This window comes from Nicotiana tomentosiformis, chromosome 5 (genome assembly GCF_000390325.3).
Source record: "Nicotiana tomentosiformis chromosome 5, ASM39032v3, whole genome shotgun sequence".
Lineage (NCBI taxonomy): Eukaryota > Viridiplantae > Streptophyta > Magnoliopsida > Solanales > Solanaceae > Nicotiana > Nicotiana tomentosiformis.
Window position 1 is genome coordinate 90,587,733 of NC_090816.1, and position 72,089 is coordinate 90,659,821.

Consider the following 72,089-nt stretch of genomic DNA (forward strand, 5'->3'; position numbering starts at 1 on the left):
ACAACAATCGAAGGTGTACGTTAGAGATTCAATTTGGCCAAATTTTTTTGGAACGCAAAATATGGTGCCTGGTGAGAAAGTTTGAGGTGCTACATGGAGGTTTTGCACTTGGCTAGAGGATACAAACAACACATTCGACTGGAACCTATCCAACTCAAACTATTGTAATAGCTAGATTTTATTGCTTTTTGCACCCGTTTGCTTACTTATTTTACACATCTTGTACTGGATTCCTATTTTGGATTTTATTTATATATTTACCACAAGGCATCAAGCCGAGTCGCATAACACCATCGTCACCTATAGCAATCTTCTTAGCACCACCTTGCTGCACTGTAACTTTAAGCACAAGCAAATAAGGTTCATTATACTGGTGTACTTTAATCCACTCAAACAAAAATGAATGGCTCAACAACACAAGCAAGAAGCTTGCTAGGCTAAAAAAATATCCAGTCTTACAAATATATTAGCCAAAACATGAAATCCATAATGTGGGACGCTCCTCAACTGGAGTGTACGCCAAACTACCCATACTCTCCGTCTTTCTACTCAAAGCATCCGCTATCACATTTGTGATGCCTATGACAGAGGGCGGGCTGATAAAGGTAAGTCAGGCAGGACAGACATGCTTCTAGACTGGAAAGTTTTGAAAAAGGGGTACACATATCATCTTAGGAGAATCGCACGTTGAAATGGGAGAAGAAAATGAAGAGCTTTATAAGGCAAGGCACAAGTTCACATGGTACGCGCGCATTTGGGGCTCGATGTGGCATAGTCTGAAAGACAAATCCATGCGGGCCTAGGCCCAAAATGGATAATATGTGTCATGGGCTTAGGTCATAATAAATATGGTATCAAAGCCGAATATATCTCAGTACGATGGAGGGAAAAACTTCTACGGGGAAGGCGAGTCCTAGGAGGGTGAATGTGATGCCCATAACGGAGGGCGGGCTGATGAGGGAAGATCAAGTAGGACTGGCAGGCTTCTAGGCTGGCAAGCTTCTGAAGAAAGGGTGCACATGTCACCTTAGGCGAATCTCACATGGGAATTGGAGAGGAAAGTGAAGAGCTTTATAAGGCATGACACAAGTTTACATGGTACGGGCGCTTTTGGGGCTCGATGTGGCATAGCCTGAAAGACAAACCAGTGCGAGCCTTGGCCCAAAACGAACAATATATGCCATGGGCTTGGGTCATGTCAACATTAGCATTCTCCGAACGATACAAAAGTGATATCATAATCCTTAAGTAACTCAAGCCACTTCTACTGCCTCAAATTCAAATTTTTCTGCTTAAACAGGTGTTGAAAACTATGCTGATCAATGTAAATCTCACAAGTCATACCATATAGGTAATGCCTCAAAATCTTTAATACAAACACAATTGCCGCCCTCCAAATTATGGATATGATAATTCTTCTCATGAACCTTCAATTGCAATGACGTATAAGCAATCACTCTACTTCTTGCATTAATACACCTCCAAGATCAATGCATGAAGCATCACAATACACCATGTATAATCTTAAACCCGTGGGTAACACTTACACTGAGGATGTAGTCAATGTGGTGTTGAGCTTCTAATTGCTCTCCTCAAACTCATTAGACCATCTAAAAGGAACACCTTTCTGAGTCAACTTGGTCAATGGGATTGTAATGAATAAAAATCCCTATATAAAACGACAATAGTAACCTATCAAGAAGTTCTGAATCTCGATAATATTAGTAGGTCTAGACTAATTTTGAACCTCCTCGATCTTTCTTAGGATCAACGAATTTGGTAACGTTTGCATATGGGTTGAGTGGGCAGAAAGATTATAAAAACTGAGGGATTTAGAAATATTTTGTTGAGCTGCCCACAAGTCAGTGGATTAATTCTGGTGGTATGTGATATCTTTGGTGGTGAAGGGGGCTGCGCGAGAAGTGCTGACTTGTTTTGAATAATTTTAAAGGTCAACTCAATTGATTTCTTTAAACAACTTTTTGAAGTTGAAAAAAGATCAATTCAATAGTTACTTTAAATCTAGTTAAAAAACTAAGGGCAAATTGGTTACTTAATTCTGGTGGGATTATGACAGGGATATACGTATTTGTCGCACCTAATCCCATGATCAAGCAAAGTTTGACATTAATGAAAGAAAACGTGTTTTAATTTTTCAAAATGCAGGATTGCAATTTCTGTATATTTCAAGTAACTTCTTAAATAATACTGGTCTCAATTCTAAAGATACAATATTATATATGTCAATCCTATAATGAGACAAATTTATTTTAAAAACTTAAAACTCTTTTAAACGCTTCGTATTCCATTAATGACCTAACTGTTAGATTGTTTTGGGGAGGGATTCACTTGCTGGATCAAATCCAAATTTCTGTTTGATCGACCGAGTGAATTCGATGAAACCTTTGTTTAAGTACCATCGTACTTAAATTTCTTCAACATTTTGTCGTGTCAAATAAATATTATCCCAACATTTAAGTGGCCAGCATTAAGCACTTTTGACTTTACTTTTCTACGTACTTTAATTTAACTAATTCTACAATGTGAACTCCTTTCAACTTTAAGAATTGTCGCACATTTTGTTTCCTCCGCCTCCACTTCTAGATTCCAGTCCAAAAGAAAATCCCTATTTTTCCTAACAAAAAATATTTACTCTTCTCCTGTTGTTTTGTGGTCATCCAGACGCCAAATATTCATCAACCGTATATCCTTTAACTACCACTGTTTCCAAAACACACACACTCTCTCTATATATATAAGTACTTATTTCCATCTTAACTCACATCACCAATTTTCTTCACATCTTAGAATTCTATTCTCTATATATCTCTATTATGATTACTAGAGTGTGTTATGGTGAAGAAGAAAAGATGGACATCAACATGCTAAAAATAAATATTGATGATGAAGAAGAAGAAGAAGAAGAAGATACTCTTTCTTTTTGTGATCTTCCAATTTATAGCAATGTTAGTGAACTGAAAAAGTACTATTCAAGTGAATTAATACAAACCTCAACTGCTTTTCAATCATCATCAGTGGAGGAGAAAGGCTTCTTTCAGTTCTATAATGAAGAATGGAGTAAGAATATATTGTCCCATAATCTTCACCACCCTCCTCAAGACATCATCTTCTGTGGGAAACTCATTCCACAGAAAAACCCAAATATTAAGCTCGTAAGCAAGAGGCAAATTAGTGAGAAAAAATGTGGTATTTTTGGATGGAATAACTATGTTACCTATTTTCAAGGTAAGAGCTCAAGATGGTACTTGTTCTTTTTTGGATTGACAAAATTTTCAACGGAGATGGAACTGAGGGATATCAAGAATCGATGGAATCGTAGGGTTCCATCATCAAATTCTTCTTTAAATAGAAAATGTAATAAGGACAAAGACAAGGGAATCTGGTGGCTAATCAAAACGTTGAGTTGTAGCGGTAAGTCCTACCATGCACAGGCCATGGTCAAGGCATCCATTCATTACATCCCACAATTGTGAAAAGGCAGGTTGTTGGAGTATTGGGGGAAGGCATATTGGAAATTCCTTTTTTTTTTTTTTTTGGAGAAGGCAAATTGCACTGATGTCAGGTTGTCCTACTTTGACTCTGACAGTTTTGAATTTTGTCTAGTGTCTGTGACATATATCCATTAGTGATTGACAAAATCTATGATTTTTATATGATTATAGCAACTATTATCATCTCACCATAAACTTGGAAATGACTTGGGTGGAGAGTCAGCTATTAAAAGCACTTACATTTGCTTGCCACTTTTACTCGGGGAGGAAATTTAACCGGACCAGCGTCAGGAATTTGATCTTTTGCTCCTTTATAGTTTATAACGTGGACAACGGTGGGTTGCTTTAGCACCATCCATTTTCAATCAAGAGGTTGTGAGTTCTAGTCACCCTAAGAGTAAGGTGGGGGAATTCTTGGAGGGAAAGAGCCGAGGGTCTATCGGAAACAACCTCTCTATCCTAGGGTAGGGGTAAGGTCTGCGTACACACTATCCTCCCCAGATCCCACTAGTAGAATTATACTGGATTGTTGTTGTTGTCATTTATAATGTGATAAAATGAATTGTATTTTGACTTTATTGTACTAGCAGATAAATTTCAGGGAACACACGTCAAATTGACTATATATACTGTTAGTATCTGTATTCAAAAAGTAATTTCTGCAAAAATATAACAATAACAGAAACAGAAACAGAAGAATAAAAAATTCTGAGCCTAACAGAAAACTGTGTTTTCTTAAGGAATTTAATTCTCTCACTGTTGCCCAAGGTTATTGGATTAATTTCTCCCAGGATAGAACAGAATAACTATTCTGTAATGCCGGCAATGAAAATTAGAGAATTTTGACAAACTCAACAAACGGTAGTAAACTTACGTTTTGCTTTGAAAATAATAATGCAGAAGATGAGGGGAGAGTTTGCAGATTTTCGGTGGTAAAAAAAATGAGGCTACTCCTATGTATTTATAGCCAACGATTTGGTCCAATAAATAAATAAATTTGGTCCAAATGTGCTTCTCAATCAATCATATCAATTGACCAAAGCTGAAGCTGAGCGAGCGACGACAACGGCGCGAGGCACCACTTCTTCTTTACTGTTTAAGAGCTAGAAGATGTGCTTCTCTATATAAGCACAAAGATTTTCTTTCCATTTTTCGATGAGGGACAAAGTTCATTAGTAAAGGAAACAACTTCAAACTTTTCGTTTCTCTCCAAATCTTTTCCCTCTTTTTCTATTCACACCTCTTATCTAATTAGATAAAAATCCAACAATCCTCCCCCCGCCCCCTCCCCCCCCACATGAATGGAGAATGGCTATCTGAAAATATGCATGTATGAAAAACTGTGTGATTTACAAGTAATGATTAACCGCATTTGGATAATTAGGCCTCCATTTGAACTTTTCATAGCGAACTTATGTCGGATATACTCGATCAATTGGTAGATTTGATATCTTTGAACCATCGAACTTTAGTATATACCTAGACAGTCATAAGTAACACAATCAACTCTTTAACCGCCATTAGTTCTCATTGTTGTGTTCGTTTCATCCATGAATACCGCCCGGTTCATAAGTGTGTAGAGAACAGACCTTACAAAATTGTCCTTGAAGCAACTTACACTTCACACTTATATAGCTGATTCCTAAACGTGTTATCCCATAGATACACTATTTGATATACTCCGTATCAAATTTACAAAACATTAAAAAGCCTTAACGTTTTATCATTGGTACTGAACATTGTCTTATCACGAGAATAGACCAAAATTTTATTTGACAATGCTGAACCGTCACTAATGACTTTGTTTGATCTCCTTGAACCTAGATCTTGGGATCTCCAGTCTTCTAGGTAGAGTTACCGCCACAGTGACTTGTCCTCGGCCATAGTCCCATTCACTTCGATGATTTATCAACCGCCTCTCTATTTAGGCCTTTTGTAAGCGGACCCGACACATTATCTTTTGGCTTTATATAGTTAATTATGATAATTCTACTAGAGAGTAATTGTCTAATGGTAATATGTCTTCGTCGTAGTGACGAGATTTTCCATTATACATAACGCTTCCAGCCCTTCCTATTGCCGCTTGACTATCGCAATATATGCATATAGGAGCTACTGGTTTGGGCCAAAATGAAATATCTTCCATGAAATTCCGGAGCCATTCAACTTTTTCTCCAGCCTTATCTAAAGCTATAAACTCAGACTCCATTATAGAGCGAGCGATGCATGTCTGTTTGGTTGATTTCCAAGACACTGCTCCTTCATCAATAGTAAACACGTATCCACCTGTGGACTTTGTTTCTGATGACCCTGTGATCCAATTTGCATCACTATATCCTTCAATTACCGTAGGATACTTATTGTAGTGCAAAGCATAATCTTGAGTATGTTTTAGATACCCCAAAATTCGTTTCATTGCCATCCAATGAGTTTGGTTGGGATTACTTGTGTAACGACTCAATTTACTTACTACACAAGTTATATCAGGTCGTGTATAATTCATGATATACATTAAACTTTCCAACACTCGAGCATAATCCAGTTGAGATTTGCTTTGACCTAGATTCTTTGTAAGAGCAACATTTACATCAATCGGGGTCTTTGCGACTTTGAAATCTAAATACTTGAATTTTTCAAGTACTATTTTAACGTAATGAGATTGAGACAATGCTAGTCCTTGAGGATTCCTATGGATTTTAATTTCTAGAATTAAATCAGCAACTCCTAAGTCTTTCATATCAAATTTGCTAGCAAGTATACGCTTAGTAGCATTTATATAGGCAATGTCTTTGCTCATTATTAATATATCATCAACATATAAACATACAATGACTATATGATTTGGAGTATTTTAAATTTAAACACATTTATCACACTCATTAATATTAAATCCATTTGCCAATATTATTTTTTCAAATTTCGCATGCCATTGTTTGGGTGCTTGTTTCAATCTGTAAAGTGACTTAACAAGTCGGCACACCTTCTTTTCTTTTGTGGGAACCACGAACCCTTCATATTGTTCCATATAAATTGTTTCCTCCAAATCTCCATTTAAGAAGGCTGTCTTCACATCCATCTGATGGATTTCAAGACCATACACGGCGGCTAACGCTATGAACACCCGAATAGATGTAATCCTCGTTACCGACAAGTATGTATCAAAACAATCAAGACCTTCTCATCGTCTAACCCCTTTGACAACTAATATTACCTTATATTTTTCAATAGTACCCTCAACTTTCATTTTCCTTTTGAAAATCCACTCAGAACCCAAAGGTTTTTTTCCTGGAGGAAGATCAACTAATTCTCAAGTATGATTACTTAATATGAATTCTATCTCAGTATTGACTGCCTCTTTCCAGTATTGTACTTCTGAGGAAGACATTGCTTCTTTAAACGTTTGAGGCTCATTTTCTAACAAAAATATCTGAAAGTCTGGTCCAAAGGAAATAGTTGTCCTTTGACGTTTACTCTATCTTGGATTTTCCTTATTAAACGTACTTTCCTCTGCTTCTTCTCAAGGTCGCTTTGATTTTTCACTAGACGACTCACATTCATTTTTAAACGAATAAATATTCTCAAAGAATTCAGCATTATCGGATTTGATGACCGTATTAATTTAAATAACGGTATTTTCTGATTTATGGACCAGAAAATAATATGCCTTACTATTTATTGTATATCTTATGAAAATGCAATTAACCATTTTCGGTCCAATCTTCACCCTTTTGGATTTAGGAATTTGAACTTTAGCCAAACACCTCCACACTTTAAAATATTTTAAGTTGGGTTTCTTACCTTTTCATTTTTCATATGGGATGGTTTGCGTTTTGTTATGGGGAACTCGATTGAGTATTTGGTCAGCTGTAAGAACTGCTTCCCCCCACAAATTCTGGGGTAAACCTGAACTAATCAACAAGGCATTCATCATCTTCTTTAATGTTCTATTCTTTCTTTCCGTAATTCCATTAGATTGTGGTGAGTAAGGGGCAGTTGTTTGTTGAATAATGCCAAATTCCAAACATATTTCTTCAACAGTTGAACCCGACGATCTCTTCCTCCTGAAGTATGGAAAAAAGAATAAAAAGTAGTCAACCATAGGGAAGGAAGGATAGATTCATATTCGCCACCCCTATCACTTCTTATCATTTTGATCTTTTTGTTTGGTTGCGTTTCAACTTCATTTTTGTATTGCTTTAATGCTGCAATTGCTTCATATTTACAATTAAGTAAGTAAATATAGCAATATCTAGTATTGTCGTCAATAAAAGTTATGGAATACTTTTTCCCACCGCGAGATGATATTGACTTCATATCGCAAATATCTGTATCAATTAAGTTTAAAAGATTTGAATTCCTTACAACTGATTTATAAGGATGTTTAACATACTTATATTCCACATATATTTGACATTTCAAATTATCACATTCATATTTAGACAATACTTCCAAGTTAACCATTTTTCATATAATTTTGAAGTTCACGTGACCTGAACGTGCATGCCATAAATTATTTGACTCAAGTAAAAAGAAGCTTGAACTTTATTGATGTCAACAGTTATTACATTCAACTTAAAAAGGCCCTTAGTTAGGTAATATTTTCCTATATATATATCATTCTTACTTTTTCAAAAATAAACACACTTAAAATCATTCTTGATAAGAAGTCCAGCATACACTAAATTCTTGCGAATTTCAAGAACATGGAGAACATTGTTTAGAGTCACAACTTTGCGTGAAGTCATCTTCAAAGATATCACCCCACACCTTAAATTTTTGCAGTGGCGGAGTTTTCCATAAAGATAGTCTCGCCGGCCCCTGCGGGAACATAAGAGGCAAATAACTCTTTGTTAGCACAAACATGGCGAGTGGCTCTAGAATCAATCCACCACTCCTTGGGATTTCCTACTAAACTTCATTGAGATAGAATGGCACATAAGTCCTCCATTTTATCATTCTTTTCTATCATGTTTGCTTGATTCTTCTTCTTGTCCTTCTTCGGTGCACGATAGTCCACAACCTTATGTCCAACCTTTTTACAGTTGTGACAATTATCTTTAAACTTCTTCTTGTTCGGGTAATTCTTTGGTCCAGACGGCTTCTTTATCTTATTGTTGCTTGTAGACGCTTCCTCAACAATATTTGCTCCCATTATTGTTGAATTACCACGAGACTTCTTCTCAGCAACCTTGTTTTCATCTTCAATCCGTAGACGAACAATAAGGTCTTCAAGTGTCATCTCCTTGTACTTATGTTTCAAGTAATTCATAAAGTCCTTCCACAGCGGAGGCAGCTTTTCAATAAATGCCGCAACTTGAAATGCTTCATTTATGACCAAATTTTCAATCATACATTTATAATTAGTAAGATAATCAATATATTGAATAAAAAAATTGACTCGATTTATACCTTCAGCAAGGAGGTTATGAACAATAACTTGCAATTCTTGGACTTGCGTTATGACATATTTGCCGTCAACCATTTTGAAATCCATAAATATGGCGGCCACATACTTCTTAAGTCCAGCATCTTTAGTCTTGTACCTCTTTTAAAGAGCATTCCACAACTCTCGTGATGTTTTCATGATGCTATAAACATTGTACAAGCCGTCTTCCAAGTAACTTAAAATATAATTTTTGCACAAATAGTCAGAATGCTTCCATGTCTCCGTGACTACAAATCACTCATTTTCAGGAGTTTCTTCTCCCAGAACTGGAACGTCCTCACTGATAAAGCACTGCAGATTGAGTGTGGTCAGGTAGAAAAATATTTTCTGCTGCCAACGCTTAAAATCCGCACCAAAAAACTTTTTAGGCTTTTCTGCCAGTGCCATCGCCGGTGTAGGCGTTGTGCGACTTGAAAATGTAGTAGCCATTACAGCAGTAGTAGTCCCAACAGAACCATTTTGTTGTTCCGTACTTATTGTTATTTTTCTGTAAAAGAAATTGACACAACCAGAATTAGTAAGTCGGTGAAATTTTTATATCTTCAAACTGAATACAAACAACCGAGTAGAAAATCACAAGGATTTTAATCTCGGATTGAGTAGAAAGTCACAAAGACTTTAATCTCAAACTAGTGTAGAAAATCCGAAGATTTTAATCTCCAAAATGGGAGTAGAAAATCGATAGGATTTTAGTCTCCCAAAGCAGAAAGTAAGATGAACACAGAATATAAAAATAAATTGCTTAAGCTTGTTAGTATCTGTATTCGAAAAATAATTTCTGCAAAAATAAAACAATAACAAAAACAGAAACAAAAGAATAAAAAATTCCGAGCCCAACAGAAAACTGTGTTTCCTTAAAGAATTTAATCCCCTCTCGCTGTTAGTCGCAAATTTGACATTTAAAATTTCGCGAAAAAAATATTAGAAACGAAATTATATAACGGAAAACAAGAAATAAATTTGGTATCCGATGTCGAGCGACGACGACGACGGCACGAGACACCACTTCTCCTTAACTCTTTAAGAATTAGGAGATGTGCTTCTCTATATAAACACAAAAATTTTCTTTTCATTTCCGACGTGGGACAAAGTACATTAGTAAAGGAAACAACTTCAATCTTTTCATTTTCCTCCAAATCGTTTACCTCCATTTCCCATTCACAGCTCTTATCTAATTGGATAAAAACCTAACATGTACATCTAGTCGAGCTTTTCATCTTTGAGCTTCTTAGATTTCAAGAGATGATGTTATTCGTGCTATGCGCGCGCATCAAGCTAATTATATTGAGTACTCACGTATTTATACATCTCGCGTAAAGTCGGCTTATCACTCTTTGTTCACCATGCATGTCGAGCATTAATCTCCTCTCATTGGTAGGAATGAGAGGAGATGAGATGTCCGCATCTGGGAGTCCTTTAAGGGGTTTAACGAACGAAGGTTATGTGGTTGGACGTGCTCTAGTGACTAGCCTCTATATATGAGAGGCAGAAGCTTACTGATACAACTAATACTAACTTGCCGCTAGTACTATTGATATCATTACAGTGCCACTCTGCTAACTTGTGACGTGTTGACTTCACATCGGCTCTTTAGGATGGGATGGTCTCCTTATATAGTTTAGATAATTTTACCTCATGACCTAACTTTTTCTTATCATGACATTACAGCAACAAATAAGCACCTTTACTAACTTGTGACATTAAAGGGGCATTGTCATTTGCATTACTATTTAACTATTGCAACGGTTAAGTTGTCTTTGTATGATCTATAGATCACGGGTTCGAACTGTGGAATCAGCCACTATGCTTGCATTATGGTATGTTGTCCACATCACACTCTTGGGGTGTGACCTTTTCCGGGCCTTACATAAATAATGCGGGACGCTTGATGTACCGGGGCAACCCTTTTATTACTATTTAACTTGCTGTTGCCGATGATTATCTCTACAGGTCAGGGCGTTATTATGTTTTACCCTGCCTTCATGCATTACAAGTCGTATATGTTGCTAACTTGACTGATTTGCAATTCGCCGATGAGCATCTTTTATAACTCGTACCATGTTTTAGCCTATAAGCATGCATCACCAACACGGGGACATGAATTTTTCGTTGATTCTATTGATAGTCATCCTATCCATCGACTTCACTGTCGAGATAGATTATTCGCTCGTTACTTGAGCTCGGTAGACATACAATATCAACTAGCTCCCGATTGATGGAAATTATTAATCACAAATTAAAGGGATTGCATTTTACAAAGGATGCTTGCTCTGGTGGTTGAGCACCTCCACTATCAATCGTTAGGTTGAAGGTTTGAGTCATATTGGAGGGTAAGTGGGAATACTATTGATCTTCCTGATTGGGAAAAAAAGGAATTTCATTTTACAAAGAAATTCAAGTTTATTTTACATGAACTTATCCGCAAAAAAGCTACATATCCAGTACACCAGTGATAGTAGGCTATAATTATGTAGTTTAGCTACTACTTGCACTCTAACTTAGCTGCACTTTATTGATATTTGAATGTTAAATGATAACAAATTGCTCTAATTAAGAACTTTATGCTTTGCAGGAGCAATTCCGGGCTATGAGGATGTTAAAGAGTGTTTTGGAGCTAATATGGAGCATTGAAGGACAATTGGAGGTTAGCGCGCTTAAAAAGAAGAAAGAAAAATATGCTGCAGAAAATCCTCCAGGTGCGCGGTCTATGCGCGGCCGCGCACTGGGCTGCGTATGTCAGGCAGAAATTGGCCAAAGTGCGCGGTCGATGTGCGGTTGATGCGCGGCCACGCACGTGCTTCGGAAAAAAATCGTCCAAGGCCAATTTTGTAATTTGAAAGACGACTAACCTTGACCTATATGAAGCCCGGCTCGCCCAAAAAGAGGGTATCTCTTTTTTTAAATGAACTTTGGAGGCAAGAACACAAAAGGAGCAAGACGGAGAATTCTCCTACGAGTTTTTCATCTTCTTCTTCTTAATTCCATTGTTGGTTATGACTTTTTATATTGTAATCGTGCATAGTAGTATGAGTAGCTAAACCCGTCATCTAGGGTTGATGGAACTAATTGTTGGATGAAGTCTTGATTACGTTTTGATATAATTGAGTTATGTTTACTCTATAATTATTCAACTATGTATTTCTTGTGATTAATTGAAAGGACCCTTGATTAATCGTGTCTAGTTATCTAGTGTTGCTTGAGAAAGAATACTTGATTAGATTGTTGTTGAACAACGCTACTTTCGAGTAAGTTAAGAGATTAATTACTTGAATTTAAAAGCGGGATTAGAGATAACAAAGCTTTAGTGTGATATTTATGAGTTGTACAAAATATCAACTAGAGTAGTTCGAGAGAATGCTTCTAGTAAATTATCGTAATTGATCGAGAGATAAGTACGGTAAGCAAGAACTCATCATCTTTATAGAGTGTTACGGCGAGATTATAGCTAACGTGCCAGGAATTAATCCGACAATTGGAAAAATCAATAACCCTAACTTCTTTTACCCTTGAATTCAACTTCATTCTTGCTTGTTGATAGTTTTTATTATCATTTTTCCTTAGTTAAATAATTTATGTTAATTATCAAATAAAATCTTGAACTCTAAAAATTTTCTGAGCTTATCATTAGCGATACTAAAAGTTGTAGCAAATAGGTTAGTTCTCCGTGGGATTCGATTCCGGACTCTTGAACCGGATTATTTTTGCAGCGACCGCTTAGTCTTTTTTATAAGGCATAGTTGGGCATGATCAAATTTTGGCGTCGTTGCCGGGGAACTAACGGTGTTATTTATTACAAGTTGGAATAATTGCTAGGATTTTTAGTTTAGATCAAGTTTCTGTGGTGTTAAAAATATTTCCATTGAAATTCTCACATTTGAACTCTTCTATGACTCAGGTGCATGCCTAGAAGCTTCTTGAGAACTGGTGAACTTTTTGAAGGACTCTCAGATCCCAAGAAAGCATTCAGGGCATTGCATTGGGCTAACAAGAAGGGCAAACAACTAAAACAACACGAACAATTCAAAATTGAAATGGACGACGTGGAGAACGTCAACGAGAACAATAGGAATGATCGAGTTGACCCAAACATTGGAGTGGTAGCACCTCTTGTGCCGGAAGTTGCTCTATATGATTGGGCGCAACCAACTGCTGATAGCCTGGCCACCGCAATTGCAGTCCCTCCGATACAAGCTAAGACATTTCAGATTACAAATAACATGCTGCACTTGCTGCAAAATAAAGGGTTGTTCTCCGGGTCATACATCGAAGACCCACAACAACATCTGAAGAACTTTCTATCAATTTTTGTCACTCAAAGACATCTGAATATGACTCCTAAAGCAATCAGATTATTACTGTTCCCTTTCTCAGTGGCTGGGGAGGCTCAAACTTGGTTGAATTCTCTCCCAATAAACTCCATTGCTACTTGGGAGGAACTAGTCAAGCAGTTCTTAAACAAGTTCTATCCACCCAACAAAACTGCGAGGCAAATTGATGAGATATTGCAATTCAGACAGAAACCGACTAAAACCTTGCAGGAAACCTGGGAGAGGTTTAAGGGTATGCAGGTGAAGTGTCCACACCATGGCATTCCAGATCAGATGCTTGGACAGAGATTCTATATGGGTTTGGCTAATGGTCTGAAGACCAATGTAGATGCTTCATCTGGGGGTGCATTCTTGAGCAAAACATTCACAGAGTGTAAGATTCTTCTTGACAAGATGGCTCAAAATTCAAGCTGGATGACGAGAGATACAACACTCACTCCAATAGTGCATTATGTTTCTCTTGACCCAAACAATACAAATGCAGAAAACATAGCCACTCTCATGACCCAGATGAGCTTGTTGACAAAGCAAATTGATGAGATGGGTACGAAACAGGTGTACATTATTGATACGACAAATGGAGGCCTATGCACTCCCTGCATAAATCAGTCATATGTTTGCTCGCAGAGTGGAGAGAATGATAACCAGGGCTTTAGAGAAGACATGAATTACGTCAATAATTTTGGGGGTCAGAGGCAAGGTGGACAACAATGGGGACCTCAAATTCAATAGTACAGACCAACCCAGCAACAATACACTACCATTCCAGGGGGAGCACGACCACAAGGCCAAGTCGTGCCTTATCAAAGGTAGCAGGGCTATAATCAGCAGCACCAACAACAGTTGGCTTGCCAACCGCCTCATCGATAGCAAGACAATAATATGATAGAAATCAAGGGCATGCTATAACAACTCATTTGGATAAATGGAAAGATGCAAGAAAAGTTAGCCGCACATGATTCGGCTATTAAAGGCATTGAAACTCAATTAGGCCAGTTATCTATTGTCTTGAACAATCGCCCACATGGAACGTTGCCTGTAAATACAAACATCAATCCAAAATAGCAAAACCCAAATCAGCTAATGACAGTGAGTCTCAGGAATGGAAGGGATTTAGACAGAGAGAAAAAAGTTGCTCAATCTAGGAGAGACGCAGTGACAATTACTCCAGTGACATTAGAGACCGACGAGTCAACGGAGCTCACATAAGTTGTAATTGAACAGGTACAAGTGGACAAAGGCAAGGAGAAGGAATTTGAACAATTCCCAGAACAGGTGGTGGAAAAGGCTCCTAATAAATAAAAGACACCAAGTTGTGGGCAGAAGCTAACTCCTGCACCATTCCCTCAAAGATTGGCAAAGCAAAAGAAAGATGATCAATACAGAAAATTCATAGAAATGCTTAGACAAATTCAATTGAATATTCCTCTTATGGATGCTTTGAGGGAAATGCCAGGCTATGCAAAAATGATGAAGGATCTGATGTCTCAAAAATTTGACTTCTAGGACCTGTCTACTATAACTCTAACTCAAACTTGCAGTACGATAGTGACAAGACCTATGGCTCAAAAATTGTCTGATCCTGGTAGTTTCACTATCCCATGCACAATTGGAAGTTATGCTTTTGCTAAAGCATTATGTGACTTAGGATCCAGTATCAACTTGATGCCTTTGGCAATCTACACAAAACTAGGCATTGGCAAAGCTAGACCGACCTTAATGTTTGTTGTAACTAGCTGATCGCACAGTCAAAAGGCTGACATGAATTCTGGATGATATCCTTGTCCAAATGGGGAAGTTTGTATTTCCTGCCAACTTCGTTATTCTTGACTGTCAAGTTGATGAAGAAATACCAATAATTTTGGGGAGGCCGTTCTTATCCACTGGGAGTGCATTGATCGACCATGAGTCTGGAGAGTTAAAAATGAGGTTGAATAATGAGGAAATAATATTCAATGTTCAACATTCTATGAGGAGGCCCAACAAATTTGCGAATTGTACACTAGTGGAGGCGGTGGATGTAATACTACAAGAGGATGATGAGACCCTTAATGTCAGAGATCCGTTAGAAGCTTACTTGATGAATTTGGAAGATGTGGATGGTGAAGAGTTGGAAGAGTGGGTCATGGCTCTCGAAGGTCAAGGGTTCTAGAAAATGGAACCCCAGTTCGAGCCTCTACACTTAGAAGAAAGGGCAACACCACCCGCGAAGCCATCAATAGAGGAGCCACCACAGTTGGACCTGAAACTGCTTGTAGCTCACCTCAGGTATGCTTTCTTAGGGCCTAACTCTACTTTACCCATTATTATCTTATCCGGTTTGTTAGTTGGGTAGGTAGAACAACTCCTATAGGTGTTACAGGAATGTAAGACTGCTATTGGTTGTACCATGGCAGATATAAAGGGTATAAGCCCGGCCTTTTGCATGCACAAGATTCTCTTGGAGGGCACAAATCTTCCAGAGAACATCAAAGAAGGTTGAACCCGAACATGAAAGAAGTGGTGAAGAAAAAAGTGATCAAGTGGTTAGATGCGGGTATCATCTTCCCCATCTCTGATAGTAATTGGGTCAGCCCAGTTCAGTGTGTGCCAAATAAGGGTGGAATGACGGTCGTGCAAAATGAGAATAACGAGTTGATCTCGACTCATACAGTCACGGGTTGGCGAATTCGCATGGATTATCGAAAACTGAACACAGACATCCGGAAAGACCATTTCCCCTTGCCATTCATTGACCAAATGTTGGATAGATTTGCTCGGCGATCTCACTTCTGCTTTTTGGATGGATATTTGGGGTACAATCAGATCTCAATAGCCCCTGAAGATAGAGAGAAAACATCATTTACCTGTCCGTATGGCATCTTTACCTTTCAGAGAATGTTGTTTGGCCTGTGCAATGCACCGTGTACAATTCAGAGGTGTATCTTAGCCATTTTCACTGATCTGGTAGTGGATATTATGGAAGTCTTTATGGATGATTTCTTAATGGTGGGGGATTCATTCAAAGACTGTCTTAACAATTTAAGAAGAGTTTTAAAAAGGTGTGTGGAGACAAATTTAGTGCTGAACTGGGAGAAATGCCATTTTATGGTACAAGAAGGTATAGTGTTAGGGCATCGAGTGTCCAGTAAAGGTATTGAGGTCGACCATTCTATGGTTGATGTGATTGAGAAGTTTCCACCGCCCACTTCGGTCAAGGCAGTGAGAAGTTTCCTTGGGCACGCCGGGTTCTATAGGCGATTTATAAAAGATTTCTCTAAAATTGCTAACCCCTTATGTAAACTCCTTGAAAAGGATCATCCCTTTGTGTTCTCTGATGATTGCAGGTTGGTATTTAAGGAGCTGAAGAAGAGACTGGTGACTGCGCTAATCATCATTGCACCCAACTGGTGTAGTCGTTCGAGCTCATGTGTGACACAAGTGACTATTCTATAAGAACAGTCCTGGGGAAGCGAAAGGACAAGTTGGTGCACCCAATTTACTATGCAAGCAGAACGCTAAGCGGTGCACAACTCAATTATACCGTGACTGAGAAAGATATGTTAGTTGTGGTGTTTGCATTCGACAAATTCAGGCCTTATTTGATTGGTTCAAAAGTGATTATTTATACTGACCATGCAACACTTAGGTACTTGATAGCAAAGAAGGAGTCAAAGCCACTTTTCAAGGTTGGAGGGAGCTGAAAAGAAAGTAGAGGTTGAAGATATAACTGAGACATTACCAGATGAACAATTACTAGTAGTGGCAATGGAGGATACGCCATGGTATGCTGATATTGCTAATTATTTGGCAAGCGTTATTGTACCTTATGAACTCTCTTCGATTCAAAAGAAAAAGTTCTTTCGCGATTGTCGGTCTTATTACTGGGATGAACCTTTACTTTTTAAAGTATGTGTAGATAACATGATCCGGAGGTGTATCCCCGAGAAAGATCAATCTTCTGTTTTGCAGGCTTGCCATGCTTCACCATATGGTGGGCACTTTGGAGGAATTCGGACAGCGGCGAAGGTGTTGGAGTCGGGTTTGTATTGGCCAACTTTATTCAAGGATGCAATGCTTGGGTGAAAGTTGTGATGAGTGCCAAAGGACAAGCAACATATCTCGCCGTCACGAGATGCCGATGACTACAATTCAAGAGGTGGAAGTATTTGACATGTGGGGGATTGATTTTATGGGACCATTTGTCAGCTCGTATGGTAACAAGTACATATTGGAAGCAGTTGACTATGTCTCCATATGGGTTGAAGTTGTGGCCCTTCCATCAAATGATGCCAAAGGAGTGATAGGCTTTCTAAAGAAAAATATTTTCACACATTTTCACACTCCGAGAGCTATAATCAGTGATGCTGGAACCCATTTTTGCAATAGAGCGTTCGCAAGGTTGTTAGAAAAGTATGGAGTTTGCCATAAAGTTGCTACACCTTACCACCCACAAACGAGCGGGCAAGTGGAAGTGTCCAACAGGGAAATCAAAAGTATCCTGACCAAAATGTTGAATGCGACAAGGACTGATTGGGCAAAGAAGTTGGATGATGCTTTATGGGCGTACCGCACAACAATTAAAACTCCAATTGGTATGTCTCCATACAAGTTGGTGTTTGGAAAAGCATGCCATCTTCCGGTGGAGCTTGATCATAAAGCCTTATGGGCACTGCGGCAGTTGAACTTGGATATGGAAATTGCAGGCACAAGTAGAGTCACAGAGCTACATGAACTCGAGGAATTCCGGTTCCATGCATTCAAGAATGCATGATTGTACAAAGAAAGGATGAATATGATGCATGATAAGCATATTCTAGATCGGAACTTCAAACCCGGAGATCTAGTATTGTTATACAACTCGAGATTAAGATTGTTTTCGGGTAAGCTGAAATCTAGATGGTCAGGACCATTTAGAGTTGTGCAAGTGTTCTCAAGTGGAGCAGTAGAAATTGAATCTGAAGATGGAATGGATAAGTTTAAAGTGAATAGGCAAAGGTTGAAACACAACCTTGGAATGGTTGAAGAAAAAGGGGAGAAAGTTGTGATGTCATTGGAAGAGACTCAATATGTGAGCGAAGTGCAATCATGAAAGCCTGCGTCATGCCGCGACGTTAAATCAGACGCTTCCTGGGAGGCAACCCATGGTTTTGTTGTAATTCGTCGTGCCGTGACGTTAAATCAGGCGCTTCTTGGGAGGCAACCCAATATTTTTTCTTTGTTCTTATTTTTCGTATTTGATTTTGAACGGTGAAAGTATTGATAAGTCTATTAGTGTGCAGGGATGAAATTGTGCGCGACGGAAGGACTCGGGGTGAAGAAATCCATCCCGAGATAGGTAAAAAGTGGCTAAAAGGGAGAAATTTCGAAGGACAAACTTGCGCGGCCGCGCACTTACCGCGCACTTTCGGACCCCTACTGTTGCACATGCGCGGCCGCATATGGACCGCACATTTGTCGACCTCCACTGCCTCATGTGCGCGGTCGCACATTGACCGCGCATGAACTGCACACTGGGGCGACGTTTTTAGATTATTTCATTAGTTAATTTTTTTATTTTTTATTTTTTTTCCTTTCTTTTCTTTTCGTTTATTTTATTTATACCTTACTAATAACCCCCCACCCCCTTATTCCTCTCCTAAAATCTGAATAAAAACAAAACAAACCCTCCTCTCTCACAACAAACACACACCCAAAAAAAAAAAAACCTCCCTTCTCCCCAATTTCAAAAGCAAAAAACCTACCTCCCTTTCCTCCTCTTCCCTACTCAATCACTCCCAAATCTCTATTCCTCACAAGCTTCTTCAGGTAAGTGCAATGGCTTCTATTTTCCTTTTCCATCAATTTCTATTTTATTAGTTTTTCCAATTTTTTTCTTTTCTTTTTCTCATTTAATTGTATGGTAGTAGAAGTCATTGTTGTTCATTTCTTTGCTTTGTATTACTAAGTATACTTGTTGGTATGTGAGAATAATATAATTTCATCTTGTTGGGGTGGATTAGATATTGTTAAGATTGTGGTGGAATTGATGTATAATTGGGTGTTTGGGGAATTTGGGGTGAATTTGCACATCAACTGTTTGTTTAAATGCCGCAGTGAGTTCGTGAATATAATTTGTGACCAATTGTGCAGGTGAAGTCTGAGTAACCGCTATTGGTTCACACATCCCACCTTGTACTGATAGTGGTATTTTTTTTAGAGATATTATGAAACCCTCAAAGAAAAGACGAACCACATGCGCCTCTTCTAGTGGTCGTGCAGGCTCGTCCCTGGCACGAGCCTAAACCAATGCACCTCATTTTGATAGCACAAGATTTATATCAAGCTCAGCCCATGAACGTTTTAGTCAGAAGGCTCCTAAGAATCCTATACTAGAACGGGGTATTGATAAAGGGTCCCTCCAGATTGATTGTCCCAATATGTATCAAGAGTTGGTTCGACGCAGGCTGGATATTTTCTTTGAAGAACCTGAGGAGGCCAACTTGATGGTTGTACGAGAGTTCTATGCGAACTGCTCTGAACATGAGGACCATATTTGCACTGTGCGACAAAAGAGTGTTGAGGCATCAATAGACGCCATTAGGAGGGCGTACCGACTGCCAGTATTTGGTGGGGATGAGGACTATTATGATATGTATAGGCGATAACCAACCTCATGGAACCTGTTTTTCAGAACAATCTGTGTGCCAAATAAAGACATAGTGTGGATTACGCCGGGGTGGAAGTTTCACTCGGCCTCACTCACCTTTGAAGGGAAATATTGGCTTTATATCATCAATAGCTACCTGCTGCCTTCCTCCAACTCCACTGATGTGAACGGTCCCAAAGCTGCATTGATATGGTGCTTCACGAATGGCCATGATTTTGATGTGGCTAAGGTTATTCACGACGAGATGTTCATCCGTTGTCCAATGCAGAGGTATGGGTTCTTCTTCCCTTCACTAGTCACTAGATTATGTCAGGAAGCACGGGTGCCGGAGAATAAGAACGTGGATGGAAGAGTGAAAAAAGAACCAAAGTTCCGGGCAGATAAAGTGACCATTGAGAAGGATCCTATAGTACCTGGCAGAGCTAATAGTGATGAGTCTAATGCGCCAGATGAGGGAGATGAAGGGAAGGTTGAGGTTATGGCTAAGTCACCCCCACACGAGCAAGTTGCTGAGGCTGAGGGAACATCTGTAGTCAGATGGGATACGCGGATGAAAGCCCTAGAACATGAAATGGTAGGGTTACGCACTTCTGTCACAGATTTGGGGACTCGAGTTGATGCACTGGCCACCCAAAATAAAAAATCTGAGAAGAAGATCATGGCTTGGCTGTGTGTGCTGGGGAGGGTGTGCCATCTCGACCCCGGCACTGTCTCCGATCAGGATTGATATACCAGGGAAGTTTCCTTTACCTCACATTATTTTTATTTGTGTGGCATGGGGATATGCCACCGTTTTAAGTGTGCGGTGGGGGATATTTTGTCTGTATGTTGTATGTATAAAGTTATGTAGAGTAGTGTAGTTTCGTTAGTTAACTGAATATAAAAAATAAAAATAAAAAAAAAATCTTCAAAAGTTTCGATTTGTCCCGACGATGGATATCATTCGACGGGTTTCTTGAGGGATTTAAGTCTAAAGAAAAAAAAAGATTTTCTTTGTAGGTAGTGTAGTAATTCCCCCTTGGGTTTTCTTTGTGTCGCGGTTCTTTTCCAAGAGTTTTGTTTGAATCGGGTGTAGTTAATTTTATTCTTTACGAGTAGGAGCCATTGTGCTATGAATTGAATTGAAGCAATATCTCTTGACCTTGTTATGCCTTGAGAATAGTGAATACTTTGGTTGTGACGCTTAGTCTCAGTTTTTGACTCTTGTATAAGTACCATATATTGTATAATCTTAACTTTGCTTAACTTCTTTGACTAGAGTGTCTTGATGAGTCCAATCCTGAGTGAGTTATGTGCCATGTGTGTGTGAGTTTTGAGTGTTATTCTGTGCATTACATTTGATACCTAGAACTTGCCCAGTGTGTTTGCAAAGCAAAATAGTAGTTTTGTTCAGTCTTGGAAGTGATATAGGCGTTTTCTTATTGAGCCGCACATATATATATATATATATATATATATATATATATATATATATATATTACCCACCTAATTGTTATGTATCGTAGTTAACCACTTTGAGCCTGTAATCCTATTTCTTTGGTAACCACATTACAAGCCTTACCCATTTGTTTGAATTAACCATCTATTTGAACTTTCTAACCTCTCATGAGCACTTGAATTGTTATAAACTATGTAAAAGTTAAAGTGTGGGGTGGTTGGTTTGGCTTTTGAGTGGAACTAATAAAATAAGGAGAAAGGTGCACTGTTTTGAAAAAGTAAGAGCCACTTGAATTGGAAAAGAAAGAAAAGGAAAAAATAGTGGTATTGCTGTGAAAAAAAAATATTCCTTGATAAGTGGTGACTCTTGATGTAATTGTACTTAAAGAAGTATGGAGTTAATATATATTAATGTGAAGGTGGAGTTATGGTTTCACATAAGTATGAACTTGAATATTAAAGTATATGTATTAAAGTGCTTAGGGAGGTGTAGTCACTCTTATATCCAAATATATCCTACCCGACCCGCAGGCTACATTACAACCAAATAAAGTCTTACTTGATCCTAGACTGAATGAGCTCGATTAGTAGAGTAGTACACTACGGGCAAACCTATGGAGTTTCTTTTGTGGCACAAGAATATCGTTTCTGAGGGTGAGTGAATTCTGTCCATTTTGAAGTCCCTCATTGTGCGTGAATTTTATTGATTGTGGAATGAGTCCCTTTTGTTGTGAGCATACACTTGATTTATGAAGGAAAGGTAATTCTTGACCTCTGCGTTAGAGTAAGTGAGTAAGTTAGGAATACTGCGTGGTGCATGGGAGTCAACTCTTGAGGTGAAGATGTTACACTATTGTGCTCAATCTATGTGAAATATTCTTGGTGTGATGAGTTAGGAAAGTCGCTTAGTGAAGTTGGGCCTCTGTAGAGTGTGATTTGATTGCTCGGGGACGAGAAATAGTATAAATGTGGGGTATTGATAGTATGCTATAATCATATAGTTTAGCTACTACTTGCACTATAACTTAGCTGTACTTTATTGATATTTGAATGTTAAATGATAACAAATTGCTCTAATTAAGAACTGTATGCTTTGCAAGAGCAATTCCGGGTTATGAGGACGTTAAAGAGTGTTTTGGAGCTAATATGGAGCATTAAAGGCCAATTGGAGGTTAGCGCACTTAAAAAGAAGAAAGAAAAAAATGCTGCAGAAAATCCTCCAGGTGTACGGTTTATGCGCGGCCGCGTACTGGGCCGCGCATGTCAGGCAGAAACTGGCCAAAGTGTGCGGTTGATGCGCGGCCGCGCACGTGCTTCCGAGAAAAATAGTCCAAGGCTAATTTTGTAATTTGAGAGGAGACTAACCTTGACCTATATGAAGCCCAGCTCGCCCAAAAAGAGGGTATCTCTGTGTTTAGAAGAACTTTGGAGGCAAGATCACAAAAGGAGCAAGACGGAGAATTCTCGTACGAGTTTTTCATCTTCTTCTTCTTAATTCCATTGTTGGTTATGACTTTTTATATTGTAATCGTGCATAGTAGTATGAGTAGCTAAACCCGTCATCTAGGGTTGATGGAACTAATTGTTGGATGAAGTATTGATTACATTTTGATATAATTGAGCCGTTTTTACTCTATAATTGTTCAACTATGTGTTTCTTGTGATTAATTGAAAGGGCCCTTGATTAATCGTGTCTAGTTGTCTAGTGTTGCTTGAGAAATTACACTTGATTAGATTGTTGTTAAACAACGCCACTTTCGAGTAAGTTAAGAGATTAATTACTTGAATTTAAAAGCGGGATTAGAGATAACGAACCTTTGGTGTGATATTTATGAGTTGTACAAATTGTCAACTAGAGTAGTTCGAGAGAATGCTTCTAGTAAATTATCGTAATTGATCGAGAGATAAGTACGGTAAGCAAGAACTCATCATCTTTATAGAGTGTTACGGCGAGATTATAGCTAATGTGTCAGGAATTAATCCGACAATTGGGGAAATCAATAACCCTAGATTCTTTTACCCTTGAATTCAACTTCATTCTTGCTTATTGATAGTTTTTATTGTCATTTTTCCTTAGTTAAATAATTTCTGTTAATTGTCAAATAAAATCTTGAATTCTGAAAATTTTCTGAGCTTATCATTAGCGATACTAAAAGAAGTAGCAAATAGGTTAGTTCCATGTGGGATTCGACTCCGGACTCTTGAACCGGATTATTTTTGCAGCGACCATTTAGTCCTTTTTATGACGCATATTTGGGCGTGATCAACCAGTTACATTAGGTTAATTGTTTTTCTTTTCTTTTCTTTTCTCAAAATTCCTCGCCTATATCTCCTTCCTTTTGCAGAGTATTTTATAGGGATCAAATACATAAAGATTGAATTAAGAGAAGTGGTGGAAGAAGAAGAGTATGCTTTTTATTTATCTAACATTTGATTTTTGTATTGTAGTGAATGTTAATACGTTACGTTGCGGTCATGCACAGGCTGTGGCAAAGACATCTACTACTTACACTCCAAAAAATGTGATGCCATTTTGGACAAATGGAGTTATGTCATTTTGTCTAATTGACTACGTACGAACGCCAATTTTGATTTATATAAGTGGAGGATATCCACTGTTGTATAGTGTGCGCCATATGTAATATAATGCTCTTTTCTGATTGTAGTTTTTAAATCATCTAGTTCTACTTGTCTTGCATAATACTTAAATATTCTAAAATGCAAATTAATAAATTTGGTTTAACTGGTGCTATTACCTATATCTATATCTATATCTATACTATATTAAAAGCACAAAGACTCTTAGCGAAATGTCGTTCGCTTTTTTTTACCCTTTTAAAATAGAGTTCACTCTAGACAAAATAGTCATTTAATTATTTTCCTAGCTAATATTTAGGAGTTTTAAATTAAATCAGATTTATTACTTATTAATCTTTCCTTATTTGAATAACTAAGAAGTCCTTATAATTAGGACTTTAAAATCATTAAAATTTTATCTTTTATAAATTTTACGACTAAAGTATGATTAAGTCACCAAATCTTTATGCGTATGAATTTCTACAATTAAATATTTTTAGTGCAAAAGACAATGTACAATTATACTAAATTTTAGGTAAATAATTATGATATAACAAAATAAAATAAAGAAAAGACTAAAGAAAGAGGAAGCATTGTCCTTTATCCCAAATCAGAAAGTAACGTATAAATTGTATGAGTAGACATGTGAAATTGATCCACGGACTATAATTTTATTCTTTGATCAATAATTTGAGTAGATATAAATATTAATACAGATTTTTAAATATAATTAGAAAAAATAATTACGAAAATATTTAATAATAGCAAGAGCAAGAGAGAAAGAAAAGTGATTGATAAAAGTTGTTTACCAATACTACGACAAATATAAAGTACAAAAGGTTGATTTTTAATATCATTTGACAAAAGAATTTTTATGGATAAAAATATAGTTATAATTAAATATTTAATATATGATATGAGCTAATATTAATAATCTGAATCCTCAAAAAAATAAATTATTTCTTTTATTTATTAAAAAAGATAATTAAGTATTTGAATTAAAAGAGATCAGAATATAAAATAAAATCAATTATTGTATTAGGAATAAATTGTTAAAATACAAACTTTAAGAAATAAGAATGAAATAGTAGAAGATAAAATGTATTCATAAAGAGATGTCATGTGAGACACAATTTAATATATTTGTATATCGTATTATAAGATATGTATAATTATAAAATTATGCACAACTAATTTATCTAAATGCATCATTCACGCGTATTCAAAAGATATTGAATATAATTACCATGTTAATGTGAGAAAAATTATTTTCATCATTTAAATAAATATTATATTTTATTTTAACGTCAACGTATATATTTTTTAATTGATAGACACTATACACACGTTCAACGCACGTATACTAAAACTAGTACTATATTAAAAGCAAGAAGGTCATTAGCAAAATATTGTTCGCCTTTTTGACCCTCTAAAAATTGATTTCATACTAGGCAAAATAGTCATTTAGTTATATACCCTAATATCTAAGAGTTTGAAATCAATTAAAACTTTACTTATTAAAAAATTTCCTTATTTAAAGAACCCTAGTATTTAAAAATTTAAATTAACTAAGAACTTTTATATCATTAAGATTCTGATCCTAAATAAGGGGTATCCACGTTAGTCTAGAATTATTTTACTTTACATTGCAAGCAAAAGTTTGACAAAATAAAGGACTTGGTATAGCTATAAATTTGGGGTAGCAACTGACACAGAGAAACCAAAAAACTTGTAGCCATGAAATACCTTCAGCGTGTAGATGTAAGTATGTATTTTTATTCTTTCTTCCTATTTTTTCAGTTCTTTATCCTTTTTTGTTACATCTTCGATCTTTTTCCGGAAATAGATTGCTAAAAATATGTTAAAAGAACTTATGGATCATCAATAACTCCTATATTACGGGAGAACTTATCAAAGAATTATATTATATTTAAAACAAAAAACCTCTTAATAAAATATTATTTATTTTTTTTCCTTTAAAAATTAATTTTACACTAGACATGATTATAATTTAATTAATTTTTTAATATTGAAGATAACCCACAAACACAATATATAAAATATTGAAAATAATTTATGTAGTATTTCGTATTAGTTAAAGAACAAGAACAACTTGCATTTGCTCGCCAGAAGAAAACAAAAAGCATCTTGTGAGTTAGCTGACATGTTGTGTCTTTTAGAATGAACTTAAGAATACATCTGAACATACAACTCATCAAGAAATTTTTTCGAATAAGCTCTTAAATCTTCAAACGTTATGTGTTCTAACTAAAACAAAAAAGGAAGCATGATAATTTGTAATGTTTGAGCAATAAAATGATTAAACTGAGATAAATTTCAAGTTGAGTATATTAACCGAGATAACTAATTACCTTTTGTGAGGTAAAGTTTCTTTCTTTATTGAGTTAGTTAAAAAGTAAAGTTTTTTTCTTTATTGAGTTAGTTAAATAGGATCGGCATTTATCATTTTCAGGAGTTTACATTTTCTCTTTAACTTTTATTTCTTAGTCAAACACAATTTTTCATATAATATTTAAGTACTTTTTTTTTAATTTGTTCTCATTCAGACAGGATTCACGCACAACACGTGTATCCTAAAACTAGTTATATTAAAAGCACGAATGCCCTTAGCCAAATGTCGTTCGTCTTTTCTTACCCTTTAAACGTAGATTTTATATTAGACAAAATTATAATTTAATTATTTTTCTAATATTTAACACTTTAAAATCAACTAAATTTTTTTGATTATTAGAGTTTTCCTTATTTGAACAGTGTAAAAGCTTTTAATATTTATGAATTTAAAATAGAGTAAATTTCTTATTTATAAAAATTCTTTCCTTAGAAGTATCCTATGTATTTACCCAACTTTGACTTTGTTAAATTTCCTTACCTAAATAAACAAACGGAATTTTGGTCTAAGGGTAAGAATCTTTCGGTTACAAATTGTTTCGAACATGAATGACGTGAGGTTGGCACTAGTTAAGAAGGAATAAAATTGTATTAATATCCTTTTCAAAATAAAAGAGAGTTAGGTCTATCGTAGGTCTCATTAGTAGAAGCCGAGCTAAATTAAGTCTTCTTTTCGAATTCATTGAAAGAACAATATGAATAGGTTGTTCTGTATTTGTTGATGATTGAATGAATTTTGATTTAACTTTATAGATCTATTGTATACTTTGCATGTGTATAGTTTGCAAGTCAAAAATTTCTCTTACGCATCTTTTACATATTCAATATTGATTATATTTAAAGTGACCAAGTCCGAAGTGCCTTCAATTTGTCTCAATGATGTTTGATTTTCTATATAGAAGTAAGCGTATATAGCTTTGAATTTATTAAATCTACATGCTATATTCCAATAACATGGTTACAAAATATTTGAATAATTAGAATTGTAATTAGTTGCACATGTTTCATACGCCAAAAATGTCACGATCCAAAATCCACTATAGGTCGTGATGGCGCCTAACGCCGCCGTCAGGCAAGCCAACGTTAATTTATCAATTTATTTACTCATTTTATTACTTTCAAGATCATAATCTCCATTACTTAAATAGTATAAAATAAAATTTACAGGGCAAAAAGATAATAACTACGTAAACTATAATAACGAACAACTAGTAGGAACCCTCAAAACCCGGTGTCACGAGTGCATGAGCACTTTCTAAGGAGTACAATAATAATACAACATCTGTCCCGAATTTAGTAAGAAAGAATAAAATAAACAGTACAATAGAGACTCGGTGGACTGCGATGCATAGCTTGGAATGCAGCTCACATAAAGTCTCCTCAACAGGCGCGCCTACGCGCCAAGGTGATCATCAAATGAACATGTCAGATCGTGCAGATTTAGTCCAGAATTGCAGCATGAGTACGTAAATCAACGCGTACCCAGTAAATATCTAGTCTAATCCCGGAGAAGTAGTAACGAGGGGTCGACATCGACACTTACTAAAGGTCCAATAAAATAATGCAATAAAACATAAGCAGATATGAGGCGTACGACAATGATGGGGTAAATCTGTAAGTTACATAATCTTCCAATTTCCTCTTTCAAAGCATGAATTTCTAAATCTTGTATTCTACCTTAACAAATCAGAAAAATATCCAGTGTCATTATCAAATAAATAAGGAATACCATATAAAATGTCGGGCATCAGTGGAGAGAGTTAGCTCGTGAATATTCGGACTTCTAGCGATAGAACGCAGGATTCTGCCGAGGTCGTTCGGCCCGATCCAGAATAATATATACACTGCCGAGAGTCGAGCGGCACGAACCATAGATGCATCTATATACTGATGAGGCATTCTGCCCGCTCTACAAAAAAAGAAAGGAAGTTACCGAAGTACGAGACATGTGTTTACAATACCGTACATGAGTACAAAATGGATATAATCTTTACCCTTTCTCAAATAACTCGCCCACAACTCAAAGTGTTAAGACTTGGCCTAGTATACATATATTTATTTTTAAATCAATTTCATTTATAACTTCAATTAATTAAGCCGGCAAAATGAGTTCCAATAATTCAAATATTACATGATAAGATCCTAAGTCTACCCGGACATAAAGATGCTTTAGCTACGTACAGACTCTCGTCACCTCGTGCGTATGTAACACCCAGAACTAGTTGTACATAACAATAAATATCACCTAGGGGTAGTTTCCCCCTCACAAGGTTAGATAAGAGACTTACCTCTCTCCGAAGTTCCATAACAGGATCCAACGCCACTCAAACACCTCAACCCAATGCCCGTCTCTTCAAAACTAGTCAAACAACATGCAAACCAATCAAAATATACCCCAATACTTATAAACTAACAATTTAAAATGATTTTCAACTCCGTTCAAAAGCCAACAAAGACAACCCTCGGGCCCACGTGCCTAGATTCCGAATGTTTTCGAAGATAAACTTTACCCATAACACCACGAACTAAAATATATAACTTATTCCAAATTTCATGTCCAGTTTAGTGGTCAAAATCCAAAAATACCAAATTCTAGGTTTTCTACCAAAATCCCAAGTTTCTACAAATTTCCATGTTTAAATCCATATACAAACCATGTATTTAACCTGTAATAGGTGGGAGTCACTTACCTTGTGTTGCTTGATGAAAATCTCCCCTTTAAGCTCTCCAAAATCTCCCCAACCAAGTGAAAATGGAAGAAAATGGGCCAAATCACGTTCTTAAAAGAACACACTGCCCGGCGACCTCTCGCACCTGTGGCCACTTGACCGCTTCTTCGGTTCCGCAGGTGCGGCCAAAATACCGCTTCTATAGTCCCCCTTCATCCCCCTGCCTTCGCTGCTGCAGACCAGACTCCTCTTCTGCGGAGTCGCACCTGCGACCAAGAATCCGCTTCTGTGGTCTCGCAGGTGCGGCACAACCTCGTACCTGCGCCTCCAGCCTGCCTTACTCCCTACCGCTTTTGCGACCCCTAGGCCGCTTCTGCAGTCATGCAAGTGCGGGAATTCCTTCACACTTGCGGCCTCTTCCCAGCTCCCCTTCTAGCCACTTCTGCGGTCCACTGCCTCACTTATGCGAGGGCGCTTCTGTGATGGAGCTTCCCCAGAAGCAGTTGCACCAGCAACCAGAATCCTCCAGCTTTTACTTAATTCCAAAATTCGATCCATTCCGGATTAATTCCAAAATTCGATCCATTCACCATCCGGAATCCACACGAGGCCCTCGGGACCTTGACCAAATATAACAACACATCCCAAAATACAATACGAACATAGTAGAAGCCTTAAACCTTGTCAAACAACATCAAAATCATGAATTGCGCCTCGAATCAAACTTATAATTTTTCAAATTATATCATGTGTCGAAACGTATCAAATCAATCCGGATTAACTTCAAATTTCACACACGAGTCATAAATGACATAACGAAGCTATTCCAAGGCTCATAACCCCAAACAGAGATTGATAATAAGTACTGAAATGCTCCCGGGTAATCCGATACTCAACTCGAACACATGCCCAAGTCCGAAATCATCATATGAACCTATTGAAACTTTCAAATCCTGATTCTGAGGTCGTTTACTCAAAAGTCAAACATTAGTCAACTCTTTCAACTTAAAGCTTCCGAAATTGGAATTTGCTTGCCAAATCAATCCCTAACTTCTCGAAATTCAAATTCCGACCACACGTACAAGTCATAATACCTGAAGTGAATCTACTCAAGGCCTCAAACTGCCGAACGACGCATTAGAGCTCAAAACGACCGGTTGGGTCGTTACATTCTCCCCCACTTAAACATACGTTCATCCTTGAACGTGCTAAGGACTACTCCGGAGTTGTCAAAAATTATTGTTTAACACCCCGTGCACCTACCCGTGCTACCACAATCCAGTTGGACACATTAGCTCGAGTCAGACTTAAGTTCCTCCCTTTTATTTAGTCAATAAACCTTAGGACCAAATTCCAACCTGCGAATTTCTCTACAGGTCCTGATTCTAACATACGAACACTGTACCAATCACCACGCACTGTACCAAAACATGATCATGCACCAATGCTGAAATCACACCATGTACCACACATAAGTCGGTTGCCCATAATAACATCCTCCGACCACAATAGCTGTAATTTCACGGATCCGATGCCCGCAAGACATCTCATGACTCTTATAAATCTTATTTCAACTCTCGCAATACTTCCACGACAAAAAAGACATGTAGAACTCATAACCACCTGCCGAATCAATAATTCATGGAGTCTCTCCTCCTAACAAGAACTATTACCTCGTTCTAAATTGAATAAACGTATATTCTCTTTAATGTACCTTATATAAATCTGATTGCACTAATTTTAGGTCCAAAAATTTCATCTCACCCAGTACAAGTTGCTCAGGCAATAAGCTATCTCAGACACTGCCAAAAATCTTATATGACGCCCATAATGCGCCAACAAGCTACACACTCGAATGTGATACATAAGGAAAAACGAACTCTGGAAAAAGAACTACCCATCCCGCGTAACGAATAAAACGGCCGAAGAGATGCTATAAACCTTTCTCAGAGAATGAGAAACGAATACACATGAATAGATATAGGAAACCGTACTCAACAGCTCACTATTGCGGCGTGCAATCCGATCCTCACATGATTCCATTGCGGCGTGCAACCCGATACAAACATGATACCATTGCAGCGTGCAACCCAATCCAAACATGATATCGTTGCTACATGCAACCCGATCCAAATATGATACCGTTGCGGCGTACAACCCGATCCAGACAACGTACCCGTGGCGGCGTGCCACCCAATCCACACATAACAATAGATAAGGAAATGCCCATCAAGCCATAATGCTTATACCTACGAAATACCGAATACCGACCACAAGCACGCCAAGTGTGAAAATACCACCCTGGGAGACGGATAGCGCCATACGCTATAAAACCCAAGAACGACTAAGGTGCAATAAATGATCTGCATCTTGAGAGCCATCCTGCTCATATAATACAACAAGCTACACAGGACCACAACACATGTGCGAATACTCACGTTGTCTCAACTTTCAAATTCTCATGCCGCTCACTGCACTTATCATGCCGCTACGCGAGAATACAAGAATTCATCATAACCCCTGAACTACTAGTAGAATAATGTCACGACCCAAAATCCCACCTCAGGTGTCGTGATGACACCTAGTCTCTAAGACTAGGTAAGCCGATTTCAAAACACTTCAAGGTATATATATATATATATATATATATATATATATATATATATATATATATATATATATATATATATATAAAATAGCGAAAATAATTACAAATATAACAACATCCCAAGACTAGTAATACTGAGTCCCGAACTCTAACTGAATACATGAAATAATCTCAAGGATCGAATACTCAATACTGTTTGATTAATAATTAATATTACAATAAAATAAAAAGACTTCAATGGACTGCGATGACCAAGAAGCTCTACCTTGGATCCTTGCGATCACACTTTAACTCTATCCGAGTCCGATATCTCCAATACCTTGTTCTGCACAAAAATGTGCAGAAGTGTAGTATGAGTACACCACGGTCGATACCCAGTAAGTATCAAGATTAACCTCAGTGGAGTAGTGACGAGGTACAGTCGAGACACTCACTAGTCTAATAACCGGTGCAATATAATATACAAAAATAATAGGAATCAAATAACAATGATGGCAACAATAATCAACCAGTGATATTCACAGCAGGGCGACAAGAACACCATAAATATTGCGCAACAAATAATGAATACAAGTACAACCAATTAATCAAGTCCTTCCAATATAAATCTTTCGCCTATATGTTTTTCAAATATTAGGATATAATACTTTCAAATAAATCTCTTTTAAATATAATTCCTTCAAATAAATATATTTCAAATAAAATTCTTTCAAATAAATCTCTTTCGAATAAAAGTCACCATGTGACACAGCATTTCAAAATCATAAAATACGGGTCTCAGCCCACTTTCATATTTCCATGGAACCTCTTGCCAATTTCTCTATCAAAATCGCACGGACAACTCACGTGCCAAATATCATCATCATTTAACCACGGCACCTCGTGCTCGCATTTCATATCACAATTGCACAGACAATTCACGTGCTAATATCATCATTATTTACTCACGGCACTTCGTGCAATATTTCATATCACAACTGCACAGGCAGTTCATGTTCCAATATCATCATTATTTACTCACGGCACCTCGTGCCCACATTTCATTTCATAATCCGCCTGGCAATAACCACAGGCTCCCAATTTCAACATAGATCAGACTATTATCAATTTATCAATAGCAAGACAAATTGCACAAGCTATAAAAATAAACAAAAGCAAAACCACAACATCACATGAAAATTACCAACACAATAACCCCACATCATCACATATCATCCCTAACAATAGCCACCCTTATCTCTCCTATAGCTACCCTTATCACTCTGTAACAACGCGACTTGTCGTTTTAAGAATTTACTCTCCGTTCAGCGACTAAAGGTCACGAGCAGCTTCGTAATATGCACTATGATCTGCGGGTGTGGTCGAGTTCGGTTTTCGGAAGATGTGAAATTAAAGAACAATTCTTATTTTGAAGCTTAAATGAAAAGAGTTGACTGGAGAGTTGAATTTTGAGCAAACGACCCCTGAATGGAATTTTGATGATATCAATAACTTCGTGTGGTGATTTCGTACTTATGCGTATGTCCAGATTTGAATTTGGAAGTCCGTAGGACAATTCGACGCATTTTGGCGAAAGTTAGAAAATAGAAATTTTTTGGAGAGTTTGACCGAAGGTTTAATTTTTGATATCAGGGTCAAAATGTGATTTTGAAAATTTGGAATAGCTTCGTTATTTCATTTATAACTTTTGTGCAAATTTGGAAGTCAATTCGGGTCTATATCATAGCAAGGTATCAAATGATGGTGAGTGGAGAAGCAAGAAATGGAAAAAGAAAAGAACTGGGAGCGTGCTAGGGTTCGTGCAACGCGCAGATTGTGGCACGCCAGCCCTCTCAGCATGTTTGAAAAACTAGTGAAGTATAGAAGTTGGCGCTGGAACGGGCACGCTACCCCCACCTAAAGCCTTTTAAGTACTTACCTTGGGGGTTCATTTTCCCCATTTCACTTGGACGGATTTTGGAGCTCTTCTCCACTCTCTCAAGACCACCAACTCCTCTCTTCTTCAAGGTAAGCAATCCCCATTATCTTGATGTGAAATTTCATTATTTCTACACTAGTATTGATGAAATCTACACATAAAATACTTAGATCTTCAAGAAATATCTCCAAGAACTCAAAGGAGGGTTTTGCAAGATTTCTTCCAAAAACAAAAAAAGTAACCCTATACCCTTAGACTTATATGTACGGATTTATTATGGGAATATGATTATGAATTAAGTGTTGTAACTCATGGTATGGTGATTGGAAGCCATAAATTATCAAGTTAAATAAATACCCATTATAGAGATTGTAAAATGAATTAATTGATAAGATTTGTGGGTTGGGAGTAAATTATTGGGCATGCATGTGCTAAAGAAAGTTGTGGATGGACTAGAGACGATTGTGAGGTGAATCATTTGTGTGGAAGGTGGTTGTTAGGTGAAAAAATTTCATTGAAGAGGTTGTAGAGAATTATGCACTCTAGGTGTTTGACAAAATGCCTAAATGACCTAAAATCTGGAAAATTGTTACTAATATTGGTGCAATTGTGTTTCATTGTTGTAGATTGAAATTCGCTTAGTGTGGTGGACCATCCTAGTATTATTAATGGGCGAATTTCAGATTCGAGCCAACCGGAGGTGGCTTCACCCGTGAAGATCATTTAAAGCATTGACTTAGTTTCGTCGAGGTAAGTATCTTGCCTAACCTTGAGTGGGGAAATTACCTCTTAGGCATCGAGTCTTATATTCCATTTGTGAAATGTGAAAAGCCGTGTGCGCGAGGTGACGAGTACGAACTTGGGCTTATTTATGCAAAATATATTGGGTTAAAGTCTTAGGCATATTGTGTAGTAAATTGGATAACCATAGGCACTTATTAAATCCTTTAATTGTCTTACTTAAATCCTTGTTTTGTTGGATTTGTTTTTATATGATGATTTGTTGTGAAATCCACCTTGATTTTTATATGAAATATTATTTTATTGAGTTGTTCACTCCCGGATATATTTGTTAAGATTTTGTGCACATTATGGTCGAGCCATAGGCTCCTTATTGTGGAAAATAATGTATTGTTGAATTTGGTGGCGAGTTGTAATATTTGAGCACTTGATGTGCAATCTGTGATAAATTATAATATTTGAGCACTTGAAGTGCAATTTATGAGACGTTGTGATATTGGCACATGATATTGTTGGGATGATTGTTCGGGTGTTTGCACGAGGTTTCTGCCGTACTATTGTTAGTATTGATATATGCACATGCGGCGTGACAAGGTGGGCTATATATGTGGGTTTACGCATGTGGCGAGACAAGGTGGGAATATTATTATGCGCGTGCAGCGAGACAAGGCGGGCATTTACATTATTATTGTGCACGTGGCGAGACAAGGTGGGCTATGTCGAGAATTGAATTGTGATGACTTGTGATAGCATGGGGGCATTGTTGTTTTTGCATATTTACTTTGGGACTACGAGGCGGTACCTCGGGAGTGTCACGACCCAAAATCTCACCTGTCGTGATGGCGCCTATCTCAATACTAGGCAAGGCGAATATCTCAATAAAACACCATATCTTTTAAGATTGAAAACATAATATTTAAATGTAGCGAAATAAATCTCACAATTACATAAATAATCACTCCCAGAACCCGGTGTCACTGAGTACATGAGTATTTAATATGAATACAAAGTCTGATTGACAAAACACTGTCTGAAAGTATAAAAGAGTACAATAACTGAAAGAAAGGGAGTCAAGGTCAGCGGACTCCAGGCAGCTACCTTGATAGTCTCCAACTGATATAATTCTGAGATCTAGTGGTTGCCGTGCCCGAAAGCACCTGGATCTGCACACGAGGTGCAGAGTGTAGTATGAGTACAACCAACTCAATAAGTAACAAGACTAACCTCTGGGCTGAAATTATTGACGAGCTCCGCAGGCACAGTCCAGTATAAATAATGGTACAAAAATGTAGGCATTCTTTCAACTTCAACAGTTAAACTCAGTACAAGCGAAATAGATCAATACTGTATGATATGAGGTATATGACATCTCAGTAGAAGGACCTCAAGTAAATACTGATCACAAATTATCCGGTCACTCGGTACTGTTTATGGCGAATACAGCTCAGGGGGATTCCCAACCCGTATATATATATGCACATCGACTGACAGTCAGTCACTCAGTACCGTATAAGGCCAATCCAACCCTGGGTAATTTATCCTCGAATATAAGTGATACGGACAAGATCCATGTCCAGGTAAACTCATTACAATATAAATACTTCGGGCAATATCCATGCCCGGGGAAGATCTATCCCTCAATATAAATGCTTCGGGCAAGATCCATGCCTAGGGAATATCGATCCCTCAATATAAATGCCTCGGACAAGATCCATGCCCAGGGAAGATCCATCCTCAATATAAATACTTCGGGCAAGATCCATGCCTAGGGAAGATCCATCCCTCAATATTAATGCTTCGGGCAAGATCCATGCCCAGGGAAGATCCATCCATAAATATAAATGCTTCGGGCAAGATCCATGCCCAGGGAAGATCCATCTCTCAATATAAATGCTTCGGGCAAGATCCATGCCCAGGGAAGATCCATGCCCAGGGAAGATCCATCCCACAATATAAATCAACCGCGATCACTGGGTGTGTGTGCAGACTCTGGAGGGGGTCCTTCAGCCCAAGCGCTATAAATCATCCGCGCTCACTGGGGGTGTGTACAGACTCTCGGAGGGGCTCCTTTAGCCCAAGCTCTATATAAATCCTATATGTCCTACTACAGGCGGGCAGTCCCGATCCGTATAATAATAAAGCCTATAAGGCCAACTGCAGGTGGAAAACCCCGATCCATATAATAATAAAGTATATAAAGCCAATATGGCCTGCTGCGGCGCGCAACCCGATCCCATAATTATCCTCACAATCAGGCCCTCGACCTCACTCAGTCATCAATCTCTCCAGTCTCTCTCTCATGGGCTCACATTGTCATAAAAATAGCCCGAAAATGGTGATATGATGTATCAATAAATAACAACAGAGACTGAGATATGATATGTAATGACATGAATATGACTGAGTATGAATTTTCAATAGACATGAATGTAATGACATGTTAATTCTTTACTCCGCTATGACTTTGCCTCGTGAATTGGCCTCCAAACGCCTTGAATCTAGCCACAATTACTTCGATTCAGTCAATAAAATTTATTGGAATTAATTCCTTAAGAAAATACTAATTTCCAATAAAAATCCGAAATTTAGCTCAAAAAGTGCTTGTGGGCCCCACATCTCGGAACCCGACAAAAGTTACAAAATCCGGAAGCCCATTCAGCCACGAGTCTTACCATACTAATTTTACCAAAATCCGACCTCAACTCGACCTCCAAATCTTCAAATCCTATTTTCAAATCCCTAAGTTCAAACACCCGATTTACACCTCAAAAACATATAATCTAGTCGGATTATTCGATGATAATTCAATATTATGGAGTAGAAATGATCACAAGTGACTTACCTCAAGTTTCTCTTGAATTCTCTCTCAAAATCACCCCAAATACCGTATTTGAAGGTCCAAAAATGGCAAAACTTGGAACCCCTCTGTTTTTAACATTCTGTCCAGGATTTTCGCACCCGCGGTGATTTCTTCGCGCCTGCGGTCTTCGCACCCGCGATGATTTCTTTGTGCCTGCGGTCTTCGCACTCGCGATGATTTCTTTGCACCTGCGATCTTCGCACCCGTGGCAAAATGTTTCGCACCCGCGGTGCCTGGCCAGTCTATGCATTTTCCGCTTCCGCGACTAATACCTCGCATCCACGAGCTCGCACCTGCGGCCCTTTTTCTCGCAGGTGCGATCACACCAGCAGCCCAGTTGCCTCATGTCATGACCCAAAATCCCACCACAGGCGTCACGATGGCACCTAGTCTCTAAGACTAGGTAAGCCGATTTCTATTACATTTTGAGGCCATTTGTTTTGAATTAAATAAGTAACCAAAACTAACAGTGGAATATATATGAATATAACACCTCCCAATACTGGTAGTACTGAGTCATGACCTCTAACTTAATACATGGAATGATCACGAGGACCGAATATACAATACTGTTTGATTAAAATTTAACAGTACAATGAAATGAAAAGACTCCAAGGGACTATGACGACAAAGCAACTCTACCTTGAATCTTTACGGTCTCGCTTTAACTTTGCTCAAGTCTGATATCTCCAATACCTGACTCTGCACAAAAATGTGCAGAAGTGTAGTATGAGTACACCACGGTCGGTACCCAGTAAGTATCAAGACTAACCTCAATGGAGTAGAAACGAGGTACAGTCAAGACACTCACTAGTATAATAACCTTTGCAATATAATATACAAAGTACTAGGAAACAGATAACAATAAGGAAAGGATAAAACAACCTGTGGTATGCACATCAAGACAACAAGAATACCATAAATATCACTCAACAATTAATAAATACATGTACGCCCAATTAATTCAAGTTTTTCAAATAAATATCCTTCACATATAATTCTTCCAAATAACTATCTTTTAAAGGTAGTTTTCTCAAATAATTATTTTTCAAATATAATTCTTTCAATAAATCTTTTCAAATATAATTTTCTCAAATAAATATCTTTCAAATATAATTCTTTCATATAATTCTTTTTGAATAAATATACTTCGAAATAAATATTTTGAATATAATTCTTTCAATTAAAAAGTCACCATGTGACACCTCATTTCATAATCATAAAAATACGGGTCTCAGCCCATTTTCATATTTTTCGTAAACACTGGTCTCAGCTCATTTTCATATTTCCACGGCACCTCGTGCCCATAATTAAATCATCATATTTGCCCGGTACTTCGTGCCCTCATTTCATATCACAACTGCATGGACAATTCACGTGCTAATTATCATTATTATTTACTCACGGTACCTCGTGCCCACATTTCATTTTATAATCCGCCTAGCAATAGCCACATGCTCTCATTTTCAACATAAATCAGGTTGTTATCAATTTACCAATAACAAGACAAGTTGCACAAGGTATAGAAATAAACACAAGAAAATTATAACATCACATGAAAATTATCAACACCACAACCCCACATCATCACATATCGTCCCTCACAATAGCCACCCTTATCGCTCCTATTGCCACCCTTATCACTCCTATAGCCACCCTTATCGCTCCGCCCAGAAAATATCAATAGCCACCCTTATCGCTCCTATTCCCACCCTTATCGCTCCTATAGCCACCCTTATCCCTCCGCCCATACAATATTCCAACAAACACAATAACAGTGAAATGCCACCCTTATAACCACATAATATCAATGGTGAAATGCCACCCTTATTTTCCCAAAATAATAACTCACACAACACAACAATTTACACGAAAAATTATCACAACAACATAACAAAATCAATTCATATCACAATTTGCCCAATGGCCACAACCAAATTCCAAAGCTACAACCAAGTCAATTAATTTCACAACTAATAGCCAAAAGCTCCACATAATATGTACAACACCCAAAAATAATCAATAGAGATAGAAATTACTCAACATAAGGCAAGGTCTTCATAAATATCAAATTTTCAATAATTGTATAAACACCTCTTCTTAAGCTCATTTAATTAATTATTTGCAGAGGGGAAAATCAAAATGAAATTAAATTCCAATAATTATCAAACAAGCAAATTCACGAAATTTCATAAATAATCAAATAACAATCACATCATATTGTCATATAACAACAGAGTCAACAACAAGAATTTAGGCACGACAAGCAGATGATTAAATATATGCCAACAATTATCCAATTTACTACACAATATGCTCAAGACTTTAACTCAATAAAATTTGCACATATAAACCAAGTACGTACTCGTCACCTCGCGTACATGGTTTTCAATTACACAAATTACATACGAGTTCAAAAGACAAAGCGGGACCCTCCTCTCGAAACCCGACATAATTTTTATGAAATCCGAACACTCATTCCGATACGAGTTCAACCATACCAATTTTATCAAATTTCAATAACAACTCGACTTCCTAATCTTAAATTTTTGTTTTTGGAAGATTTTACAAAAATCTTGATTTTTCCTCCATTAAATACGAATTAAATGATAAATATAATCATGGATTCATGAAATATAATCACTTCAGGATATAGAAGACTTACCCAAGTCAAAGTCTTGAAGAACTCCTCCAAAATCGCCCAAAAACCGAGCTCCAAAATCTCAATCGAAAAATGGCGAAATGACCATTTTTGGTCCTTAACATTCTGCCCAGTTTCGCACATGCGGACTAATTTTACGCATCTGCTGCCTCGCATTTGCGAGCCAAGATGCGCATCTGCGATGATCACTTCCCAGCCACAAGATCGCACCTGCGGAGCTATTTTCGCTTCTGCGATGATCGCAGGTGCGCAGCATATTCCGCTTCTGCGCTCACTCATCGCATCTGCGTAGAAAACATCGCACCTGCAATTGCACAGGTGCAGAAGGCTGTCCGCATCTGCGACCTTCCTCCAGCTCTGCCCAGCTCGCTTCTGCAACGAAATCCTCTCTTCTACGAGGTCGCACCTGCGCCCAAAATTCCGCAGGTGCGAATCCAACAACTGCTGCCATTTTCCAGCAGCTTCTTCCAAGTCCGAATTGCTCCGTTAACCTTCCGGAATCCACCCGAGCCCCCTGGGACCTTAACCAATTATACCAACATGTCCCAAAATACAATACGAACTTAGTCGAGGCTTCAAACTATGCCAAACAATGCCGAAATTACGAATCGCTCATCGAATCGAATTATAAGTTTTCAAATCTTCCAACTTCTATATTTTGCGCCGAAACATATCAAATCAATCCGGAATGATTTCAATTTTTGTACAAAAGTCATAATTAACTTAATGGAGCTATTCCCATTTTTTGGAATCGAAATTCGACCTCATTATCAAAAATTCACCCTTCGGTCGGACTTTTCCAAAATCTTATATTTTCCAACTTTCGCCAAAATGTGTCGAATTGTCCTACGGACTTCCAAATCCAAATCTGAATATACGCCTAAGTCCGAAATCATCATACGAAGCTATTTCCAACCTCGAAATTCTATTCTGGGGTCGTTTGCTCAAAAGTCAACTCTTCGGTCAACTCTTTCCATTTAAGCTTCTAAATAAGAATTGCTCTTTTAATTAAATTCCGAATCTTCACTAAATCAAACTCGACCACACCCGCAGGTCATAATACATATTTCGAAGTTTCTCGAGACCTTAATCCACTGAACGGGGCGTTAATTCTTAAAACGACAATTTGGGTCGTTACACTTCAGCTCCTCCTCCAAATCCAAATTCGATCCGTTAGGCATCCGAAACTCACCCGAGGCCCTCGCGACCCTAACCAAGCATACCAACAAGTTCCATAACATAACACGGACCTACTCGAGGCCTCAAATCATATCAAATGACATCAAAATGATGAATCGCACCTTAAATCAAAATCTATGAACTTTAAACTTTCAAATTCTATATCTTGTGCCGAAACATATCAAATCAATCCGGAATGACTTCAGATTATGCACACAAGTTATAAATGACATAACGAAGCTATTCCAATTTCCATAATCGGATTCCGGCCTCAATATCGAAAAGTCAACACCCCGGTCAAACTTACCAAAAATTCAACTTTCATCATTTCAAGCCTAATTCCACTACGAACCTCCAAATAATTTTACGGACACACTTCTAAGTCCAAAATCACAATACAGAGCTATTGGAATCATCACAACTCTATTCCAGGGTCGTTTACATGTAAGTCACCATCCGGTTAACTATTTCAACTTAAGCTTCTAACAAGAAATTTATTCTTCCAAGCTAACTCCGAAATACCTTAAAACCAAAACCGACAATTCACACAAGTCATAATACCTCATAGGAAGTTATTCAAGACTTCAAATAGTTAAAAGGAGCGTAATTGCTCAAAACGACTTGTCGGATCGTTATAATCTCCCCCACTTAAACATATGTTCGGCCTCGAATGTGCCAAAAGTTGTTCTTCATCTTCAAATATCTATTCCACCTCACCACACACATACCCGAGGGTGATCTCACGTCACCCTATTCTATATAAAATGTATTGGCCTGACAACACAACATAATTGAAAAATCAGTAATTTAACCATAGCCCAGAATCTTGGGACTTCAATTTCCAACATTCAGAAATTCTTTTCAAGACCTGATTCTCACATCTACACGCTATATGAGTTTGAACACGTTGTACCAAGCCATAACCATAATCCTAGATATAATCGCATAACATACTACACAACTCCCTTACTCGTAGCACCCTTCTGATCACAATAACTACTCAAACCAACCAAGTACTAGTATAAAACCCCGCATTCAACAGAACCTCATTCCAAAACCTTCGTACACTGCCAATGATGAAAGAAACAATCAACAATTCATAACCTCTTATTAAATCGACAAGTCATGGAGCTCTCTCGCCCCAACCAGAACCACAATCCTCTCGAATATACCATAATCAAGCCTGATAGTACCCATTCCAGGTCCAATGACCTTATTTTGTTAAACACAATTGTCCCATAGACACGCCACATCGATATAACTCAAGCCAGAACTGCGCAATCTGTGTAGCCAAATATGGGAGATGTCTCAAAGTAGAGAATTGTATTGTAAGTTCAAGAAGCACCACCACAACTGTAATGTTATAAGCTCATTATATATAGTAGAATCAAGGCACACAAATTTAATAATAGTAACCAGGTCTTATAGAGCTCACATTAACATCACTCGCACGGACAACTCACGTGATATGGTATCAATATCTGAAATCGCACGGACAACTCACATGCCAATAACATAATCTGCCCGGCATGGTCACAGGCCTTTAATTCAAGCAGAACATACAGGAGCAATCAAATAAGTACACATGAACCATCGTAACTGATCAAAACTCCAGCACTCGCATAGCTATCACATCCTTCATGCACGATCATCCCACTAGCAATATTCCCATAATTCCTCCCTGCTATATAGCAATAATTTGAATATCAGCAGTTTATCAACCAGGTGGATACTGCAATATCGATGAACATCCGTAAGTCAAAACACAATGCGCCTACTGAAATACACACCCTTCTCAGGGATCCTCGGGCAGTTATAACATTCCTCTAAATATCTGAAACTGACCATTCTGTCCAAAATTCGTGATCTTTCTTTCAAGAATGAACTGCCACCTTATTCGTGTGAATCTCATTATGTGAAAGACACAAGAATCTTATTATCAACTCTGAGTCACTGGCAAATTACATACCCGGTTAGTTATAAACCTTTCTCTCGCTTCCTTCCAGGAGGAAATCACAATATACAACACGTTATCCACACTAGTAGAAAATATCCGGTTCAAACCGTCAAGAACACTTTGAAATCCATCTGCACATAACTAAGATATTAGAACTAAATTCCTCTAACTCGACCAAATCACGTAGGTCACCAAAACCCAAGAATATTGTCACCAAAACATTTGTAGAGTCTCACCACATCATAATTACCCCTATAAATACCACATCCGAAACACCCACTCAGAAAATACCTTATTTGAGTCTAAGGTCGTTTCATTCACCTTCCTAATACCGAAATATAAAATCCATAATGATATACAAAAATGCCACAAGTCTCGACACCATCCAACTTAAATCTCAGATTTTAGCCATAAATAAATCCGCCAAAAATTCTCAATTATTACATATTAATCTTGAATCCATTAGAACTTTCCCGAGAGTCACCCCCTTTGTTCAAATCCACATTACACCGCCCAAATGAGCCAAAAAACATGTGCCCCATTAGACAATAACACTCAAAGAAGTAACTCTACTTTAATACTATGTATCAAATTCATACTCCGTGCACACTACATCATTCACGAATAACAACTCACTCACCCCGTGATTTTCATATACCCATAAAGCGCAATATATTTCGTATTTCAAAATTTCAGTACTCGAGTCATCCTCGATCTTAACCTCTGCAAGTCATAACTAATACACAAGTATGCCTCAGACCAAACTAAAATTTAACATATAACCATCAATTGAATTGTCAATAGCCGACTCCCCCACTTGGCTCAAAGCGATAGATTAAAACACTTCATAACTCACAATACCCATACTTTATTACTGCCATAATACTACAGTCAGTTCAACGAAAATTCTTCTCAAGCTCAAGACACACCAACCATAATTATCTCAATCATCCGCTAATCTCGCATTCATTCTCTTAACACTCAAGTTAACTTTCTCAACCAGATTCAAATTCAAGTCTCAACACATATGCCACTCTGGCAGAAAAGAAACTCTCTATTCACATCATAAGGTACACATCTATATAGATTACTCCGCACGAGATAACCCACCTGCTTAGTCTCAAATTGGCATCTTGTTATACCCTTTCGCAGCCACAATTACTATGAAATCACTTAATCTTTCTAAGTCCAAACTCATTAACCAGACACGAGAATATAATTTACCCCAAAAATTTAACAACGTGAAGAATCTTTCAAAACATTCACACTCGAGATTGTACGTCACATCAAATGAAAATAAAGCACCCAATGGACTTCCTTTACATTTCAAGGAAACACTTCTCGTCACATTCAAATCATCTTAACACATCCCGCAGTCACATCATACTCATCACAAAGCCATTCCACCGCTCATCGAGCCACAAATTCCACTCCTAAAGACATTACCATACATATGAGCCAAAATGTACAGATTACAACTGAAGCTACCAAGCCTAAGCTGATGTCTAAACGTGGCCTCAAGTCCTCCAGACTGGCCCATCACCAAAACACAGAATACACATCTTGAACCTCGTTTATAGAATCACAAGCCGGCGATGCACAACTTATATCGAGCGCTCATGTGCGCATACGAATGCGTGGAAGGAATTCAAAGAGTTATGCTTCAAGCTGAATCAATTCCGTACGATAGAATACAAGAAAGTAAAATATTCCTAAGGGTTCAGCAGCCTCTCGAAGATAAGTATAGATGTCTCTGTACCGATCCGCAAAACTCTACTAAACCTGCTCATGACTCATGAGACCTATGTCACCTAAAACTATGATACCAACTTGTCTGAATACTAGGCAAGCCGAATATCTCAATAAAACACAATATCTTTTAAGTTTAAAAACATATTATTTAAATTCAGCGGAAGAAATCTCACAATTACATATATAATCACTCCCAGAACCCGGTGTCACTAAGTACATGAGCATCTAATATGAATACAAAGTCTGATTGACAAAACACTGTCTGAAGTATAGAAGAGTACAATAACTGAAAGAAAGGGAGTCAAGGTCAGCGGACTCCAGGCAGCTAACTTGATAGTCTCCAACTGATAAATTTCTGTGATCTAGCAGTCGCCTTTCCCGAGAGTACCTTGATCTGCACACGAGGTGCAGAGTGTAGTATGAGTACAACCAACTCAATAGGTAACAAGACTAACCTCTGGGCTGAAAGTAATGACGAGCTCCGCATGCACAATCCAGTATAAATAATGGTTTAAAAATGTAGGCATGCTTTCAAGTTCAATAGTTTAACTCAGTACAAGAGAAATAGATCAATATTGTATGATATAAGGAATATGACATCTCAGTAGAAGGATCTCAAGTAAATGCAGATCACAAATCATCCGGTCACTCAGTACTGTTTATGGAGAATACAACTCAGGGGTATTCCCAACCCGTATATATATGCACATCGACTGACAGTCAGTCACTCAGTACCGTATAAGGCCAATCCAGCCCTGGGGTAATTTATCCTCGAATATAAATGATACGGACAAGATCCATGTCCAGGTAAACTCATTACAATATAAATACTTCGAGCAAGATCTATGCCCAGGGAAGATCCATCCCTCAATATTAATGCTTCGAGCAAGATCCATGCCTAGGAAAGATCCATCCCTCAATATAAATGCTTCGGACAAGATCCATCCCCAGGGAAGATCCATCTTCAATATAAATGCTTCTGGCAAGATCCATGCCCAGGGAAGATCCATCCCTCAATATAAATGCTTCGGGCAAGATCCATGCCTAGGGAAGATCCATCCCTCAATAGAAATGTTTCAGGCAAGATCCATGCCCAAGGAAGATCCATCCCTCAATATAAATCAACCGCGCTTACTGGGGGTATGTGTAGACTCCGGAGGGGCTCCTTCAGCCCAAGCGCTATAAATCATCCGCGCTCACTGGGGTGTGTGCAGACTCTCGGAGGGGCTCCTTCTGCCCAAGCGCTATATAAAGCCTATATGGCCTACTACAGGCGGGCAGTCCCGATCCGTATAATAATAAAGACTATAAGGACTGCTGAAGGTGGGCAGCCCCGATCCATATAATAATAAAGTATATAAAGCCAATATGGCTTGCTGCGGCGCGCAGCCCGATCCCATAATTATCCTCACAATCAGGCCTTCGGCCTCACTCAGTCATCAATCTGTCCAGTCTCTCTCTCATGGGCTCACAATGTCATAAAAATAGCCCGAAAATGGTGATATGATGTATCAATAAATAACAACATAGACTAAGATATAATATGTAATGACATGAATATGACTGAGTATGAATTTTCAATTTAAAACAATTAATTCAACAGCAACACGACCCCATAGACCCCAAAATATTGGCACATAGCCTAAACATGATCTTTAATAAGAGTCTCAGCTCAATTTCCTAACACGAGGAGAATATTCGGATAATAACATGATTCATTAATTTTACAACTGCACAGGATTTATTCAAGACACATTTTTTGTGGTGCACGTCTACATGCTCGTCACCTATCGTGAGTGTCACCTCCAAAAATCGTGCTTGAAGGTCCAAAAATGGCCAAACTCGGAACCCCTCTGTTTTTAACATTTTGTCCAGGATTTTCGCACCCGCAGTGATTTCTTCGCACCTGTAGTCATCGCACCCGTGGTGATTTCTTCTCGCCTGCGGTCTTCGCACCCGCGATGATTTCTTCGCGTCTGCGGTCTTCGCACCCGCGATGATTTCTTCGAGCCTGCGGTCTTCGCACCCGCGGCAAAATTTTTTGTACCCGTGGTGCCTGGACAGTCCATGCATTTTTCCACTTCCGTGACTAATTTCTCACGTCACCCTATTCTATATAAAATGTATTGGCTTGACAACACAACATAACTGAAAAATCAGTAATTTAACCTTAGCCCAGAATCTTGGGACTTCAATTTCCAACATTCAAAAATTCTTTTCAAGACCTGAATCTCACATCTACACGCTATATGAGTTTGAACACGTTGTACCAAGCCATAGCCATAATCCTAGATATAATCGCATAACATACTACACAACTCCCTTACTCGTAGCAACCTTCTGATCACAATAACTACTCAAACCAACCAAGTACTAGTATAAAACCCCGCATTCAAAAGAACCTCATTCCAAAACCTTCGTACACTGCCAATGATGAAAGAAACAATCAACAATTCATAACCTCTTATCAAATCGACAAGTCATGCAGCTCTCTCGCCCCAACCAGAACCACAATCCTCTCGAATATACCATAATCAAGCCTGATAGTACCCATTCTAGGTCCAATGACCTTATTTTGTTAAACACAATTGTCCCACAGACACGCCACATCCATATAACTCAAGCCACAATTGCGCAATCTGTGTAGCCAAATATGGGAGATGTCGCAAAGTAGAGAATTGTATTGTAAGTTCAAGAAGCACCACCACAACTGTAATCTTATAAGCTCATTATATATAGTAGAACCAAGGCACACAAATTTAATAATAGTAACCAGGTCTTATAGAGCTCACATTAACATCACTCGCACGGACAACTCACGTGATATGGTATCAATATCTGAAATCGCACGGACAACTCACATGCCAATAACATAATCCGCCCGGCATGGTCACAGGCCTTTAATTCAAGCAGAATATACAGGAGCAATCAAATAAGTACACATGAACCATCGTAACTGATCAAAACTCCAGCACTCGCATAGCTATCACATCCTTCATGCACGATCATCCCACTAGCAATATTCCCATAATTCCTCCATGCTATATAGCAATAATTTGAATATCAGCAGTTTATCAACCAGGTGGATACTGCAATATCGATGAACATCCGTAAGTCAAAACACAATGCGCCTACTGAAATACACACCCTTCTCAGGGATCCTCGGGCAGTTATAACATTCCTCTAAATATCTGAAACTGACCATTCTGTCCAAAATTCGTGATCTTTCTTTCAAGAATGAACTGCCACCTTATTCGTGTGAATCTCATTATGTGAAAGACACAAGAATCTTATTATCAACTCTGAGTCACTGGCAAATTACATACCCGGTTAGTTATAAACCTTTCTCTCGCTTCCTTCCAGGAGGAAATCACAATATACAACACGTTATCCACACTAGTAGAAAATATCCGGTTCAAACCGTCAAGAACACTTTGAAATCCATCTGCACATAACTAAGATATTAGAACTAAATTCCTCTAACTCGACCAAATCACGTAGGTCACCAAAACCCAAGAATATTGTCACCAAAACATTTGTAGAGTCTCACCACATCATAATTACCCCTATAAATACCACATCCGAAACACCCACTCAGAAAATACCTTATTTGAGTCTAAGGTCGTTTCATTCACCTTCCTGATACCGAAATATAAAATCCATAATGATATACAAAAAATGCCACAAGTCTCGACACCATCCAACTTAAACCTCAGATTTTAGCCATAAATAAATCCGCCAAAAATTCTCAATTGTTACATATTAATCTCGAATCCATTAGAACTTTCCCGAGAGTCACCCCCTTTGTTCAAATCCACATTACACCGCCCAAATGGGCCAAAAAACACGTGCCCCATTAGCACAACAACACTCAAAGAAGTAACTCTACTTTAATACTACGTATCAAATTCATACTCCGTGCGCACTACATCATTCACGAATAACAACTTACTCACCCTGTGATTTTCATATACCCATAAAGCGTAATATATTTCGTATTTCAAAATTTCAGTACTCGAGTCATCCTCGATCTCAACCTCTGCAAGTCATAACTAATCCACAAGTATGCATCAGACCAAACTAAAATTTAACATATAACCATCAATTGAATTGTCAATATCCGGCTCCCCCACTTGGCTCAAAGCATAGATTAAAACACTTCATAACTCACAATACCCATACTTTATTACTGCCATAATACTACAGTCAGTTCAACGAAAATTCTTCTCAAGCTCAAGACACACCAACCAAAATTTTCTCAATCATCCGCTAATCTCGCATTCATTCTCTTAACACTCAAGTCAACTTTCTCAACCAGATTCAAATTCAAGTCTCAACACATACGCCACGCTGGCAGAAAAGAAACTCTCTATTCACATCATAAGGTACACACCTATATAGATTACTCCACAGGAGATAACCCACCTGCTTAGTCTCAAATTGGCATCTTGTTATACCCTTTCGCAGCCACAATTACTATGAAATCACTTAATCTTTCTAAGTCCAAACTCATTAACCAGACACGAGAATATAATTTGCCCCAAAAATTTAACAACGTGAAGAATCTTTCAAAACATTTACACTCGAGATTGTATGTCACATCAAATGAAAATAAAGCGCCCAATGGCCTTCCTTTACATTTCAAGGAAACACTTCTCGTCACATTCAAATCGTCTTAACACATACCGCAGTCACATCATACTCATCACAAAGCCATTCCACCGCTCATCGAGCCACAAATTCCACTCCTAAAGATATTACCATACATATGAGCCAAAATGTACAGATTACAACTGAAGCTACCAAGCCTAAGCTGCTGTCTAAACCTGGCCTCAAGTCCTCCAGACTGGCCCATCACCAAAACATAGAATACACATCTTGAACCTCATTTATAGAATCATAAGCCGGCAATGCACAACTTATATCGAGCGCTCATGTGCGCATACGAATGCATGGAAGGAATTCAAAGAGTTATGTTTCAAGCTAAATCAATTCTGTATGATAGAATACAAGAAAGTAAAATATTCCTAAGGGTTCAGCAGCCTCTCGAAGATAAGTATAGATGTCTCTGTACCGATCCGCAAAACTCTACTAAACCTGCTCATGACTCATGAGACCTATGTCACTTAAAGCTATGATACCAACTTGTCTGAATACTAGGCAAGCCGAATATCTCAATAAAACACCATATCTTTTAAGTTTAAAAATATATTATTTAAATTCAGCGGAAGAAATCTCACAATTACATATATAATCTTTCCCAGAACCAGGTGTCACTGAGTACATGAGCATCTAATATGAATACAAAGTCTGATTGACAAAACTCTATCTGAAAGTATAGAAGAGTACAATAATTGAAAGAAAGGGAGTCAAGGTCAGCGGACTCCAGGCAGCTAACTTGATAGTCTCCAACTGATAAAATTCTGTGATCTAGCGGTCGCCTTGTCCGAAAGCACCTTGATCTGCACATGAGGTGCAGAGTGTAGTATGAGTACAACCAACTCAATAAGTAACAAGACTAACCTCTGGGCTGAAAGTAATGACGAGCTCCGCATGCACAATCCAATATAAATAATGGTACAAAAATGTAGGCATGCTTTCAAGTTCAACAGTTTAACTCAGTACAAGCGAAATAGATCAATATCGTATGATATAAGGAATATGACATCTCAGTAGAAGGATCTCAAGTAAATGTAGATCACAAATCATCCGGTCACTCAGTACTGTTTATGGAGAATACAGCTTAGGGGTATTCCCAACCCGTATATATATGCACATCGACTGACAGTCAGTCACTCAGTACCGTTTAAGGCCAATCCAGCCCTGGGGTAATTTATCCTCGAATATAAATGATACGGACAAGATCCATGTCCAGGTAAACTCATTACAATATAAATACTTCGAGCAAGATCCATGCCCAGGGAAGATCCATCCCTCAATATTAATGCTTCGAGCAAGATTCATGCCCAGGAAAGATCCATCCCTCAATATAAATGCTTCGGACAAGATCCATCCCCAGGGAAGATCCATCTTCAATATAAATGCTTCTGGCAAGATCCATGCCCAGGGAAGATCCATCCCTCAATATAAATCAACCGCGCTTACTGGGGGTAGCCCCGATCCGTATAATAATAAAGACTATAAGGACTGCTACAGGTGGGCAGCCCCGATCCATATAATAATAAAGTATATAAAGCCAATATGGCTTGCTGCGGAGCGCAGCCCGATTCCATAATTATCCTTACAATCAGGCCTTCGGCCTCACTCAGTCATCAATCTGTCCAGTCTCTCTATCTCATGGGCTCACAATGTCATAAAAATAGCCCAAAAATGGTAATATGATGTATCAATAAATAACAACAGAGACAAAGATATAATATATAATGACATGAATATGACTGAGTATGAATTTTCAATTTAAAACAATTAATTCAACAGCAACACGACCCCATAGATCCCAAAATATTGGCACATAGCCTAAACATGATCTTTAATAAGAGTCTCAGCTCAATTTCCTAACACGATGAGAATATCCGGATAATAACATGATTCATTAATTTTACAACTGCATAGGATTTATTCAAGACACATTTTTTGTGGTGCACGTCTACATGCTCGTCACCTATCGTGAGTGTCACCTCCAAAAACCGTGCTTGAAGGTACAAAAATGGCAAAACTTGTAACCCCTCTGTTTTTAACATTCTGTCCAGGATTTTTGCACCCGCAGTGATTTCTTCGCACCTGCAGTCTTCGCACCCGTGGCGATTTCTTCTCGCCTGCGGTCTTCGAACCCGCGATGATTTCGTTGCATCTGCGGTAAGATTTCTTCGCACCCGCGATGATTTCTTCGCGCCTGCGGTCTTCGCACCCGCGGCAAAATTTTTCGTACCCGCGGTACCTGGACAGTCCATGTATTTTTCTGCTTCCGCGACTAATTTCTCACATCCCCGAGCTCGCACCTGCGGTCCTTTTTCACACAGGTTCGATCACACCAGCAACCCAGCTGCTTCCGCTCCTCCTCCAAATCCAAATTCGATCCGTTAAGCATCCGGAACTCACCGCAGGCCTTCGGGACCTGTCACGACCCAAAATCCTAACCTGTCGTGATGGTGCCTATCTCAGTACTAGGAAAGCCGACAACATCAATAACCCACGATTTCCTTTAAATTTAAAAACGTAACGTTTAATACAATACCAAAAATCCAGCAATTTCCGATACAACATTCCCAAAACCTGGTGTCACTGAGTACCTGAGCATCTAATATGAGTACAAGTCTGGAAAATACGGTCTATAATAATCTGAGACTAAATAAAGTGAACAAGGAGATAGAGAAGGAGAGACAAGGTTTGCGGAACACGGCAACTACCTCAAAATCTCCTGAAAATCAATTGCGTGAAATGATCAACACCCACTCTATTCAGAAACACCTGGATTTGCACACGAAGTGCAGGATGTAGTATGAGTACAACCAACTCAGTAAGTAACAATAATAACTAAGGAATTGAAGATAATGACGAGCTACACAGTCATAGTTCACTTTCAGTAGTTCCAGCAAAGAATAGACATGATTTCAAATCCAGTAGTTTAAGTCAAATAAATTTTATACAGTTCAATTTCAAGTAATCCGGATATAAATGCTTTCATAGATTTCACAACAATGACAAATAGCAACCAAGTGCAACAACATATTCAAAGCAAGTACAACCTCTCAGGCAACAGTCACTCAGCTCAACCACTCGGCTTTCAGCCCTCAGCACTCACACTCAATGGGTACCTGCGCTCACTGGGGCTGTGTACAGACTCCGGAGGGGCTCCTACAGCCCAAGCGCCATAATATGCACGGACAACTCACGTGCTATAATATCCTACACGGACAACTTACGTGCCATAATATCCTTACCTCACCGACAGGCCCTCGGCCTTACTCAGTCCTCAACCTCTCAAGTCTCTCAGGCTCTCAGAAATCACAAAGATCAGCCCAAACAAAGATAACATAGTATATCATCGAATCTCCAGAAAGACAGAGGTATAATATGCAAGAAAAATCATGACCGAGTACAAGACAACAATTAGCAAATAATTCAACAAGTACGCGATCTCTACGGGTCTCAACAGTATTATAACATAGCCTAAGCATGATTTCTAACATGATTTATAGTCCAGTTTTTTCAACACATAGAGATCACACAGCTAACTATAAATTATTCAACTTTACAGATTCCCGGGACGAACCAAGTCACAATCCCCTCGGTGCACGCCCACACGCCCGTCACCTAGCATGTGCGCCACCTCCAAAATAATCACATGATACCAAAATCCGGGGTTTCATACCCTCATGACCAGATTTATAGTTGTTACTTACCTCAACCCGTGCAATTATTTATTTCGCTATGCCCTCGCCACGAGAATTGGTCTCCAAAAGTCTCGTATCTAGCTACAATTAATTTGATTCAGTCAATACAAATTATTGTAATTAATTCCATAAGAAAATACAATATTTTCGAATAAAATCCGAAATTAACTCAAAAATCGACCGTAGGGCCCACGTCTCAGAACCCGACAATAGTTATAGAATATTAACGCCCATCCAACCACGAGTCCAACCATATAAATTTAACCAAAATCCGACATCAACTCGGCCCTCAAATCATCAATTAAAATCTATGAAGATTTCTACCATTTTCAACCCAATCTTTATGCATTTGAACTTAAGAATCCTTCCACAACCTTATTGGTATGTATACATAATACTCTTATACCCAAGAATCATACTATTAATCACCTATCTTTACTCCAAACCCGGAATTGAAGAATTGGGGAAAGAAATTCTTACCTCTTGGTAGCCCTAGCAAAATCCTTGTGAAATCTTCAAACCTTAAACAGGAATTGATGGATAAATGACCAAGTCATCACTTTCTCTCTCTAAAATGCTCTCACCTCTCTCTAAAATATCAAATTTTGGCACAAAAATGAGTTTCAAGGGTTATAAATCGAAGTTGGGTTGGGTAAAAAATTAGAAAGAATGGAAGCTCCGACGCAGTTATGCGGTCCCATATGTGATCGTATAACAGGTATGCGGTCCGCATACCGGCCACTAATTTGGCCTCCAAAGATGGGCATTACTGACCTGTCCTGCGGTCATTATGCGGTCCGCATACTTGTTCTGCGGTCACATAATGCACCGGAAAACAGGTCTGCGGTCGCATAGTGCACCACAGATTTTCCTCAAATCTTGCCCTTCTCCTGCTTCACTTTGCGACCAATATGTGGTCCGCAGAGTGATTCTGGGATAGCATAGTGGTCGCAGAAATGACCTATTTCCGGCAAAATTTTCCTTTACACATCGGTGCATTGTTCAACCCAAAAAGTCCGAGCCGCGGCGAGATTGCTCCCCGCGGCAAATTTCTATAATCTTTATACTAATTGATCTAGCTCGGCACCACCAAACCTTAATTTCCATAGCAAAAATTTCTCCGGGGTCATTACACCCAAGTTAACATCCGGTCAACCTTTTCAACTTAAATTCTAAACCTTGGAGCTAAGCGCTCCGAATCATTTTAAAACCTCACCGAACCCAAACCTATTACCCCGACAAGTCAAATAACAACTGTAATTCACAATTTGAGCAGTAAATGGGGAAACGGGACTGCAATAGCCAAAACGACCGGCCGGGTCATTGCAGGACCCTAAGAGAACATACCAACAAGTTCCATAACATAACACGGACCTACTCGAGGCCTCAAATCATATCAAACGACATCAAAATGATGAATCGCACCTTAAATCAAAATCTATGAACTTTGAACTTTCAAATTCTATATCTTGTGCCGAAACATATCAAATCAATCCGGAATGACTTCAAATTTTGCACACAAGTCATAAATGATATAACGAAGCTATTCCAATTTCCAGAATCAGATTCCGAGCTCGATATCAAAATGTCCAATCCCCGGTTAAACTTCCCAAAAATTCAACTTTCGGCATTTCAAGCCTAATTCACTACGGACCTCCAAATAATTTTTTGGACAAGCTCCTAAGTCCAAAATCACCATACGGAGCTATTGGAATAATTAAAACTCTATTCTGGGGTTGTTTACACATAAGTCACCATCCGGTCAACTATTTCAACTTAAGCTTCCAACATGAAATTTATTCTTCCAAGCTAACTCCGAAATGCCTTAAAACCAAAAGCGACAATTCACACAAGTCATAATACCATGTAGGAAGTTATTCAAGACTTCAAATAGTTGAAAGGTGCAAAATTGATTAAAACGACCGGTCGGGTCGTTACAGGGAGATCCCTCTATCTTGCATATTTATTTTTGGGACTACGAGGCGGTACCTCAGGAGATACCCTGTTAAGCATTTACTTTTGGGACTACGAGACGGTATCTCGGTAGTACCCTATTGATGACATCTCTCTATGGTTTCACTTGCCTTTCTTTATTTCATATTTTCGTGATAGAAAAATCCTGGTGATCTGCCGTGATGTATTATTTGATTTTACTATGTGTTTGTATTCCTTGTTGTATTGTGTTGGCTTGGGATTTTTAGTACGAGACTCTGAATATTTATATTCATGGTTTTTATCGATTTTTGATGACTGAGTTATTTTAAACAAAAGAAGTTACTATTATGTTTTGAATGAATAAGTTTTACATCCGAAGCAATAGATTATCTGATGTTTAATTTAAATTGAAATGTCATTTTTCTTCACTCCAACTATTTCTAAAATAAACTCATTTCTTTGTTGAATTCTTACTCGATTTAAAAATGATAACCTTACTTTATTGAAAATAAATTAATCGTGCGGATTTTATGTATAGACATATTTGGCACGAGAGTTATCCGTACGGTTGTGATAGAGATATGGGCATGAGGTGCAGTGGAAATATGAAGGTGGGCTGAGACCCGTATTATTTTTTATGATTATGAGATGAGGTATCACAATGTGACTTTTATTTGAAAGGATTATATTCAAAATATTATGGGAAAGAATTATATTCGAAAGATATCTATTTGAAGAAATTATATTAGAAAGAGATTTATTTGAAAGAATTTTATTCTGAAGAGTATTATTAGAGAAGCATATAGGCAAAAGATTTATATTTGAAAGACTTGATTTAATTGGATGTACTTGTATTTATTATTTGTTAAGCAATATTAATGGTGTTCTTATTGTCCTATTGTGCATATTACTGGTTTATTTGTGTTTCCCTTATTGTTATTTGTTTACTATTATTTTGTATACTATATTGCATAGGTTATTAGACTAGTGAGTGTCTTGACTGTATCTCGTCTCTACTCCACTGAGGTTAGTCTTGATACTTATTGGGTACCGACTGTGGTGTACTTATACTACGCTTCTGCATATTTTTGTGCAGAGCCAGATATTGGAGATATCGGACTTAGACATAGTTAGAGTGTGATCGCAAGGATTCAAGGTAGAGCTGCTTGGTCGTCGTAGTACCTTGGAGTCTTTCTATTTTATTGTACTTTTATTATTAATTAAACAGTATTGAGTATTCGATCCTTGAGATCATTTCATGTATTCAGTTAGAGTTCGTGACTCAGTATTACCAGTCTTGGGAGGTTGATAGAATTATTTCTGCTATTGGTTTTGACACTAGTATTTAATTATATATTTAAAAGAAAATTGGCTTGAATTATAATTATAATCGGCTTACTTAGTCTTAGAGACTAAGTGCCATCACGACGTATGTGGTAGAAATTTGGGTCATGACAAGTTGGTATCAGAGCTCTAGGTTCATAGGTTCCACGAGTCACGAACGTGTTTAGTAGAGTCATGCGGATCGATACGAAGAGGTCTGTACTTTTCTTCGAGAGGCTACAGAACTGTTAGGAAATTTTCACTTCTTTCGTTCCTTATCGTGCGACATTTATTTATCTTGAAGCATATATCTTATGTTCTTTTGCATCCACTCGCGTATGAAATTGCGCACTCGGTATCAACTATTCACCAACGGTTCGTGATACCACAGAGGGGTTATAAGGGAGCCAGAGTTGCTCAACCATTGTTATAACGTGTCGTCCAGATCGAGGATGCAGAAGTATTGAGAGATCATTCTGTTGTGCACATGGGGGTGCAACAGGTTCTGACATCTGGTTGATAAGTATGATCTGGAGAAGGTTTAATTAATTGCCTAATCATCACAATCGTGGATGCGAAAGTATTGAGAGATCATTCAGTTGTGCACATGGGGTGCAACAGGTTCTGACATCTGGTTGATAAGTATGATCTTGAGAAGGTTTAATTAATTGCCTAATCATCATAATCATGGTAGGTTCACGAGGTGGATGTAGATCTGAAGATAGTTGGTGGTATTAGAGACTATGTAGTTCGTATGGGATTTCTATTTAGCGAAGGGTTCATACTAGCAGCCAAGGCACTAGAAGAAGCGAGTTTAACTGTCACGAGGATGACATGTGCGAAATAAATGGCTTGAGGTGTCTTATGACCAGTGTCGTACGAGCGATGAAGGTTAGTGTTGCTGATCATCGGACTATATACTATAGCTTCACGCCAAGTGAGGGGAGTCCACTAATAACGATCAGATTGCGGGGTCATGCATTATATCAATTTTGGCCTGAGATGTATTTATGTGGTATTGAAAGGTTCTCTGAAACTTGTATATGATTAAGAGTTTAGATTTGTATGGGATGACGTTGGGACTTGCGGTATTCCCGCGTCCTTAATAATTCTATATTTCAGTATCAGCAGGGTCATGGAAACAATTTCAGAATACTCGGAGTGCTCCAGTAAGTTCTTTTAATGCACCACCGGCAGAGGGTTCCTATAATGGTTATTCCAGTTATCCGATAGAGACTCAATATGAGCCGCCGACGCCGCAAAGGGGTTGTTATCATTGTGGTGATTGTACTAGGCAATTCATGTGAGAATGTCCCAGACTTGGGAGAGACGGATTTCATCAGAATACTTAGGCTATAAGCTTTATTCTAGTTAATACTCCACGTGCACAGCCAGTTATGTGTAGAGGACAGGGGGTAGAGGATGCCTAAGAGGGGGAGACCCGGCCCGTTAATATAATTGCTATGACTTGGTTGAGGCCAATACACCAGATGGTGTCGTACATGCATGATTTAATTTATAATAAAAGGAGCAATATTCTTATTTTGATTCAATTCTGATTATCGAGGTGAGGCCTCCCACCGTGATCCATATAGGGCGAGTTTGTGATTTGTACACCACTCACGTGTTTACCCCTGTTGGGAGATTTGATGATGTTAGCCCGTGTCTATCATTTTTATTTGTGTTCACTATTGAGGGCTATAAGTCCAAAAAAAAATAACTTTCTATTACTCACTACAATGGGTTTTGATGTGATTTCGAAATAATTGATTTCAATTTTATGAATTATATGCCCTATTGGTATGGGGGTTCATTATGTGTTGTGAAAACTATTTACGGAATTTATTAAAAAGAAGAAAGAAAGGGAATGGAAAATTTCAGTTGGCACAATGTGCAAAATACCTGTGATTCAGAGATGAGGACGAGATCCTCGCATTTTTATATGATGTGAAATATTTAAACCGGACAACAAGCCATAGTGGAAGTTATATAAGGACGAGGTCCTTGTAGTAAAAAATTTATGTGTTTAAATTCTTCTTTTGTGAAATTTAAATTTGTACTATAGTATTAATAAGGAGTCATTCCTGTTAGGCTTAATCGATAATTTTATATGTATTTTCTGTGCATGTTTAGCCATATTTGTACTGTAATTATTGAGTTTTAGTCCACCAGGTGAGTGCCCAGGTGGCATTAAATGTGACTCATTATGTAAGATAAATAATTATGAGGTCTTCATGCCTCGTGTCACGACCCAAAAATCCCATCACAGGCGTCGTGATGCCACCTAGTCTCTAAGAGTAGGTAAGCCGATATCAATTACATTTTTGGAGCCATTTTTTTTTGAATTAAATAAGTAACCAAAACTAACAGCGGAACAAATATAAATGTACAACCTCCCAAGACTGGTAGTACTGAGTCACGATCTCTAACTGAATATATGGAATAATCACGAGAACCGAATATACAATAATGTTCGATTAAAAATTAATAGTACAATGAAATGAAAAGACCCCAAGGGACTGTGACGACCAAGCAGCTCTACCTTGAATCCTTACGATCCCTCTTTAACTCTTCATAAGTCCAATAACTCCAATACCTAGCTCTGCACAAAAATATGCAGAAGTGTAGTATGAGTACACCACGGTCGGTACCCAGTAAGTATCAAGACTAACCTCAGTGGAGTAGAGACGAGGTACTGGCAAGACACTCACTAGTCTAATAGCCCGAGCAATATAATATACAAATTAATAGGAAGCAGATAACAATAAGGGAAACATAAAACAACCAGTAATATGCACAACAGACATCAAGAATACCATTAATATCGGTCAACAATTAATAAATACAATTACACACAATAAATCAAATCTTTCAAATAAATGTCTTTCATATATAATTCTTTCAAATAACTGTCTTTCAAATATAATTTTCTCACATAATTACCTTTCAAATATAATTCTTTCATATAATAACTTATACATAAAAATCCTTTCAAATAAAGATTTTGAATATAATTCTTTCAATTAAAAAGTCACCATGTGACACCTCGTTTCATAATCATAAAAATACGAGTCTCAGCCCATTTTTATATTTTTCGTAAACACGGGTCTCAACCCATTTTTTATATTTCCACGGCACCTCGTGTCCATAATTAAATCATCATATTTCGCCCGGCACCTCGTGCCCTCAATTCATATCACATCTGCATGGACAATTCACGTGTCAAATATCATTATCATTTAATCACAGCACCTCGTGCCCACAATTCATATCACAATTGCACGGACAATTCACGTGCCAATATCCTCATTATTTACTCACGGCACCTCGTGCCCATATTTTATTTTATAATCTGCCTGGCAATAGCCACATGCTCTCAATTTCAACATAAATCAGATTGTCATCAATTTACCAAAAATAAGAAATATTGCACAAGGTATAAAAATAAACACAAGAGTATCACAACATCACATGAAAATCATCAACCCCACAACCCCACATCATCACATATTGCCACCCTTATCACTCCTATAGCCACCCTCCTATAGCCACCCTTATCGCTCCACCCAGACAATATCAATAGCCACCCTTATCGCTCCGCCCAGACAATATTCCAACAAATACAACCACAGTGAAATGCCACCCTTACATCTTCAAAATAATAATTAACACAACACAACAATTTACATGAAAAATTATCACGGCAACATAACAAAATTAATTCATATCACAATTTTCCCAGTGGCTACAACCAAAATTCCAAAAATACAACCAAGTAAATTAATTTCACAACAAATAGCCGAAGGCTCCGCACAATGTGCCCAACACCCAAAAACAATCAACAGAGATAGAAATTACTCAACATAAAGCAAAGTCTTCATTAACTCCAGATTTTCAACAATTATATAAACAACTCTTCTTAAGCTCATTTAATTAATTATTTGTAAAGGAAAAAATCCAAAATGAAATTAAATTCCAATAATTATCAAACTAGCAAATTCACAGAATTTCATGAATAATCAAATAACAATCACATCAAATTGTCATATAACAACAGAGTCAACAACAAGGATTTAGGCACGACAAATGGATGATTAAATATATGCCAACAATTATCCAATTTACTACACAATATGCTCAAGTCTTTAACTAAATAAAATTTACACATATAAACCAAGTGCGTACTCGTCACCTCGCGTACTTGGTTTTCAATTACACAAATTGCACATAAGACTCAATGCCTAAGAAAAAATTCCCTCACTCGAGGTTAAGCAAGACACTTACCTTTTTGAAGTTAGGTCGATATTCCAAAATAGCTTTCTCACGTGAATTGACCTACGGACGGCTCCAATCTTTCTTGAGACTTCCTTACATTACTACGAGGTTCTAGAAATCCTAGCAACTTCAATATATTTAGAAATATAACAAAAGTGAACCATAATTAGGAAGATTTTCATGGTTTTATCTCATTTGAGCATTTTATCAATCACTAGGTGTGCAAATTTGGCTACAAGGTACTTCTACAAGATTTCCTTCACTCCTCAACCCAATATTTCCTTATTTTAGCCCAACAATCTTATTGGTACATACATGTATAAATAATAATCTCATACCCAAGAATTATACTCCTAATCAATCATCTTCTACCCAAATTTGAAATTGAAAACTAGGGTATGGAACCTTACCTCTTAGATGAAGAACTTGTGAGATTTCCTAGTTGGATTTTAAAGTTTGGACAAGATCTTGATGAACAAAACACTTCATCTACTTCCTCTCTCTAGAACACTCTCACTTCTCTCTAAAAAAACATTAGATAATTGCCCCAAAATAAACCCCAAAGCCTATTTATCAAAATGGGGTCGGGTTATGAAAATAGGAAAATTAACCCTCCGAACTGAGTTATACATTCGCACAATGGACCGCACAATTGGTGTGCGGGTCACAAAATGATCACACAAATCGGTGCCCAGAACTGGGCTATTCTGGACCACTTTGCGACAAGTTTGCGGTCGCATAACCATTTTGCGATCGCATAATGGTCGCATAATGGTCGCATAGTGGTCGCATAATTGGTCGCAGAATCGCATTCTTGCAGCCTTTGGTAATTTGGTCATAACTTATTGTAGGAATGTCTAAATGATGAACCGTTTGAAGCGTTGGGAACTACACACACAGACCTTTCTTGTGATAGTTAACAGACCATATAACTCTTCATATCAAGATAGGTATGCTCATTTTAAGTTAGGTCTTCTGCGAACTCACTTGAAACTTTAGTCTATTATGAAATTTTCAACTTCAACATTCGATGCCGAATTCTATCGAATCAAGTCCGATTGACCTCAAATTTTCCACACAAGTCATAAGTGACATAACGGACCTATTTCAATTTCCAGAATCAGATTTCAACCTCGTTATCAAAAATTCAACCTTCGATCGAACTTTTCGAAAATAGTCTATTTTTCAACTTTTGCCAAAATGCGTCGAATTGTCCTACAGACTTCCAAATCCAAATCCGAACACGCGCCTAAGTCCGAAATCACCATACGAAGCTATTGACATCATCAAAATTTTATTTCGAGGTCGTTTGCTCAAAAGTCAACTCTTTGGTCAACTCTTTCCATTTAAGCTTCAAAATGAGAATTTCTCTTTTAATTAAATTCTAAATCATTCGAAAATCAAACTCGACCACACCCGCGGGTCATAATACATAATATGAAGTTGACCGGGACCTTAACTCGTTGAATGGGGCATTAATTCTTAAAACGACAAGTCAGGTCGTTACATTCTCCACCTCTTAAACATACGTTCGTCCTCGAACGTGCCAAGAATCTTTCTGAGGACTTTAAATTACTGAGTGTATTCTTATACACATACTTCTGGGTGATTCTACGTTCCCTCAATTTAACACGGGTCCGACGACACCATCTCAATTGAGATTATTTCTTTTGTCCATTTTTATAAGCTTTAAAGCAAATTCCCTAACTCTCCAATCATTTCCAAAAGGCATGATTTTTACTTTGACACACCGTATTAGTCTCAACTGGCTATAATAACTCGTGCCTACGCACACATCAACTTTCTTGATAGTGTTGAAGTACTTCAAAATTTTTCCGAGTTGCTACATTCTTTCCCACTTAGGATCATTCGCCCTCAAACACATAACATATTTATCTCTTCCTTTGCAAATCTCAATCCTCCAAATTTTACTAACTCCCAAATTTTTTCAGAAATTTCGGCAGAGTCCCCCCTGTAATTGGGCCTATCCACCTGCCAGAGTAACACCAAAATAACTCCTAACAACACATCCACAACCCAACAAAATACCACAAGGTATATATCAATAACACCAATCTCGGCATTACAAGCACTGCATTATCATAATGATATCAGGACATGAAGCACATCATATGTATGTTCATCACCACATCTCTGGTCTTAAAAGCTGTTCATAATTAATTCCAGTATCATCAATTAATGTCATATTAACCACCACCTCTCTTAGAATTTTCACAATGCTGACCATAAAATGTGAGGCATGAAGACCTTATGATTTCTTACTCGGATTAATGAGTCACATTTAATGCCACCTGGGCTCTCATCTCATAGGTTAAAACTCAATGTTTACAACATGAACATGGCTGAATATGCACAGAAAAATATACAAGAATTATCAAATAAGCCTAACAGGCATGACTCCCTATTAATACTATTGTACAATTAAATTTCACAAAGGAAAAATTTTAAACTCATAAATATTTCACCACAAGGACCTCGTCCTTACATAACTTCCATCGCGGCTTGTAGCCCGGTTTAAATATTTTACATCATGTAAAAATGCGAGGATCTCGTCCTCAACTCCGAATCACAAGTATGTTGCACATTGAGCCAACTGAAATTTTCAATTTCCTTTCTTTCTTCTTTTCAATATATTTCATAAATAATTTTCACAACATATAATGAACCCTCCTACCGGTAGGGCATATAATTCATAAAAAATGGAATCAATTATTCCGAAACACATTAAACCCGCTGTAATGAATAATAAAAATTACTTTTGGGCTTATACCCCTCAATGGTGTACAAAAAATAAAATAACAGACACGGGTTCACATCTTTAAATCTCCCGACAGGGATAAACATATAAGTGGGTCACAAATTTACGAAGCTCACCCATAAGTGGAGCATAATAGGAGGACTCACCTCAATATTCAGAATCGAATCAAATTAAGGAAAATATCCTTTTATAATAAAATCAGGATCGTACCTGTAACAACACCATCTGGTGTATTGGCCCAGCCAAATCATAGTGATTAAATCAACGGGTCGGGCCTCTACCCTTTTAAGTGCCCACAACCCGCCTGTCCTCCACCTCTAGCTGACTGTGCACGTGGAGTATTAACTGGAATAAAGCTTGTGGCTGGAGTGTTCAGATGAAATCCACCCCTCCTAAGTCTAGGACAATCTCTCATGATATGCCTAGTATCACCACACTCATAACAATCCCTTTGAGGTCGCGACTGCTCGTATTGAGTCTGTGCCTGATAACTGGAATAACCACTGTAAGAATCTCGTGTCGGTGGTGCACTGTAAACTGGAGCACTCCGAGTAATCTAATGTGCGGACTGAGTTGACCGGCTGCTCGAGCCTCCGCTATAATGGGTTCTAGCTGAAGAGTAAAACCCATTGAACCCTCCAGATCTTCGAGAACTTTTGGCCTCCTTAGACTCCCTTTCCTCTCCTAAAATACCCTCAATCTTCCTTGAAATCTCCACTACTTGTTGAAATGGAGCATCGATTTGCAACTCTCGAGCCATGCATATTTCAACATCATAATCGAGCCCCTCAATGAATCTGCGGACCCGTTCTCTGATTGTAGGAACTTATATAGGTGCATGACGGGCTAACTCACTGAACCTGATAGCATATTCTGACATTGTCATAGTGCCTTGACGTAACCATTCAAACTTTGTGCGCCACGCATCTCTGAGAGTCTGGGGAACAAACTCTTTCAAGAACATTTCCGAAAATTGAGCCCAAGTTAGTGGTGTGGCATCGACTGGTCAACCTTCTTCATAGATTTTTCACCACGGATACGCTACGCCTGACATTTGAAATATAGTAAAGGAAACTCCGCTCACTTCCACAATACCCATGGTGCGGAGAATACGGTGACAATTTTCCAAAAATCCTTGGGCATCCTCTGTAGTTGTGCCACTAAAAGTTGGTGGGTCCTATTTCTTAAACCTTTCATGTCTCATTTGTTCTTCTTCTGATGCCTCGGGCTTGACCTCAGGCCAAATCGGAATAACAGGTTGTACCGGTACTACACCCGGAACCTGTCCAACGTGAACCTGCTGCTCTGGAGTTGTGGTAGGAGTCTGAGCTACTCCCCCAATCTGCGGAATGTTTGGTGCAACAGAGATCAATCCCTCCTGAGTTAATGTACCAAACATACTCAGGAACTGTGCTAAAGTCTCCTGAAGTGCTGGTGTAACAACATGTGCTTCTGGTACTTGTCCCCCAACTAGAGCTACTAGTGGCTCCTCAATTGTTGTTCTGACAGGTGCTCTAGTCGCAGCACGTGCCCTTCCTTGACCTCTACCTCGGCCTCTACCTCGACCCCAACCTCTTGCAGCCCTAGCCGTATGTGCGGATGCCTGCTCAGCTAACCCAATAGCACGTGTCCTCACCATCTGTGAGAGAATGGAGATACAAAGGTTCAAATTCCAAATTCAACAAATTCAGCACAACAAGAATGAAAGAAATGGAAATTTCCTAACAGTTCTGTAGCCTCTCGAAGATAAGTACAGACGTCTCCGTACTGATCCGCAAGAGTCTACTAGACTCGTTCGTGACTCGTAGAACCCATGAACCTAGAGCTCTGATACCAATTTGTCACGACCCAAAAATCCCACCACACGCGTCGTGACGGCACCTAGTCTCTAAGACTAGGTAAGCCGATTTCAATTATATTTTTGGAGCCATTTCTTCTTTTTTCTTTTGAATTAAATAAGTAACCAAAACTAACAGCGGAACAAATATGAATGTACAACCTCCCAAGACTGGTAGTACTGAGTCATGAACTACAACTGAATACATGGAATGATCACGAGGACCGAGTATACAATACTATTTGATTAAAAATTAACAGTACAAGAAATGAAAAGACTCCAAGGGATTGCGACGACCAAGAAGCTCTACCTTAATCCTTACGATCCCGCTTTAACTCTTCTCAAGTCCTATAACTCTAATACCTGGATCTGCATAAAAATGTGCAGAAGTATAGTATGAGTACACCACGGTCGGTACCCAGTAAGTATCAAGACTAACCTCAGTGGAGTAGAAACGAGGTACAGTCAAGAAACTCACTAGTCTAATAGCCTGGGCAATATAATATATAAAATAATAGGAAGCAAAAAACAATAAGGGCAACATAAATCAACCAGTAATATGCACAACAGACATCAAGAATACCATTAATATCGCTCAACAATTAAGAAATACAATTACACACAATAACTCAAATCCTTCAAATAAATGTCTTTCACATATAATTATTTCAAATAACTCTCTTTCAAATATAATTTTCTCAAATAATTATCTTTCAAATATAATTCTTTCATATAATACCTTCTACATAAAAATCCTTTCAAATAAATATTTTGAATATAATTCTTTCAATTAAAAAGACACCATGTGACACCTCGTTTCATAATCATAAAAATACGAGTCTCAGCCCATTTCCATATTTTTCGTAAACACGGGTCTCAACCTATTTTTCATATTTTCACGGCACCTCGTGTCCATAATTAAATCATCATATTTCCCCCCGGCACCTCATTCCCTCAATTTATATCACATCTGCATGGACAATTCATATGTCAAATATCATTATCATTTAATCACAACACCTCGTGCCCACAATTCATATCACAACTGTACTGACAATTCACGTGCCAATATCCTCATTATTTACTCACGACACCTCGTGCCCACATTTTATTTTATAATCCGCCTGGCAATAGCCATATGCTCTCAATTTCAACATAAATAAGATTGTCATCAATTTGCCAAAAATAAGAAATATTGCACAAGGTATAAAAATAAACACAAAAGTATCACAACATCATATGAAAATCATCAAACCCACAACCCTACATCATCACATATCGTCCCTGACAATAGCAACCCTTATCCCTACTATTGCCACCCTTATCATTCCTATAGCCACCCTTATCGCTCCGCCCAGACAATATCAATAGCCACCCTTATCGCTCCTATTGCCACCCTTATCGTTCCGCCCAGATAATATTCCAACAAACACAACCACAGTGAAATGCCACCCTTATACCCACATAATATCAACGGTGAATTTCCACCCTTATATCTTCAAAATAATAATTAACACAATACAACAATTTATACGGGAAATTATCACGGCAACATAACAAAATCAATTCATATCATAATTTTCCCAGTGGCTACAACCAAAATTCCAAATATAAAACCAAGTAAATTAATTTCACAACAAATAGCCGAAGTCTCCGCACAATGTGCACAACACCCAAAAACAATCAATAGAGATAGAAATTACTTAACATAAAGCAAAGTCTTCATTAACTTCAGATTTTCAATAATTATATAAACAACTCTTCTTAAGCTCATTTAATTAATTATTTGTAGAAGGAAAAATCCAAAATGAAATTAAATTCCAATAATTATCAAATCAGCAAATTCACAAAATTTCATGAATAATCATCACATCAAATTGTCATATAACAATAGAGTCAACAACAATGATTTAGGCACGACAAATGGATGATTAAATATATGCCAACAATTATCCAATTTACTATACAATATGCTCAAGACTTTAACTCAAAAAAATTTACACATATAAACCAAGTACGTACTCGTCACCTCGCGTACATAGTTTTCAATTACACAAATTGCACATAAGACTCAATGCCTAAAGGAAAATTCCCCCACTCGAGGTTAAGCAAGACACTTACCTTTTTGAAGTTAGGTCAATATTCCAAAATAGCTTTCTTACATGAATTGACCTACGGAGGGCTCCAATCTTTCTTGAGCCTTCCTTACATTACTACGAGGTTCCGGAAATCCTAGCAACTTCAATCTATTAAGAGACATAACAAAAGTGAACCATAATTAGGAAGGTTTTCATGGTTTTTGCTCATTTGAGCATTTTATCAACCACTAGGTGGGCAAATTTGGCTACAAGGTTCTTCTACAAGATTTCCTTCACTCCTCAACCCAATCTTTACTTATTTTAGCCCAACAATCTTCCCCCAAATTTTATTGGTACATACATGTATAAATAATACTCTCATACCCAAGAATCATACTCCTAATCAACCATCTTCTACCTAAATTCAAAATTGAAAACTAGGGTATGGAACCTTACCTCTTAGATGAAAAACTTGTGATATTTCCTTGTTGGATTTCAAAGTTTGGACAAGATTTCCCCTATTTATCACAATGGAGTCGGGTTATGAAAATTGAAAAATTAACCCTCCAAACTCAGTTATGCGGTCGCACAATGGACCGCACAATTGGTGTGCGGGTCGCAAAATGATCGCACAAATCGGTGCCCAGAACTGGGCTGTTTTGGACCATTTTGCAACCAGTTTGCGGTCGCATAACCATTTTGCGATCGCATAATAGGTCGCAGAATCGCATTCTGTCAACTTTGGTAATTTGGTCATAACTACTTGTAATAATTTCCAAATGATGAACCATTTAAAGCGTTGGAAACTAGACACACAGACCTTTATTTTGATAGGTAACACACCATATAACTCTTCATATCAAGATAGGTATGCTCGTTTAATGTTAGGTCTTGTGCGTACTCACTTGAAACTTTAGTCTATTATGAAATTTCCAACTTTAACATTCAATGCCGAAACCTATCGAATCAAGTCCGATTGACCTCAAATTTTGCACATAAGTCATAGGTGACATAACAGACCTATTACAATTTCCAGAATCGGATTCCGACCTCGTTATCAAAAATTCAACCTTCGATCGAACTTTCCGAAAATCGTCTATTTTCCAACTTTTGCCAAAATGCGTCGAATTGTCCTACGGACTTCCAAATCCAAATACGAACACGCGCCTAAGTCCAAAATCACCATACGAAGTTATTGACATCATCAAAATTCTTTTCTAAGGTCGTTTGCTCAAATGTCAACTCTTTGGTCAACTCTTTCCATTTAAGCATCGAAATGAGAATTTCTCTTTCAATTAAATTCTAAATTTTCTGAAAATCAAACTCGACCACACCCGCGGGTCATAATACATATTATGAAATTGTCTGGGACCTTAAGTAGTTTAACGGGGCATTAATTCTTAAAATGACAAGTCGGGTCGTTACACCTCGTGCCACGGTGTTAGTAAAGTAGAGGTTTGAAACGAGATTTTGTTTAGATGAGATTAATTGGCGATGTTGTAATCAATTATGAACAACTATTAAGACCAAAGATGTGGTTATGGGCATGCATATGATGTGTTTCATGTTCAAATATCATTATGATAATGTAGTGCTTGTAATGCTGATATTAGTGTTATTGATTTGTGTTGTGGATGTGTTCTTAAGAGTTGTTTTGGTGTTACTCTGGCAGGTGGATAGGCCTAATTACAGGGGACACTCTGTCGAAATTTCTGAAAAATTTGGGAGTTAGAAAAAAGATTTGGGAGATTGAGATGGCAAAGGAAGAGATAAGTTATGTTATTTGTTTGAGGGCCGACTCTACTTCACAGTTGAGGACATATGATCCTAAGCGGAGAAGAAGTACTTAAGTCCTATTAAGAAAGTTGATATGTGTGTAGGCACGAGTTACTATAGCTAGTTTAGACTAACACAGTGTGTTAATATGAAAAATCAGGCATTTGAAATTGATTGGAATCTAAGGAGTTGGCTTTAAAGTTTATAAGTGTGGATAAAAAAAATAATTTCCACTGAGATGGTGTTGTCGGACCCCTGTTAAGTTTGTGGTGACATAGAATCTCCCGCGAGTATGTGTGTAGTAAATACACTTAGTAAATTAAAGTCCTCAGAAAGATTCTTGGCACGTCGAGGACGAACGCATGTTTGGGGGGGGGGGGGAGAGAATGTAACGATCCGACTTGTCATTTTAAGAATTTACTCTTCGTTCAGCGACTAAAGGTCACTAGCAGCTTCATAATATGCACTATGACCCGCGGGTGTGGTCGAGTTGGTTTTCTGAAGATGTGAAATTAAATTGAAAGAATAATTCTTATTTTGAAGCTTAAATGGAAAGAGTTGACCGAATAGTTGAATTTTGAGCAAACGACCCCGGAATAGAATTTTGATGATTTTAATAACTTCGTATGGTGATTTCGGACTTATGCTTATGCCTGGATTTGGATTTGGAAGTCCGTAGGACAATTCGACGCATTTTGGCGAAAGTTAGAAAATAGAATATTTTTGGAGAGTTCGACCGAAGGTTGAATTTTTGATATCAGGGTCGAAATTCGATTTTGGAAATTTGGAATAGCTTTGTTATTTCATTTATAACTTTTGTGCAAAATTGGAAGTCAAGTCGGGTCTATATCATAGCAAGGTATCAAATGATGGTGAGTGGAGAAGCAAGAAATGGAAAAAGAAAAGAACTGGGAGCGTGCTAGGGTTCGTGCAACGCGCGGATTGTGGCATGCCAGCCCTCTCAGCAAGTTTGAAAAATCAGTGAAGTATAGAAGTTGGTGCTGGCATAGGCACGCTACCCCCACCTGAAGCCTTTTAAGTACTTACCTTGTGGGTTCATTTCTCCCATTTCACTTGGACGGATTTTGGAGCTCTTCTCCACTCTCTCAAGACCACCAACTCCTCTTTTCTTCATGGTAAGCAATCCCCATTATCTTTATATGAAATTTCATTATTTCTACACTAGTATTGATGAAATCTACACATAAAATACTTAGATCTTCAAGAAATTTCTTCAAGAACTCAAAGGTGGGTTTTGCAAGTTTTCTTCCAAAAAATAAAAAAGTAACCCTACACTCTTAGACTTATATGTACGGATTTATTATGGAAATATGAGTATGAATTAAGTATTGTAACTCATGGTATGGTGATTGGAAGCCATAAATTATCAAGTTAAATGAATACCCATTGTAGAGATTGTAAAATGAATGAATTGATAAGATTTGTGGGTTGGGAGTAAATTGTTGGGCATGCATGTGCTAAAGGAAGTTGTGTATGGACTAGAGATGATTGTGAGGTGAATCATTTGTGTGGAAGGTGGTTGTTAGATGAATAAATTCCATTGAAGAGGTTGTAGAGAATTTTGTGCGTAGAGGTTGACAAAATGCCTAAATGACCAAATACCTGGAAATTTATTACTAATATTGGTGCAATTGTGTTTCATTGTTGTCGATTGAAATTTGTTTAGTGTGGTGGACCATCGTAGTATTATTAAGGGGTGAATTTCAAGCCATCCGGAGGTGGCTTCCCTCGCGAAGATCATTTAAAGAATTGACTTAGTTTCGTCGAGGTAAGTATCTTGCCTAACCTTGAGTGGGAAAATTACCTCTTAGGCATCGAGTCTTATGTGCCATTTGTGAAATGTAAAAAGCCGTGTACGTGAGGTGACGAGTACGTACTCGGGATTATATGTGCAAAATATATTGGATTAAAGTCTTAGGCATATTGTATAGTAAATTGGATAACCATTGACACTTATTAAATCCTTTAATTATCTTACCTAAATCCTTGTTTTGTTGGATTTATTTTTATATGATGATTTGGTGTGATTTCCACCTTGATTTTTATATGAAATATTATTTTGTTGAGTTGTTCACTCCCGGATATATTTGTTGAGATTTTGTGTACATTATGGTCGAGCCATAGGCTCCTTATTATGGAAAATAATGTATTGTTGAATTTGGTGGCGAGTTGTAATATTTGAGCACTTGATGTGAAATCTATGATAAATTATAATATTTGAGCACTTAAGGTGCAATTTATGATATGTTGTGATATTGGCACATGATATTGTTGGGATGATTATTCGGGTGTTTGCACGAGGTTTCTGCCATGCTATTATTACTATTGATATATGCACATGCGGCGTGACAAGGCGGTCTAAATATGTGGGTTTGTGCATGTGGAGAGACAAGGTGGGAATATTATTATCCGTGTGCGGCGAGACAAGGCGGGCATTTACATTATTATTGCACACGTGGCGAGACAAGGTGGGCTATGTTGAGAATTGAATTATGATGACTTGTGATAGTCTGGGGGCATTGTTGTTGTTGCATATTTACTTTGGGACTACGAGGCGGTACCTCGGGAGATCCCCCTGTCTTACATATTTACTTTTGGGACTACGAGGCGGTACCTCGGGAGATCCCTCTATCTTGCATATTTACTTTTGGGACTACGAAGCGGTACCTCGGGAGTGCCCTTTTGTTGACATCTCTCTATTGTTGCACTTGCCTTTGTTTATTTTGTATTTCCGTGTTAGGAAAATCCTTGTGATCTGCCGTGATGTATTATTTGATTTTACTATGTGTTTGTATTCCTTGTTGTATTGTGTTGGCTTGGGATTTTTAGTACGAGACTCTGAAGATTTATATTCCTGGTTTTTATCGATTTTTGATGACTGAGTTGTTCTAAATAAAAGAAATTACTATTATGTTTTGAATTAATAAGTTTTACATCCGAAGCAATAGATTATCTTATGTTTTATTTAAATTGAAATGTCATTTTTCTTCACTCCAATTATTTCTAAAATAAACTCATTTCTTTGTTG